The sequence below is a fragment of the Castanea sativa genome, chromosome 6 (assembly GCF_040712315.1).
Source record: "Castanea sativa cultivar Marrone di Chiusa Pesio chromosome 6, ASM4071231v1".
In the NCBI taxonomy this organism is placed as follows: Eukaryota; Viridiplantae; Streptophyta; class Magnoliopsida; order Fagales; family Fagaceae; genus Castanea; species Castanea sativa.
Genome location: NC_134018.1, coordinates 60,313,060 through 60,385,148, shown reverse-complemented (window position 1 = coordinate 60,385,148; position 72,089 = coordinate 60,313,060). Strand labels below are relative to the sequence as shown.

General features: G+C 33.2%; 3 protein-coding genes, 2 long non-coding RNA genes and 3 pseudogenes across 7 annotated transcripts; 4 read left to right on the top strand and 4 right to left on the bottom strand.

Annotated features, from left to right (window-relative positions):
• The first annotated feature begins 1,256 nt into the window (after positions 1–1,256).
• On the top strand, positions 1,257–13,574 carry LOC142641438 (uncharacterized). Of its 2 annotated transcripts, XR_012845401.1 has the most exons (6): positions 1,257–1,439; positions 3,966–4,019; positions 8,344–8,426; positions 9,918–9,968; positions 12,246–12,316; positions 13,265–13,574. It is a non-coding gene; the product is annotated as an uncharacterized LOC142641438 (long non-coding RNA). The 2 variants fall into 2 exon arrangements; XR_012845400.1 differs by lacking the exons at positions 1,257–1,439; positions 3,966–4,019 and adding an exon at positions 6,728–7,009 and having other exon boundaries at positions 13,265–13,571.
• An 870-nt stretch (positions 13,575–14,444) lies between these two features.
• LOC142638996 (TMV resistance protein N-like) lies at positions 14,445–23,839 on the top strand (annotated as a pseudogene).
• A 4,848-nt stretch (positions 23,840–28,687) lies between these two features.
• Positions 28,688–31,185, bottom strand: LOC142640302 (protein JASON-like). The gene is made up of 4 exons (XM_075814366.1): positions 31,180–31,185; positions 29,714–29,961; positions 29,218–29,429; positions 28,688–28,995 (listed from the first exon to the last, which is right to left on the bottom strand). The coding sequence occupies exons 1-4, from the start codon at positions 31,183–31,185 to the stop codon at positions 28,703–28,705; spliced, it is 759 nt and encodes a 252-aa protein (XP_075670481.1). The 3' UTR covers positions 28,688–28,702.
• Positions 31,186–31,272: 87 nt separating this feature from the next.
• Positions 31,273–33,304, top strand: LOC142640301 (uncharacterized; annotated as a pseudogene).
• A 2,895-nt stretch (positions 33,305–36,199) lies between these two features.
• LOC142640342 (TMV resistance protein N) lies at positions 36,200–42,894 on the bottom strand. Its single transcript, XM_075814400.1, has 7 exons — positions 42,395–42,894; positions 41,209–41,775; positions 39,485–40,583; positions 38,759–39,058; positions 37,755–38,672; positions 37,165–37,616; positions 36,200–37,021 (listed from the first exon to the last, which is right to left on the bottom strand). Exons 1-7 carry the CDS (start codon positions 42,892–42,894, stop codon positions 36,910–36,912), a joined length of 3,948 nt encoding a protein of 1,315 aa, XP_075670515.1. The 3' UTR covers positions 36,200–36,909.
• Positions 42,512–47,387, top strand: LOC142640343 (uncharacterized). Of its 2 annotated transcripts, none has more exons than XR_012845184.1 (5): positions 42,512–42,983; positions 43,483–44,095; positions 44,746–44,852; positions 46,268–46,322; positions 47,034–47,387. It is a non-coding gene; the product is annotated as an uncharacterized LOC142640343 (long non-coding RNA). The 2 variants fall into 2 exon arrangements; XR_012845185.1 differs by having other exon boundaries at positions 44,746–44,864.
• A 7,424-nt stretch (positions 47,388–54,811) lies between these two features.
• LOC142638579 (protein JASON-like) lies at positions 54,812–59,056 on the bottom strand (annotated as a pseudogene).
• Positions 59,057–65,485: 6,429 nt separating this feature from the next.
• On the bottom strand, positions 65,486–66,637 carry LOC142640300 (uncharacterized). Its single transcript, XM_075814364.1, has 2 exons — positions 66,596–66,637; positions 65,486–66,106 (listed from the first exon to the last, which is right to left on the bottom strand). Exons 1-2 carry the CDS (start codon positions 66,635–66,637, stop codon positions 65,486–65,488), a joined length of 663 nt encoding a protein of 220 aa, XP_075670479.1.
• Between the last annotated feature and the right edge of the window lie 5,452 nt (positions 66,638–72,089).

Genomic DNA, 72,089 nt, shown 5'->3' with positions numbered 1-72,089 from the left:
TTTTCTATTTCTCTTATTTTCTCTCCTGAACCAAACGGTGGAAAATACCATTTTACACTCTATTTTCGTCTTCCTATTTTCCATCCTCTCTGTTTTCACTCTAACCAAACATACCCTTAGGTAGAGTACTTAAGTGTTGTTCTTTAGGTTCCCCTCTTAAAATTCTGCCATGTGGATTTTTTCTCATGGAAGGAAAGTGTATTTTTTAGTTAAGTAGTCGCATGACAGAATTTTAAGAGGGGAACCTAAGAAACAGCATCTAAGGTACTATACCTAGGTTTCATCCATACTTATATATAATCCGGTTGAAATTGTCTCAAAAAATAAAATAAAATAAAAACAAAGTCAAAGGAAAAATTAAGACTGTTTAATATTGGGAACCATATATAATCAATAGTTTATCAATGGAAATGAACTCTAATAAATAGTTGAATAACTAAATTATATTTTACTCTATAATTATTTTTCTTTATATGTGTGTGTGAAATTTGATCACATATTCCTACCAATATTACCTTCATAATTCCTACCAAGAGATTTGTAGCTCTGTGGCATATCCTGTAATACCCCACATAATTTTTATTTAAGAGTTTTCTTTAAAATATAATTGTTGGGTTGTAGGCTTTCTTTTAATTGTTATTGCAGCCCACTACCCACTAAGCCCACATCTTATAATACAAGCTACAGAATAGAGGAAGAGATAATTAGGGTTTTATCTAAGAGGCTAAGAGATGTTTTCCTTGGAGTTAGAGCACGTACAATTGAAGAGACAATCAGATTGTTCAAGGTAAGATTTCTCTTAATTAGAAACAAGAAAAATTAGAATTTTATTAGGTTATTTAGAAATTTGATTTTGATCCTAAAATTTATATTCTAACGTTTAGATTTGCCACTGGATTAGATGTTAGATTTGAGCCCTGGGATTTTACGAATCAATATTTTTGTTTAAGTCTTCCATTGGATTTGTACATATAATCCTAGATTGAAGTCAAACAATTCGGCCATTCTTCTTCCATTGAATTGGTGTATATCTATATCAATATATATATAATAGACGAAGCTGAGAGAAAATTGGTTCCTGCATTTAAGGAGGTGTTGACAAATAGGATAACTGCCTATCTAAAATTCAGACACTTATACAGTTTAATCTATAAAAAAAATGTACGGTGCATTGGTTGGAGAGGCTTCCTATCGCAGGGTTAAAACAGGCTAATGTCTCTGAGTATAAATACAACACTAACTGCTTAAATGGCGAGATTGCTTGCCCGTATACGGAGAGAGAGAGAACAGAGTTGTTCATCGGACCCAAGAGAAGGAGAGAAATATCCAAGGCCGCCGATTTTTCGTTCCCTGGCCAGACTTAGACCATCGGTACAGCAAGAACATAAACAAACCGTTAGTCCATATATCAACCACCCAAATCGTCGGAACCGGCACGGGTAAATTTTTTTTCCATTTTTTAGATTTGGGTATGAAATTTTGCTTTTAATTGAGTTTTTTTGTTGGGTAGGTTTAGATTTGATTCATTTTTGTTTTGGGTTTTAGGGTTTTCTATCAAAATGGTTGTAGATATTTGCTTTTGTTTTGAGAAAAAAGAGAATCGTTTCAGTATTTTTAAAATTTTAACTTTTACTGCTTCAAACGTTCTTTAAATCCCATAGAAATCCTCTCACAAATCCTTCCTCTGCATCTTCAACGTCCCAAAACTACCATCTCTAATCCATTCACAAACCCTAAAAAAAAAATAGAGATTCGTTTGGTCCAATATTGAGCTATCCGTTTCGGTACTTAAATCGTTTGGTTTGGTGGAATTACTAAACCTTTACGATGTTAAAAAAGGCCCACCAGCCCTAATCAGTTTTCACTATAGTTGGGAGCGAATGGCTATAAGGGGCAAAGTCGCAAAGAGCCAGAGAGAGTCAGAGAGAGAGATAGGGAAATCTGAGGGACTTTATCAGGCCGGTCTCCCTCCAAATTCCGCCTTCAAGTCACCGTTATACCTCCTGAAACATTTCCTGTAAAGTTTTCAGTTATGATTTTAAAAATTGCTGACAAAATATGTTTTTGGCTTTGGTATTTCAATTGAATTGCTTTTGATTTAGGCTTAATTTTGGGTATGTAACTGTTTAGGATGATTACTAGATAATAATTATTAATTTTATAGTTAAGGTTTCAATATGTTTTATTTGTTTGTCTTCACAACGTTGTTGGGATAATCATTTAATAATTTTTATGTTGTCCCTAAATCTGCTATATTGGTTATTGTTTATTTTAATACGTTATGCATAGACTTGGATGATGGATGAATTAGAAATTGAATTCATGGACTGATGGGGTTGTAGACGTAGTGGGTGTTGACAAGTCCAACCATTTATTCACTTCTGTTGATAGTGTTTTTGTTGCTTTGAAAGACTAAAAACTATCAACATTTATATCATAAACTCCCTTTTGCAAACCAGGTAAGTTAATGCATATAATTTGGTCTAATTTTTGTGCTACCTTCAATCTTCTGCAACTTAATTGGTGGGTCTCAAACATTATCCTATATTCTATATCTGTTTCTGGGATTGTGCTTTAGTAAAATTTGGGAGCATTAAGAAGCATGTGACTTTATTACTTTAAAGCATATGTATTTAATTACAAAATGATATGGGTATTTTTTGTTCGTTGATGAGATTTATTTGAATTGTAGTATTGTACCCTTTTGAGCTCCACTGGGCTTTTCAAAAAAAAAAAAAAAAAATTATGAGTGTCTTTTTTTGCATATATGGCAGTGTGGGAATGATTTTGTAATAAGTTCCCTATCATTTGTCCTTTAGATCATACAAACGTGTATATTTATGTCACCATGTTGATTCTCAAAAATCATATTTTAAAAGTGACATATTCTGTTTTCATGTTTTTTTTTAAAAGGTGATAATTGGGTATATTTGCAATTAAAGGAATAAAGTGAACATACTGCAATAATGCAGCAAGTGAATTTCAACAACTAGAGATTTCTGATATTAAAATATTGCTAGCAGCTTGCTTTAGTAGCCTCACTTACAATTAGAAGTTTTTTTTTTATGATATGAACAAATTGTATATATAAACCTTCTAATCTGTAGTAACCATTGATTATGATTTATGTTCTTGGCAATGAATCCAACATAATATTCATTACACATATAGACATAGATAGGCATACACATGCTATGTAATTAGGACACATCAAGAACCTTTCTTTCGTGTAACAATGATAGAGGATACTTAGCATATCTTGCTTGGGTTTTCTCAAATTATAGGTTTTTAGTGCTTATGTTGTGATTTTTTTTTTTTAATAATAATTCAGCCAAAAAAATTTATTGAGTTGTATAATTATCATGCATGCATTTTTTTTTTTTTTAAATTGATCAATTTTATTTAGGTAGTTCTTGAATACAAAGCATGATTTGATCAAGTTCTTCTGTCATGAATTGAGATTTTTAGACGTGTTTTTTCAAGTTGGTTTTGTAGAATATATCATGCGCAACTTGCTATATATAAAAGCAGAACAACTATTAAACGTAATTAGTTAGACACCATTTAGAACAACTTTAAAAAGACAAGCCTAAGATTTGTTAAAAAACAAACTCTGCCATTTTTTTTTCCTACCGTTTGGCGGAGAATGATAAAAAAAGGTCCCATGTAGGGGAAGATAGAGAGAGGCTGGAACCACTACCGGTGAGTTTTTATCTTTGCATTTAAGTTTGTTTGTTAAATATGATTAGGTTTTGATATTTTGTTTGGATTGGTTTTGATTTGGATCTTCAAATTAAGTGTTTCTCTTGGCTTTTCAGTTTCATATTTTAATCAGGTTTTGAAATTTGTTCGGGTCTTTTTTTATCTCCACATTTAAGTTTGTTTATTAAATATGATTATGTTTCAAAATCAATTTCTCTATGCTTGAAATTTGCTTATTTATTAATTGTTCTATTTGGTATTAGAATACCCAACTTGATGGCTGTTTATGGCAAAGTCAATAAGAGTTTGCAACCCAGGTAACTTAATCCATTTAATATAGTCTAATTTTGGTCTTACCTTCAATTTGCTGCAATTTAATTGTTGGGTCTCAATCATTATTCTATAAGAGCACGTTATGAGCAACTTAAGCCAAATATAAGAGCACATTGTGATTACCATAATATATTAGTTCTTAATATTTATATTCATATTTATAATGATCTTATGTGTAAATTTTTGACAATTTGTAAACAACTTTTTTAGTTGGAGCAGATTTAGCCTTCAAATAGGTGAAATTAGACAAATATTTAAGCCTGAACATGTTAACACTTAAAACTTAAATCTGAAATTTTGCAGATTGTACAAGTATGTGTTTTAACTTTTAATGTGTTTGGAAAAAAATATTGATTTGAGATTGACGTATTCTCTTAGAGACAGCCTTTAAACTTGCCATTATTGGGGAAGTTTGCAGATTGTACATTTGTGTTTTAATGTGTTTAGAAAAATGAATTGATGCATTCTCTTAGGCTTAGAAATGACAAGGTTTCATGGTAGTAGTAGTGGTGCGCTACATAGTCATACGAGATATTAATGGATTAAACTACATGATAACCAACTGTCTCTTTGAGTTTATCTAATGGCCATAATTCCACACTATAACTATTTCATTTTTCATTCATGGTATTTTGAATTCCGATTTTTAAGACATCACATGCATCATCTGAGCCTATATTATTTCTCATTTATAGTGTTCACTTTGATGCAGTTTCTAAAATTACTTGATCAAATGTACTCTTTGCATTATTATTAACATGGTCTTACATTTCAAATGTCTTATAGACGTGATTTCAAATCAAATATCTAATACTATATATAAAAGCAGAAACTAAGAGAAGGTAAGTCTCTACAATTAAGGATGTTGCTACATGTAGGAAAAAACCCCACTTAAAAATTTGCCATTTTCCAGAAAAGAACACAAAAATTTGTGACTTTAAAACATCAAGCCTTTCAATTTCATTCTCTGAATTCTTTTTTTTTTTTTCTTTTCTTCTCTTCCTTCTTTCTTTTTTCTTCAATCCTTATATGATGGTTGCTGTTGAAAGGTAGAGATAGAATTATGTTCTGTTTTTTATTTTTGAAATTTAGGTGTTAATTATGTTTTACATTTGGGTATTTGGTTTAATTGGTTATGCTTTAGGTTTATTTGGTTGATTTTTTTTTTTTTTTTGGAGAAAAATTTAATGAAGCAGTGAGCCATATCACTAACACAAGATTATGATTAGTGAAAACCAGAACAACTACGAATAGTTCAAAGGTTAAAATTCAAATGTTTTACTCAAAGGTACAAGCTCTTATAGTTATAACTTATAAGATTTCAGTTATCATTTTTTCTAAATCATGTGTTGATGCCAGGTTGGTCATTTTCAGAAGAAGTGTGTCTTTTTTTTTTCTTTTTTTCTTTTTCCTTTCATTCATGTCCTAGATTTATTCCCATAATCAAAGAAGTGTATAAATGGAATTTTGAGTTATTTGCATTGTGTGTGTGCTAATTAAGAGATACTTTAGTTTACAAGTATTTATCCTTGATATTATTTATACACATTGATTTTCCAGTTTATAATGTTTACATACTAGGTTTAATTCTTTAGTGCATGAATGAATTTAGTTAGTTTGAATATAACTGATTGATATTAGCTAATTAGTGGCAATGCTAAAAATAATTTCTAAGAATTCCAGATTGGGTTCTCCTTTGAAACAGTTGTTGTTGGTGGCAAATTATTTGATGATGTCTGTCATCTCCTTAAATTAGATTCAGTATAGACCAAGAGTTGGGAACTAAGGGAATGCCTATTTCTTTTTTATTTATTATTGTTTTAATTTTTTGGTTTCTTCCTTTCTATTTGGTGTGTGTGTGTGTGTGTTTTATATATATAAAGTAGCGTTGGAACAATGGTTTAGTCCCTTGCAAACAATGGTTTCTTGCATCTATTATTTTATTTTGTGTATGTTTGCCGGAATTTTTTTTTTTAAATTTATTTTAAGCACATTGTAATATATAACTTTAGATTTTGTGAGAATTGTTTCATATTTTTCATCTAAAATCTTATTAGTGGTTTTGTTTATTTGTTGATTGATTGGTTGATTCTAATTCTGTCCGTTGTAATTAACAATTTGAAGTTGTTTTACTAAAATGAGTTTGGATTTCACAAGTATTGGTGTGATATGCTTGACATATTAACATGGAAATCAAAAGAGTAATTGACATTGGAGAATGAGGAGTAAAAAAACAGAACGTTTTCAAACTATGTGCTAGAAATTAAGGTTATGTTTTGTCTCTAAAAACCCAAGGCTTATTAAAAGAAAAAAGAAAAAAAACTAACATAAAAGGCCTTTTGTTTGTGGTTAGCTTGCTTGATATATATCATGTGCTTGATATTTTGTTTCTAGATGAAAACTATTGTAACATATGAAGGGAGTGATATTTTGTATTGTATTTTATAGATAGAATTTTTGCAAGTATAGGACAAATGAGGGGCTGTACAACGTGCACTTGACGAATTTTAATGTATTTTTATGTTAATTGTTTTCTATTACATAAAATGATCCCGCGCATTGCGCGGGTTAAACACTAGTATATATAATAGACGAAGCTGAGAGAAAGTTGATTCCTACATTTAAGTACGTGTTGACAAATAGGATAACTGCCTATCTAAAATTCAGACACGTATACGGTTTAATTTAAAAAAAAACGTACGGTGCATCGCTTGGAGGGCTTCCTATCACAGCGTTAAAACAGGCTGATGTTTCTCAGTATAAATACAACACTAATTGCTTAAATGCCGAAATTGCTTGGCCGTATACGGAGAGAGAGAGAACAGAGTTGTTCGTTGGACCCAAGAGAAAGAGAGAAATATCCAAGGCCAGCGATTGTTCGTTCCCTGGCCAGACTTAGACCATCGGAACACCAAGAACAGAGAGAAACCGTTAGGCCATATATCAACCACCCAAATCGTCGGAACCGGCACCGGTAAATGTTTTTTCCATTTTTTAGATTTGGGTATGAAATTTTACTTTTAATTGAGTTTTTTGTTGGATAGGTTTAGATTTGATTCATTTTTGTTTTGGGTTTTAGGGTTTTCTATCAAAATGTTTGTAGATATTTGCTTTTGTTTTGAGAAAAAAGAGAATCGTTTCAGTATTTTTAAAATTTTAACTTTTACTGCTTCAAACATTCTTTTAAATCCCATAGAAATTCCTCTCACAAATCCTTCCTCTGCATCTTCAACGTCCCAAAACTACCGTCTCTTATCCATTCACAAACTCTAAAAAAAAAATAGAGATTCGTTTGGTCCAATATTGAGCGATCAGTTTCGATACTTAAATCGTTTGGTTTGGTGGAATTACTAAACCTTTACAATGTTAAAAATGGCCCACCAGCCCTAATCAGTTTTCACTATAGTTGGGAGCGAATGGCTATAAGGGGCAAAGTTGCAAAGATCTAGAGAGAGTCAGAGAGAGAGATAGGGAAATCTGAGGGACTTTATCAGACCGGTCTCCCTCCAAATTCCGCCTTCAAGACACCGTTATACCTCCTAAAACATTGCCTGTAAAGTTTTCAGTTATGATTTTAAAAATTGCTGACAAAATATGTTTTTGGCTTTGGTATTTCAATTGAATTGCTTTTGATTTAGGCTTAATTTTGGGTATGTAACTGTTTAGGATGATTACTAGATAATAATTATTAATTATATAGTTAAGGTTTCAATATGTTTTATTTGTTTGTCTTCAAAACGTTGTTGGGTTAATCATTTAATAATTTTTATGTTGTCCCTAAATCTGCTATATTGGTTATTGCTTATTTTAATACGTTATGCATAGACTTGGATGATGGATGAATTAGAAATTGAATTCATGGATTGATGGGGTTGTAGACGTAGTGGGTGTTGACAAGTCCAACCATTTATTCACTTTTGTTGATAGTGTTTTTGTTGCTTTGAAAGACTAAAAACTATCAAGATTTATATCATAAACTCCCTTTTGCAACCCAGGTAAGTTAATGCATATAATTTGGTCTAATGTTTGTGCTACCTTCAATCTTCTGCAACTTAATTGGTGGGTCTCAAACATTATCCTATATTCTATATCTGTTTTTGGGATTGTGCTTTAGTAAAATTTGGGAGCATTAAGAAGCATGTGACTTTTATTACTTTAAAGCATATGTATTTAATTACAAAATGATATGGGTATTTTTTGTTCGTTGATGAGATTTATTTGAATTTTAGTGTTGTACCCTTTTGAGCTCCACTGCTCTTTAAAAAAAAAAAAAAAATTTATCAATGTCTTTTTTTGCATATATGGCAGTGTGAGAATGATTTTGTAATAAGTGCCAACATCCCAAAGGTTTTGAGATACGGAGATAGAGATCGACGCTATTCCTTTGAAAGGTACACATCAATTCTTTGTGTTCATTCTTTTCCTTTTGGTGCTTTGTTGTGAAAATTGATTCTTACGGCATGGACAAGAATGCAGAACCCTAGAATATTGATTCTTCAAATTTTTGCAGTAATTTTCTGCATAATTTTGTTTTAGAACAGTTGTTCGATAAATCTGTGTGCTGTGATTGATTATAATTTGTCTTTTAAAATTCCAATTTTTTTTTTTTTTTTGGTCCTTGAAAGTTTGCAATCAGTGTCAGTGTATAAAATGAACAGGTAAAAAGAGAAAATTTAAAATATATATCTATATATATATGTATATATATATATGTAATATATAAAGAAAAAAGGAAATGACATCCACTTAGCACAACCACTATTTGTAGGAAACAATTATATTATATGGTACTCTATTTTAGATATATGTGCTTTTGTTTTATTAACAGTTCCAACTTAGTAGATCTAATTCAGAGGTTGATTCAATTGGTGAAAGTAATCTCTAGACTCTATTATTGCATTCTCTTCAACTTTTATGATTGTGAAAAAAATGGATAGGACAGAAATTGGACAAGCATTATGAATTGCAAAAATGAAGATACTCAGCTTAAGATGTCATGAAGTTTGCTTATATTTTACCTATCAGTAGATGTTTTCTCCTCTTTAATCAATGATAATAGCTTAGCAAAGTGCCTACTCTAATTTTTGTTCTTCACAAGATTATTTTTCCTTTTCCATCTTTCACTATGTTTTTTTTTTTTTTTAAAATTTATTCTTGGATAGTTCATTTTGTTAAGGCACTATAAATTAGGATACAGCATGGTTGATTATAAAATATATTGTTTATAATAAATTTGAACTCTTTTCGTAAGAGAAAGAGAATCAGTCATTATTAGTCAATAAATTGAAAAATAAATAGTCAAATGAATATATATATATATATATATATATATATATATATATATATATATATATATATATAGTGTTTATTGAGAGTATTGTCAAAGAACAATTTGGAATCCATTGGATGATGCTAAAAAAGGTGATCAATGTGTTATCTGGATGGAAGAGTTTCTTTGGAAAGTACAGGAGTTTTACTCAAAATGTTGGTCCCTCTGTACTTAATGTGGGCAATTTGCTGGGAAAGAAGTAATTGTCCATTTAATGGTTTGGAGCTATAAAGCTGAAATCAATGTTTTTGAGGTCATTCTGGAGTGGTTTGATGATCTTGGCCTTATTCGTTATTCCTTTTTTTTCCTGTAGATTTTATGATCCTTTTCCATCATTTACATTAGTCTTCCCCTTCATTTTAATAGAATTTTTATTATTTATCCAAGAAAGAAAAGGTGGGGAGGGGAGGACGAGGAGCTTTACCTATTTTGTTAAATAGTTGAGATGATGATAATCTAAGATGAATTAGATGTATAAATAGTTTGTACTACTTAGTTGTATATTTATTATCATCATTAACTTATCTTAAATCACTTCTCTTGCACCCTGCAGACACAGAAGAGTGTGGATATATTGCTTCGTGACAAAAACCCACAAGTTGAGGTAATGCTCAAAGAAATATGCATAAGTCTGTATTGAGTCATTTTGGTGAATAAGTACAGCATTGGTGAAATTGAATGTTACAATTCATATATTTTTTTTCCTTTGATTTGGTTATGAACTAAGGAATATGATTTAGTTTTTAGTGTTTTGGTTGGGTTGGTTTTGATTTAAGTTTTTTAGTTGAGTTAGTTGTACAGTGAAAAAGCATGTCTGTTTATTTCAATGTAATTTGTCAGGATCCTTCGTAAATACCATCAAAGTTTGGGTTGTGATGACTAAGATTCTTTAGAATGTATAGTAATAATAATTTCTTGGTAAATGGAATTATGGAATTTTTTTAGAGCAGATTTGTAGAAAGCAAGTAAACTTGACGTTGAGCAGCTCAAATGGCATCTCCATGCCTTCAAGAAATTGGGTGAAGGGTGATATGTAGACATGGGAAAGAACGATTCAACATAAAGTAGAGAGAAAACCTCATCTTATATGTGAAGGAAAATAATCAAGAGTCTCTAATAAGTATATATAGGATGATTAGGATCTTGACCAGATAAATAGACATTGAGAAATGAAAGCACTTCCCACAATTTTTTAAGAGGTCAAACTACATTTGCAATACTCTAACTTAGAGGTTGGTTTATGAGCTCTAGCAATGTCAAAGGCTCGAATTTTCTTAACTTGGAATTTCAAAAACCAAATATTAGCAACCACAATAATGGAGGTTTAAGAAAGTAGTTCAATTGTAGTTCTGGTACAATTGTTTACACATTTTGGGGGTAAGTCAATACCTGTAATTGCTTAGGCCAGATTAAATGTCTGTAAAAATTTCTTAAATTTGATTGTAAAAGGGGAGAGTTTTTGTTTTGTTTATAATATGATTTGTAGTGTAGTCTTTTGGCTTACTAGAATCTGAAAGTTGCTGACTACTTAAAATGAGGGGTTCATTTTTGTAGTCAAATGATTATTACACTTCTTTTTTTTTTCTTTTGCATCCTATTGATCTTATTCTAAACTAAATATTTTAGGATGTGTATGGGTGTGGTGCAATAGATATTCTTTGCTAAGGGATTCCCAGTACAACAAAGGACTTACCAATGCATTGGTCATTCAGTTGATTCCTAGCTGCCAGTTTGTAGTTGCTGTCACGTTAGCAAAAAAAGGGGTTTCAATCGGTTTTTCCTATTATTGGATTTGGACAAATAACTTACTGCTTACTATTCAAAAGGGGGTGGGGCGCTAAGAAAGAGAAAGTGTTATCACTATTCGAAGTGATGCAGCAACTAGCACGCTAAGATCAAAAGGGAAAATATCAACTACAAAATTCAATTTAGTTTTCAGTTTCTGTTTTCTATCCTACCTAATTTGTTGTTTTTGAAGAGTGATTGAAATTGTAGAACTTTGAAATCTGAAAGTGTAATGTTTTTCTTATACAATATTGATTATCCCTTAGATTTTAGTTAATATTCCACTCTATCTACATAATTATTAGTGTCAGCTAATTATGGTTAAAGAACATTTTTAAAAACTGTCATTGATCATATGCAATTTTCAACTTATTGCTATTTTCACCACGTTTTTAACATGTGAAGGCAATCAACTGCATAAAGGTTCAAAAGATTAAAATAATAGTGTGTTGAATGGATGGTCCAAATTGATAACTAATGTATCTTACACACTTTGCAACAAATTTTTTCTTTAAAAAATTATTTCATTAGCCAAATTTCTCTTCTACTTTTGAGATTTCAAATGATCCCGCGCATTGCGCGGGTTATACACACACACACAAATCCAACAGAAGAACAATAGCCACCTTCTTTGACTTCTTCTTCAACCATTATATATATATATATATAATGAATAGAAGAAGTCAAATAATTCGGCTGTAGTTTCATTGCCTTTGGGACTCATGCTATGCCAATGTGGTGTTAAATATATATATATATATATATATATATATATATATATATATATATATATATATATATATATATATATATATATATACATATTAGGATATTAGGATAGCTGTAAAGTTTTCTATGGTGGATATATATAATATGGTTTGTTTGGGGTTATGTATATTAACTTAAACTCTAAGATATTAGCTGTTGTCTCTACGTTCTGATAAATTCAAAGGAAAACGCATTTTTGGGTAAAGATACTTTGCATTAGTGCTATCATGTAGTTCAGCAAAGTATTTTACTAGTGAGTCAATTTTTGTAGTTTAGTAAAATTTATATTTTGTAGAGGATATTGAGTAATTTCCATAATTGATTATAGGTCCTATTTAAGAGTGTCTTGAGGCTCTTTGGAGATTATTTTGGCTGGACTTTCAGAGTGATTCGAGTGCGGTAAGTAATTATGCATAATATGCACAAGTTTTGCTCTTTAGGTTCTTAGAAGTTAAAGATTTTCAAAGTTATAATTTTAAGCTTACATTTTTTTTTTAAGTTTCTCAAAAAGCATTTTTACACTATTGAAAGAGAAATTTTAATTGGCTTTTAAATAATGTTTTAAAAGAAATTTCGAATTTTGAATAACGTTTTGAATGTCCAAATCCCATTTAAAAGATGATTTTTAACTAAACTATTTTATGAAAATAATTGAGTTTCAAAGTAAGTTTTCTAAAAGATTTTTGTTCTTTAAATTGTTTCAAACCAAGTGATTTCGAAATCATGTTCTTATTTTTCAAATGGTATTTAAGACGTTCCTTTTAGCAAACTGGATTTTCAAACTTATTCAAGAATTGTAAAAATATTTATATAACCTCTTCAGTTTCTATTCGTTCCCTAAGAGAGTCAAGCATCTTTTGATTTATGTTTCAATTTGATATTGTGATATTCAATATATCTTTATTGTTGGAACAATTGTTAATATTGAGAACATTATTATATGTTGTATAAACTTTATTGTTTGTGATATGTGACTTAAAATGAGTGTTTTTAGAATTGATCAGATATATGTGTAAATCCGCTCACAGGATTGTATGTGAGAATATGTATTGATCCCTCACTAGCAGGGGTTAGATGTTAGTATCCACTCACATGATTGTATGTCAGAATATGTGATGTGTATATGTGACACTGTGCTCTGATCAATTATTTGTATGTGTTTCCAAAAGACTTTAAGATATGATTATATGTGTATTAAGTGATTCTTTACATGTTTTGAAAACTATATTGGATATTTTGAGTGAAATTGTGAAATCAAACTCGTGCTTTGCTTGACTCTATTCCGTTGTGTATTCTGTATAATTACTTACTAGATGTGTGGCTCACCCAATCAATTAATATTTTCAGATTAAAGTATAGTGGGGAATTAGAACCTTTGGACCGCTTGTGAGGTGCAAGGTAGATCGTGGAAGTTGTAGGCAGCTTCAGTGTTACTTGAAGACTCATAAAATTTTAGTTACCTTTGTTTTGTAGTTCACATTTTATATAGTGGAGTTTATTTCAATTTGTGGAGTTTTGAAAAGATTATTAGTTTTTATTTTTTTTTCTTCTCCCGCTTAGAATTCACAATATTTTGGAGACTTTTATAATTTGTGGATTTTAGTTATTATAAGAGGTTTATCAGAAGCATTGTTTATTTGGAGTTTTATGAAACAATGTTTAAATAAATTATGTTTATTGAGCTAGGTAAGGTTAGCAAGTTAGTCATGTATCTAAATTCATGTTTCATGGATTTGGGTCATGACATATCCTATTTTCCATTTTTAGGAGAAAGAGGGTTCGAATCCCCCCCCCCTCATTGTTGTAACTATTGAATTATTAAGAAAAAAAAAACTTCAGGATGTCTTACAAAAATACAAATGAATCTCTAAATTATAGAGAAAAGAACCTGTAACAACAGAGGAATCTCAGCCAACTGAAGCAACCACATCAGAGAGGTCCTCAGAGCCAATTTAGTCATCCAACAAAACTATATTTATCTGGTGTAAAACCTCTATCAAGCATGTCATTATATAATTCCACAGCAAGAGGGTATATTATAATTTTTCAGAAAAAATAACTATGGGTTGAGTCAGCCAGGGAGTAAAGTAATTTCATGTAAAAATCACTATTTCTAAAAGAAAAGCAAAGGCAAATGGAAAAAATTCAAACGGTTTAACATTGGGAACTAGATATAATCAAATAGCTTATAAATGAAATTAAACTGTTACTTATAGTTGAGTTATCAAAATAATTTATATTTTATAAATTAAAATAAAAACAGATTTTAGTTATCAATCAATAACATTTATTTTATGATGTTTTTTTTCTTTCTCATAAGATTAACACATAAATGCAGAACCCACTAAATGAGAGAAGAATATTTTAACGTGGCTAAAATTTACTGAACGCTAAAAGTGGGTTTAAATTTTAAACTCTGGGTAGTTGAATTGACTTGACTGATGACCCCCATAAATTCTCCTTGGCTCTGTGCTACATTGCTGCTGCTGCTAGGTTTTAGCTATTCTTCCCCAATTGCGAAATTACCATGGCTGCCACTACAACTCTTTCCAAACCCTTCTCTTCATCTTCATCGTCTTCTTCCTACCAACCTCCCGCCGACTATGAGTACGATGTGTTCCTGAGTTTCAGAGGCGAAGACACTCGCAAGAACTTCACCGATCACCTCTATTACGCTTTGAAAGACGCTGGAATCCACACCTTCAGAGACAACGAAGAGATCCCAAAAGGAGAAGATCTTTCTTCCGAGCTTTTACAAGCAATTCGAGGGTCCAGAATGTCCGTCATCGTCTTTTCCAAAAACTACGCGTCTTCCAGGTGGTGTTTGGAGGAGCTCGTGGAGATCTTGGAGTGCCGAAGAAGGCTGAACCAGAGAGTTTTACCTATATTCTATGATGTTGATCCCTCCGATGTGCGCAATCAGAAGGGTATTTATGAAAAAGCTTTTGTGGAACATGAAAAGCGCTATTTGCATGAAGAAAAGGTAAAACTGTGGAGGAGAGCTCTCAATGCAACTGCTAGTTTGGGCGGTTTCTCTCTGATAAACACTGCAGACGGGTAAATGTCTAATATTATTAACCCAACTATTTTTTTTTTTTTCCTGACTTAGTAACGATTCAGTCAAAATGCTTGTTCTTATGAACATACAAAACAAAAGTCAATTTAAATAGGTGGTGGTAAACATAATAATAATAATATTATTACTATAATTTATAAGTACTAAAATTAATTCCTCTTTTGTCCGATTTATCTTCATTTTTCTTTTAATTTGTTTATAGATATTTTGTAAAATCAATTAGTTATTGAAGGGCCGGGGGCAATGCCCCCAAAGATCTAATGGATAGAAAAACACAAATCATCATTAAAACTTATTGCTCTAACCTAATTAATTTATAAAATATATATTATGGTTAACGTACAGCCACAAACCTTATATTATTTCCTTTGATACTTTCTTATATTATAATAATATATAATAATTTTACCCCAAGTCCTTATAAAATTTACACTCATATATATATATATATAAAACAATTTATCAAATCAGCCATAATTAATTATCTATTTTATACTAAATTTTGGTAAAATTTAGAAGTTCAGTTTTGTTTCATAAAAAGAAGAAGAAAAAGTCAGTTTTGCATTTTAATTTATACTATTATTTAAGGGGCTTTTCCTGTTTAGATTCCACATTTTTTAGTTTAAAAATGCCTCTACACCGCTACGTTTAAGTAGAGACAAAAAAAGGACAATTCGGTAAAACTACAATTCTAACTTCTACTAAAACATTGCCTAAAAAACAAAATCACTCTCCTGTTAAGTTTTAAATTACTTTATCTACTTTTAAATTACTTTTTCAAAATAAAAATGATATATATTAATTTTTATTTATTTATTATTTATTTTGTTTTTTTTGTGATATGTGGCAGTTTTTTTTTTTATAATTTTTTAAGGAAACCGTGGGTGAGTTTTTTTAAAGAAGGTGGGATAGTTTTATTTTTTTACACAACTTGGGATAGGTGTTTTTTAATAGAAAATCGTATGGTAGTTTTTTTTAGAAGGTGTGATGGTTTTTTTAGGAGAAAGTGGGGATTGTGGACAATTTTTATTTTTTCACTTTTTTGTTATTAGTTTTTGTTGATTTACAGTTTTAACCTTATTTTTTATTTTTTAGGAATAAGAATAAGTTAATTAAATTAAGAGTATTTTTGTACATTGAAAACACAATAATTAACTTTTTGAATCCTCTCAATATATAGAGAAGATAAATAAAATAAAAAAACACAGTTTTTTTTCTACAAAATAAGACCACTAAAAAAAAAAGCCTAGTTTTTTGTTTATAGTTATTTTGTAAAATTAATTAATTATTGAAGGATGACGCAGTTCTGGGCCGGAATCTAATGGATAGAAAAACACAATTCATCATTAAAGTTTATTGCTCTAACCCAATTAATTTGGGAAAATATATAGGAATAGGTACTTGTGCTACGTTGGAGATAAATTAATTATCACTATTAATCCTAATTACTTACTATTATTCCTAACTGCTCAAAATAATTTCCAGGAATGAAGCTGAGCTTATTCGGAATATTATTCAATATATTTCATCTATAAAGATCTTATCCAAACCCATCTCTTCATCCTCATTTTCATCTTCTTCTTCCAACCAACCCCTCGACGACAATGAGTACGATGTGTTCCTGAGTTTCAGAGGCGACATTCGCAAGAACTTCACCGATCACCTCTACCACGGTTTGAAAGACGCTGGAATCCACACCTTCAGAGACGACGAAGAGATCCCAAAAGGAGAAGATCTTTCTTCCGAGCTTTTACAAGCAATACGAGGGTCCAGAATATTTGTCATCGTCTTTTCCAAAAACTACGCGTCTTCCAGGTGGTGTTTGGAGGAGCTCGTGGAGATCATGGAGTGCCGAAGAAGGCTGAAGCAGATAGTTATCCCTATATTCTATCATGTTGAACCCTCCGATGTGTGCAAATAGAGGGGTAGTTATGAAGAAGCGTTTGTGGAACATAAAAAGCGTTACTTGTCTATACTATTATTTAAGGGGCTTTCCCTGTTTGGATTCCACATTTTTTAGTTCAAAAATGTCTCTACACCGCTACGTTTAAGTAGAGACAAAAAAAGAACAATTCGGTAAAACTACAATTCTAACTTCTACTAAAACATTGCCTAAAAAACAAGATCACTCTCCTGTTAAGTTTTAAATTACTTTATCTACTTTTAAATTATTTTTTCAAAATAAAAATGATATATATTAATTTTTATTTATTTATTATTTATTTTGTTTTTTTATGTGATATGTGGCAGTTTTTTTTTTTTTTAATTTTTTAAGGAAACCGTGGGTGAGTTTTTTTAAAGAAGGTGGGATAGTTTTACTTTTTTACACAACTTGGGATAGGTGTTTTTTAATAGAAAACCGTAAGGTAGTTTTTTTTAGAAGGTGGGATGGTCTTTTTAGGAGAAAGCGGAGATTGTGGACAATTTTTATTTTTTCACTTTTTTGTTATTAGTTTTTGTTGATTTACAGTTTTAACCTTATTTTTTATTTTTTAGGAATAAGAATAAGTTAATTAAATTAAGAGTATTTTTGTAAATTGAAAACAAAATAACTAACTTTTTGAATCCTTTTAATATATAGAGAAGATAAAATAAAATAAAAAACACCGTTTTTTTTTTCTACAAAATAAGACAACTAAAAAAAAAAGCCTCATTGCACGCATGAAATAGTTTTATTTTTTTACACAACTTGGGATAGGCGTTTTTTAATAGAAAACCGTAGGGTAGTTTTTTTTAGAAGGTGGGATGGTTTTTTAGGAGAAAGTGGAGATTGTGGACAATTTTTATTTTTTCACTTTTTTGTTATTAGTTTTTGTTGATTTACAGTTTTAACCTTATTTTTTATTTTTTAGGAATAAGAATAAGTTAATTAAATTAAGAGTATTTTTGTAAATTGAAAACACAATAACTAACTTTTTGAATCCTTTCAATATATAGAGAAGATAAAATAAAATAAAAAACACAGTTTTTTTTTTTTTCTACAAAATAAGACCACTAAAAAAAAAAAGCCTCATTGCACGCACGAAATAGTTTTATTTTTTTACACAACTTGGAATAGGCGTTTTTTAATAGAAAACTGTAGGGTAGTTTTTTTTAGAAGGTGGGATGGTTTTTTAGGAGAAAGTGGGAATTGTGGACAATTTTTATTTTTTTACTTTTTTGTTATTAGTTTTTGTTAATTTACAGTTTTAACCTTATTTTTTATTTTTTAGGAATAAGAATAAGTTAATTAAATTAAGAGTATTTTTGTAAATTAAAAACACTATAATTAACTTTTTGAATTCTCTCAATATATAGATAAGATAAATAAAATAAAAAACACAATTATTTTTCTACAAAATAAGACCACTAAACAAAAAAACCTCATCGCACGTGCGATGAGAGGCTAGTTTTTTGTTTATAGTTATTTTGTAAAATTAATTAATTATTGAAGGATGACGCAGTTCTGGGCCGGGATCTAATGGATAGAAAAACACAATTCATCATTAAAATTTATTGCTCTAACCTAATTAATTTGGAAAAATATATAGGAATAGGTACTTGTGCTACGTTGGAGATAAATTAATTATCACTATTAATCATAATTACTTACTATTATTCCTAACTGCTCAAAATAATTTCCAGGAATGAAGCTGAGCTTATTCGGAATATTATTCAATATATTTCATCTATAAAGATCTTATCCAAACCCATCTCTTCATCCTCATTTTCATCTTCTTCTTCCAACCAACCCCTCGACGACAATGAGTACGATGTGTTCCTGAGTTTCAGAGGCGACACTCGCAAGAGCTTCACCGATCACCTCTACCACGGTTTGAAAGATGCTGGAATCCACACCTTCAGAGACGACGAAGAGATCCCAAAAGGAGAAGATCTTTCTTCTGAGCTTTTACAAGCAATACGAGGGTCCAGAATGTCCATCATCGTCTTTTCCGAAAACTTCGCGTCTTCCAGGTGGTGTTTGAAGGAGCTCGTGGAGATCATGGAGTGCCGAAGAAGGCTGAAACAGAGAGTTATCCCTTTATTCTATGGTGTTGAACCCTCCGATGTGCGCAAGCAGAGGGGTAGTTTTAAACAAGCGTTAGTGGAACATGAAAAGCGTTACTTGTTGGATAAAGACAAGGTATTCAGGTGGAGGGGAGCTCTCATTGAAGCTACTTCAATTTCCGGGTGGCATCTGGAAAGCACTGCAGACAGGTAAATGTCTAATATTATTATTAACCCAACTCCCTACCTTTTTTTTTTTTAGAGGAACTCCCTAACTTAGTAACGATTCAATCAAAATGCGTGTTCTTATGAACATACAAAATAAAAGTCAATTTAAATAGCTAGGTTGATTACTCTTTTGTCCTAATTATCTTCATTTTTCTAATGAGTTTTTTTTATAATTTGTCTATAGATATTTTGTAAATCAATTAATTATTGAAGGGCTGTGGGCAATGCCCCCAAGATCTAATGGATAGAAAAAATCAATTCATCAATAAATTTATTGCTCTAACCTAATTAATTTGAGAAAATATATATTATGATTAATGCATAGCCACCAACCTTATATTATTTCCTTCAATACTTTCTTTCTCTTTCCTAATTAATTTATCCCTAACCTTGCATAAGTGCCTATTCCTAATGTTGTTGAGTTGCAGATTTTCTTTAACATGGTCATGGCCTTATTCTTATTTAAGTATTGGTTATTCAATAAAGATGATCAAATTGTAAAGATTATGATAAGATTAAACTATCCAGAATCTGTTTAGTGAATAGAATTTTTTGTAATTCAAATTCCAGTCCCTACAGTATGACAAGACAATAGTAAGGCTTGAAGTTCTTACAGTGTTAAATATCTCTCTCGGACTCTCTCTAAACTTCTCTAAACTTTTAAGGAGAGATGAAAAACCAATGCGTACATGTTCCACACCAAGGAATTTTCAGTAAATCACTAAAGATTTTTTATTTTTTATTTTTCTTCGAGGAAACAAATCATTAAAGATTTTGATAGATATTCTGCAACTCAAGTATGGTTTAGCAACCATATAGTCAGTGCACCTTCACGTATTACCAGAGAAGAAAAAGTTATGATAAAGAAACTACATGACTCTTTGTTTTTGAGTAGAAAATCTGCAACTCAACAACATTAGGAATAGGCACTTGTGCTATGTTGGGGATAAATTAATTATCACTATTAATCCTAACTACTCACTATTATTCCCTACTGCTCAAAATAATTTCCAGGGGTGAAGCCAAGACTATTCGGTCTATCATTCAAGAAATTATACCACTACTAGACAACGGATACTTATTTGTAGCACTCCACCCAGTTGGAGTAGAGGCTCACGTGAAAGATATGACTTCACTATTATGTGTTGGAGCTAATGATGTTCGCATGGTAGGAATTTTGGGAATGGGCGGAACAGGAAAAACAACCATTGCTAAAGCCATATATAACGAATTTGATCTTCGTTTTGAAGTTAGAAGCTTTCTTGGAAATGATAGGGAAACTTCCAAGCAAAAAAATCTTATTCATCTACAAAAACAACTTCTTTCTAAAACCTTGAGGACAGGGAAAATAGAGATAAGTAATGTTGAGAGCGGAATTGTTATGATACGAGAAAGATTTCATCATAAAAGGGTACTTGTTATAATCGATGATGTAGACCACTCGGATCAACTGAATGCCATAGCTGGAAGTCGTGACTGGTTTGGTTTGGGAAGTAGAATTATTATAACAACCAGAAATGAGCAGTTGCTAAATAAGCTTCAAGTGGATGGAGTATATAGAGCTAAACAAATGGGTGACAGTGAATCTCTTGAGCTTTTTAGTTGGCATGCCTTTAGAAACGAACATCCAGCTGAAGTTTATATGGACATATCAAAAATTGTAGCTGCTTATTCAGGAGGATTGCCACTGGCTCTTGAAGTTTTGGGTTCTTTTTTGTTTGGCAGGAGCATGCAAGAATGGAACTGTGCATTGGAGAAATTAAAAAGGATTCCCAATGATCAAGTTCAAAAAAAACTTAGAATAAGCTTTGATGCACTAAGCAATGACACAGAGAAGGATATATTCCTTGATATATCCTGTTTCTTTATCGGAATGGACAAAAACTATGTTGTGCAAATATTGAAGGGCTGTGATTTTTTTCCCAAAATTGGAATCAGTGTCCTTATTCAGCGGTGTCTTCTTACAGTTGATGAGAGAAACAAGCTTATGATGCATGATTTGCTTCGAGACATGGGAAGAGAAATTGTTCGTGAAAATCGCCCCAAGGAACCTGGTAAACGTAGTAGATTATGGCTACAAGAGGAGGTAATTGACATACTGACACTGCATAAGGTAAGAACCTCCTCTAGGAAAAAGATTAATAGTAAAATAGAACTTTGTTTATGTACATGTGTTAACAAGGGAAACAAATGCATGACCTCATAACAATGATATGCCACGACTGATTTTTAAAAAAAAAAATGATATGCCACGAGAGTGTAATCCCCTTCATTTCTAATCAATAGAGACACTTGTTTACTTTTCTAACGTCGTTCTATTGTTTTTGAGCTTCTTGGCATGGTTTACATTATTCTATTAAGAAAGTGTTGCCAAGAAGAATACATTGGTTTGGTGCAAATGTTGATGAGGGGATTAGAAAAATGGGACATTTTTATGGCTATAGTACGAGATTTTGTGGTACATGCATGTTTTGCTAAGTTTGTATTTCTTTTTTTCCTTTTTTAAATCTCTCAACTTCCACATAACCACTGTGCTTACACAGTTCTTGTTTTAATCAGGGAAAGAAACGAGTAGAAGGACTCACTTTAAAATTGCCAAGAAGTGAGGTAAATTTCAATACAAAGAGAAGTGAGGTGAATTTCAATACAGTAACATTTTTAGAGATGCAGAGGCTTAGATTACTCCAACTTGATTACGCACAACTCAATGGGGATTATGTATATCTTTTCCAAGAGTTACGGTGGCTCCGTTGGCATGGATTCCCTCTAAAGTTTATACCAAACAACTTTTATCCAAGAAAGATAGTTGCAATTGACTTGCGATATAGCAATCTTAGAGAAGTTTGGAAAGATCCTAAGGTATAATTTAACCTTAAATATCAAGCCATATTGTTGATATTCTATGTGCTAATATTGTGCTTTACTTATTTTCTCTCTTTACCAGTTGCACAAGGAGTTGGTAGTCCTAAATCTCAGTCATTCACACTATCTAACTTAAACCCCTAACTTTTCAAGACTCCCCAATCTTGAAAAATTAATACTCAAAGATTGTACCAGGTTGTTTGAGCTTCACCAATCTATTGGAGATCTTCCTTATCTTGTTTTGGTAAATTTTAAAGGTTGCAAAAACCTTAGAAGTCTACCAAGGTCTTTCTATATGTTGAAATCTCTTGAAACTCTCATTCTTTCTGATTGTTCTAAAATTGACAATCTGGCTGACGACTTGGGGGAGATGGAATGCTTGACTACTCTTCAGATAGACAACACTGCCATAAGAACAATTCCATCTACCATAAACCGACTGAAGCAGCTCAAATATTTAAATCTAAGTGGGTGCAAAAGATCACAACCTAAGTCATTGTCTTCATACTTTTGTTCCTTGATATCACCAAGTAAAATTCCCAAGCCTGTCAATATATTGCTGGATTCAGTACAAGGCTTGTCCTCGCTAAAAGAATTATGTCTCAATGACTGCAATCTATCAGAGGACACAATTCCAAAAGGTCTTGGGAGTTTACGTGCTCTTCAATCTTTAGATCTACAAAGCAATAGATTCCATGCCCTACCATCAATCTTCAGTGGTCTTTCAAGGCTTCGTAAGCTATATTTGGATTATTGCAAAGAACTTCAATCAATACCAGATTTACCTACTAGTCTGAATAGTCTGCATGCAAGAAACTGCACGGCTTTGGAAAGAATGCCAAATGTATCGAAGATCTCAAGCATGGGAACTTTGTTCGTTACTAATTGCCACAAATTAGGTGAGATACCAGGTTTGGATAAAATATTGAAGTACTTTGGAATCCTTCACATGGAAGGGTGCAATAATATGATAAGTTCTTTCAAGCAAAGCATCGCACAGGTTTCCTCTCTCTCTCAATATCCCCCCCCCCCCCTAAATCCCCCTTCATTTTTCTGAATGAATATCTTCCTTTTTTTTCTTTTTTTTCAAGTATAGTTTTTATAAGTCATTCTCCTCATGGAACAGGAATGCATTGTGAGTGGAGTTGGTAACATGTTTAGCATATTCCTCCCTGGTGATGATATTCCTGATTGCTTCATGTATAAGGATGAAGGGCCCTCAGTGTGTTTTGAAGTGCCTATTATTGGTCTTAATGTGGCAGGGTTTGTGGTATGCATTGTTTATTCACCATGTGCAAGCAATAACAATATTTTATCTCAAAATCTTCTTAGCATTTCAGTTGTCAATCATACCAAGAATATTAGTCAGACCTCTAGGCAAATAATAGCTGACGTTGTAATATCGCCCGAAGATCACCTGTGGCTGGGCAATGTTTTTAAAGATGAGTTCAATTTGGAGAACGGTGATAAAGTAGAGGTTATCATAGATTTTGGGGCTAGATTCATTGTTAAGAAGATGGGGGTCCGCCTATTATATGATGGGGTTCTTGATGGAAAAATGATTCCTTATGCCTCTACATCAAATGAGGATGTTAAAGCTCAGGCCTGGCCAATAAAGTTTAAGGGAAGACTTCATGATGAGGAGGCAAGGACAAGTCATGGTTGGCTTGAAGATGAACCACAACCTAAAAGACTGAAAAAATGATTAATTATACCTCTACATCAAGTGAGGATGTTAAAGATCGGGCTTGGTCGATAAAGTTTAAGAGAGGACTTCATGATAAGGAGGCAAGACTGAGCCATCGTTGGCTTGAAGATGAACCAAATCCTTAAAGATTGAAGTGTGAAGATAACACGGGGATGAGTGCAAGAAGAAAACGTATAGTTCTTGCAAGTCAATGGCAATTTATTATTCTTTTTAGTATCGCAGTTACGTTCAATATATTTCTATTAGGCCCTTTTCATCTCATTTAAAGATACACATCTTATTTCCAATGATTTGTCATCTGTACATGAGCAATTTGTAACACCATTCCTTTGAATTTGTAATAAGATGTCTTTGATGTTCTTTCTGCTAATAACCGAGAGCATAATTTTTTCATTGAAAAAGTTGGAAATGCATTCTTTTTTTTTTTAATATCTACTGTTAAAAGAGCTAAAAACAAATTGACAGGTACAGAAAAAGAAAAAAAATAGGAAGAAATGAAGATCATGTCCCAAGTGTGGGTTCTTATGCAAAGCAGCAAGTTCATCAAACATAACTTGCTACCAAAGAGGGTAAGGGCAAAGACTAGTGAAAATTAGTATGGGATGAAATCTAGTGAATCGATATTAGGAATAGACAAGCTAGAGGAACCAATAGACCATATGTGACTGACAAGCATATGAGACCCTCAACAGTGTAAATGACAGGATAGAAGTTATTTATTTTTACAACCTAAAATACACATAGTACATACCCAAGAATATATATACCTAAAAATAGTTTTTATTTATTTAAATAATTATTGTATCCCTGTGGTGTTGTGTCTTAGTATTTCAAGAATTGACATTGTTGTCTCATGTCATGTAGTACCCCGTATTGTGTCAGTACTTATGCCTCATAGGTGGCAGGATGTTGACATGATAATGTTGTGACAAAGTGCTGATGTAGCGGGATGTGACTACTAGTGTGGCTCTGATATGGATGTTACTAATGACGTTGCCTATGGCTAATATGGCAAAATGTCATTAACTTAGACACATAATCAGACCAGATTTGCTGTGCTCACTGAACATGCGAGGTGTGTGAAGATGAATATTGGTGTGTAGAGATGCGTGTGGATCCACTCGCAAAGACTTCTTAGAGGTGTGTGAGGACTCGTGAGGGCATAGAATCAACTCCGACTTGAGTCCTGTGGCAGATCTTCGAATGAGGAACTCTGATTCGTGGAGGTTTGTAACATAGCTCAAGGTATGCATCAAGGTTTAGGCTACAAGGAAGGATGCGACTTTGATACCTTGATAGCACTACACCTTGATTATGAAGCTCTTAACTCATATAAACTCTTCAATGAGTACTTTGTGAAGTGGAACAAAGTGAACAAGAAAAACGTAGCATTTTGAGCTTTGTATGTCATAAAATAGACAAACAACATTAACCGCCTAAGTTTTCAACTCTGCAATGCTTTAACATAGAGACATCCAACCAAAAACTCTTCTTCATTCTCTTAAAATGTGCTAAAAATTTTGACGTTACATTTTCCCCGATGACACTCAGTTAGGGATTCAATCCTCCACTCTTTGCCATGCTACATAACAATGTTTGCATTCTTACAATTTTACACGTGTGACAGTTACACTCAGGCTGGACCCTGGAGACCAGCTCTCCCTCTATAGCTATCTAACTGAATCCCCATTTTTGTTCTCTATATTTAACTTTTGATAAAAGTTAGAACCAAAGAGATTAGACCACCCCCACCACATCCCCAAAACATTAAAGAAGAGATTCAACCAAATCAAAACACCTATGAGAACCAGAAAATCTTTCATTTCCAATTGAAATTAATTACTCCATTGGAGTTAAAATTATCAACAATTCTCCAAGAACCCTTAAAGGGTTAACACTTATTTAAAACCCAAAAAGAAAATTTCAGGTAGAGCGACAAATTGGGAATATAAACAAAAATAGAAACCAAACAAAGCAAGAAACTAATAGTTGTCAGCACCTCACCAAAATTCATGAATTAAGCAAGAGCAGCACAAAGAACAAAAGTTCATATTTCCAATTTCATCAAGAAAATGAAATGAGAATAAAGTTCCATTTCTTCATATTTCCAAGCATTCAGAATAAACAATTAATGCAGTGAAAAAAAAAAGTAACTTGATAAAAGGTCATCAAAATTTTGCTAGTGATCAAGAACAATAGTTGAAGTGATTAAGAGGGTGAAGAAGTCGTTCTATTCCCATGTAGCTGTACATGGCGATGGTGAACTTCAGTCCTTGTTGAGCAAGTCTACAAATCAAAGCAAATAGGAGAGAGAGAGAGAGAGGGTATCAGATGCAAAGACACTGAGAAAATAGTGGCAGTAGGGTAGAGTACATCAGTCAATAGCAACACATGACACAAACAGCAATGCTGCACTGCTATATCTGCTCAGAAACTTGAAGAAGAAGCTGACTGGGGTGAGCTACATTGGAATTTTTTTATTTTTCAGTAAATTCCTATGGGTTTAGGAATAAGAAAACCGCCTGTTTTGGTGGGGGTGATTAGTTTCTCATGTTATGCGCTAATGTGGTGCCCACATGTTTCAAATGCCCAAAAAAGACTCGCGCAAAAAGTTTTAACCAGAGACGGTAATCTAAGATTACCGCATGAAAATCTTAGATAAATTCTCCAAATTCCATGAACTGAAAGGATTCACGACTCCAAGAAGAATGATATAAGAACTGTTAAATTAAATGTTATATAACACAACAATATACAATATTATAAAATTGATAACAAGTAAATGATATGAAATTAAAACACATAATACAATATTATAAAATTGATAAAAAGTAAATTATATGAAATTAAATTGCTTATGTATTTTTAACTTAGTTTTCCAGAAATCTATACAATTGAACAACTTTCAATTAGATTTTTCCCTCCCATCCTGACTTTATCTACAACTTTCCTAATGCACATTGCTTGCACCTACCTCAAGCCAATTAGACTATTTATTGTAAAAGTTTAACCCCACTCAAAAACTATAGGCATTAAAACAATTTAAAAAATAAATAAATAAAGAAGAAGAAGAAGGCACCGAACTCTTTGCACAATTCTCAACCTTCAAATCTCCAAAAAACACTCACGCAAAAATTTTTAACCAGAGACGGTAATCTAAAATTATCACATGAAAATCTTAGGTATATTCTCCAAATTCCATGAACCGAAAGGATTCACAACTCCAAGAAGAATGATATAAGAACAGTTAAATTAAATGTTATAAAATACAACAACATACACTATTATAAAATTAATAACAAGTAAATGATATGAAATTAAATCGCTTATGTGCTTTAAACTTAGTTTTCTAGAAATCTATACAATTGAACAACTTTCAATTAGATTTTTTCTTCCCATCCTGACTTCATCTACAACTTTCCTAATGCACATTGCTTGCACCTACCTCAGGCTAATTAGACTTGTTATTGTAAAAGTTTAACCCCACTCAAAAACTATAGGCGTTAAAAAAAAAAAAGGCACCCAACTCTTGCACAATTCTCATCCTTTTTCATTCCTGTCTTCCAATGCTGAATTGTTGTTTACCAACGATATCTCATGTAATCAATTGCTACTATAAGGGTTCTCATGTCATCATTTATTCCCTGGTGGAGCAAATTAGTCAAGTATAAAGGGTTCTCAGCAGATGGTAGATGCTAATCTGAATAAACAAGGAACAACAGTTTTACTGCATAACTGAACAGTAAAGCTCAGTGTCAAGACGATGAAACAGAGGGATTTTCATTATGGACACTTGATAAACAGGAACATCAAAAGGGGTTAGCAGACTACGTTCACCACATTAACAACACTGTTTCCCTTTAAAATACTTATTAATTGACATCATGCCATGCTAGCTTCACTACTTACATTAAAGAAGGGATAGTAAACAAATGATTTTCTCCTTTTTTTTGCTTTTTTTTTTTTATTGGTTTCCCTTCCCTTTAAGTAAAGCAAATCTAGACCTTTCTCAACTGAGAACCATCCTTCAATTATTTAAATCAAACTAGGCAGAACTTGAGGAGCCTCTTCCTAAATCATAACTGGAGCTCTACAACACAAAACCTGATTCAAATAGAAGAGAATGAATGTATCATAAGCTCTGCAGGAATTGAGGTACTTATACCACCTCCAAATAAAGACAATATATTCAGGTACAAGTACCTTTGTTCAGATACTTCTACCATCTCCATCAAGCCACTGTTTAAATTATATATTCGGGAAAAAGCTCAACCATCCTTGCAATCTCATCCTTCAATATTAGCATCAATCTGCAACAAATAAATGAAATGAAAATAAATAAATAAATCTATACAATTGCAATTGCTAACCACATGAAGAAAATTTATAAGAGCATGCTTTAAATTCTAGAATTCATGCATATCAGCTTATAGCACATATTTTCATAAATTTTCTCAGCAAAAAAAGAAGAAGATGTTCTTGAAAATTAGCTGCTGTTATCTGTATTCTTAAAGCAAAATTTTTTGTCAACATTCAATGGGAGATCCCATAAAGTTGACTCTAACTATTTAACCTTTTGTGTAAGCTATAGTATACAGTGCATATATGGTTCTCTCTCTTAGCTCATCCTCAAAAAAAAAAAAACAAAAAAAAAAACAAAAGATAATTAAATAAAGTTGATAACCAAAATTATAGTGCTAAATTAGAGGTCTTACGATTAAGAAACAGCCTTCCATTTAGAGAGAACAAATACAGTAGATATGTTTTACACAATTTACATCTCAACTGATGCAGTTTAAGCTATTATAGTTTGGTATTAACTGAGTTGAACAAGCAATGTGACCAAGGTTTAAAAATATAAGCTATCAAATCCTGAATTGACAACATAATATCACAAGAAAAAATCCAGAAGACCAAATAAAAATTAAATATAAGCATCCCAACACTTTGGCGAAATATGAGATTGTTCATTATCATTCCAGTGAACTGCAACAAGACCAATAATTGGCCTGTCCCCAGGAGTTCTACCAAAATGAGGTTTTCTAGTAGCAGGGTCAAAAATTTTACTATTCTCATCCTGAATGGATGGCAGTGGCTTCAACCAAGCAGACAGGCTTGCTTCCACCTTCAACTCTTTCCCAGACAAAGTTTCTTTTACCCCCGCTTCTGGCCTAGGGGTTGTAGTTTCGGGCAACTCAAGAGATTCTCTCAGCTCACCTGAAAGTTGATGATAGTTAGGATCTTCTTCCCTCAATAACTTCCACTGAGAGTCACTCTCAACTGGGTTCATAACTGACTACACATACTGGGACCTGATTCGGGTCTTCCCATATGGTAAATTGTTAAAGTTTGCGGGAAAAACGGTTCCAGGTGTTTGCATCTCTTCAGACAGCTTAAGTGGGGTTGGATAAGGTGAAGGCTTTGACACACTCTGATTACCTGGTGATTCGGATTTCTTTTGATTTTGGCTAACATTTTCAGATGATGAGGAAGATGCATCAAAATCACATTGAAAACGCACAGACTTGCTCCTGCACTGAATTTCTGTGGCTGAAATCCAAGGTGAAACTGATGTTGCAATGTTTTCAGTCTGATTGGCATGAACCCTGACAGCTGAATTAACACTTCCTGTTCCACTGCCTTCAGTTGAGCTGAAAGAGACCCTTCCAGTGTTATGTATGCTGGATATACAGCTAGAAGAGAGAGATGGAATTGGACAGATGTCAGGAAGCTATTAATCTTGTCAGGTGAATCTAAGTATTACCAAATAATTGGTGTCCACATTTCATAAATATAAACAATTAATACTACCAAATAACAGACAGGTTGGCTTTGAAATATGGAAAATTCCCTTCCCACAACAGGTCTACTCAATAATTAATTAAAGGTATATCAATTGTTTCACAAACATAATCATTATAGAGAAAAGTACAACCTGCTAGGTGTCTGCTCTTGCAAACCTGATCCCTTTCCCCACTCTTCACCAAGTTTAATGGGAGTATTGGCCTGCTCAGGTCGGTTGTCTAACTGAAGTTTCTTGATGGATGTGTTGGGAAGCCATGAATGGAATTTTGGAGGCTCTGAATCTCCATCATATGAAGGTGAAAATTTCGACTTTGCAGATGCTTTCCGAATTTCTGCAGGGGTCTCTGCTAAGGTACCACAAGCTTTAAGAAACCTGGCCTGCACAATACATTTTATACAATCAAAAAGATACTTGTCAACAGTCAATAACAACCTTGACTAAAGAAAGTTGTCCGTTAGTGTAACCAGTGCCCTATTTGAAAAGAATGAGGATGATTCTAGTATTTTGAAAATAACTCATGTAGTAGACAGATGAAATAGCCAATAGGTTTGCAATCACACATTCAAATCTGCTGAGATTACAAATAGGGAAGGGGGTTAGTTCTAAAATCCAGCACCCTAACAAGTGCCTACAAAGATGAATAGAAATTAAATAATCTAATCAAAAAGAATATGGCAGGCCTTACAAACCATCTATACAACCAAAATGAAGCAAGAATTAACTGCAGAATACAAACACCAGAAAATCGGTTCTGATTAAAGCGTTTATGCCACTTGTAAAATCAATATCAACGTGCCTCATAAATTCCATTTGCAATAGCATGCATATGTGAATACTTTCCATTTGCATGAAACCTCAACGTGACTCATAAAGCTTCGGTCCCAATACTTTGAGGACGGTGCTATGAAACCTCCTAAGAGTTGGAGACTAATATAGGTCACCGTATGTATTTTTTGTCATTCTATTCTATCCAAAATCATATTTTCTATCACCTCTTTAATTAACATATCCTTGTTCACAGCATCTACCAATTTTGTTTTGGGTTTCTCTGCCTTCTTTTTCTTTTTTCTTTTTTCATTTTCTCAACTTGAACTCATATCAAGCAGTCCCCCTCATCTTTTAATCAATAGGAGCTATCCTATCATTAAACGAAATTTCTTCATTTCATATCAAATCTTTCTTGTATTTTTACTTATCCATTTAGCATTCCCATTTCAAAATTTTCAACTTATGCCTATATGCATAACAAAAAAAAAAAAAAAAACGCATGCAACCCAAAAACATTAGTCCATTAAGGATGAAGAAATAAAAGCCTGATAAGCAATCTATAATGAATATCCAGTGTTTCGCATCATAAATTAGTCATTACTAGAAAAGTAAATTCTTTGGTTCACTTAATTTGCTGCGCTTCAAAACAAAATTAGACTACCAACTCTTCCAAAAGTTGAAAAGTAACATAGCAAAAACGCATGTATAAGTATGTGTTATGCAGAGGCATAATTCTTTGCTTCTACGCATAGCTACAACTATGCTTATTCAAGGTTTAACACTATAAAAATGATTAAAAACTTAAAATTGAACACAATTATACACACCTTCATGTAAACTATTGTGAAAACTTTAAAGAGAAAATGTAATCTGAATTAGCATAATTGTAACAAACACAATCTTTAGGGACCTTTCATGTAATGTCCAAACATTCTGTGAATGTTTGGAGTATACTCATTGATGGGTTTTGCCGGTTGCATAGAATTGATATTGCGTGTAGTTTATTGGAGAAGATGGGTAAGACCGGTTGTTCTCCTAATGTTGTAACATATACTACTTTAATTAAGGGACTTATGGAAACAAAAATGGTTGGCGATGCATTCCATGTTTTAAATATCATGAAATCCAAAGGGTATGCCCCTGACTTGGTTCTTTGTAACGTATTAATAGATTGTTTCTCCAAGATTGGAAGGTATGATGATGCGCTTGATGTTGTTGTAAATTTTGGAAAAAAAAAAATTGGCACCTGATTCCTATACATTCTGTTCTTTGTTATCTACCATATGTTTGTCTTAGAGGTTTTCTCTCTTACCCAAGTTAGTCCATGGACTTGTCATAGAAGCAGACTTAGTAGTTGGTAATGCACTTCTAAGTTATTTTTGTAAAGCGGGGTTTCCAGATCTTGCTGTTGAGTTATATAATGATATGCTTGATAGAGGTTTTACACCAGATAAATATACTTTTGTTGGATTACTAAGTGGACTATGTGGAGCCAGAAGAATTGATGAAGCAATTAATGTTTACCATGGGATCATTGTGAATTATCCTGGTCAGGATGCTTACATCCATACTGTAATTACAGATGGACTAATAAAGGCTGGTAAACTTTATAAAGCCATTAGAGTATTTAGGAAAGCAGTTGTAGAGAAGTATCCACTCAATGCTGTATCATACACAGTTGCTATCCATGGACTTCTTAAGAGTGGTAGAACTGGAGAGGCTTGCACCCTGTATAACCAGATGAAGGAGGCCAGTATAATTCCCAATGCACGTACATATAATGTAATACTCTATATTTCTTGTAGAGAAAGAGATCTTAAAAATGGTGATACAGTTGCTACAAGAGATGATTGATGCAAGGGTAGAACTGAGCTTCAATAATTACTTTAGGTTATGTAATGTTCTTTGTAGATCACACAATTCTAATTCAGCTGTTAATCTCTTAATTGAGATGAGAGATCTCGGGTTGATACCAGCTAAGGCAATCTGTGCCCCTTTGTCTGAAGAACATGTCCCAGGTCTGAAAGCAGATGGTGAGAGCTTATTGCTGTTAAAAGGTTATATGGAAAATGATCCATTTGTGGGCACATCTGGCTCTGAGGACCTTTCTGACATGGCTGCTTCAGTGGGTTGAGATGGAACTGATGGTACAGGTTCTTTTCTCTATACTTCAGAGATTGATCTGTATTTTTGTAAGGTATCCTGAAGGTAATATTGTTATCTAATGAGGAGAGCAAGCTATGCTACTAAGCTACAAATCTCTTGACAGGCATCTTGAAGGTAATACTGTTATCTATGATCTCCATTCTGACTACTTGCTTATATTTAATTTTTATTTGGTCTTCTGGATTTTTTCTTGTGATATTATGTTGTCAATTCTGGATTTGATGGCTTAAATTTTTAAACCTTGGTCACATTGCTTGTTCAACTCAGTTAATACCAAACTAGAAAAGCTTAAACTGCATCAGTTGAGATGTAAATTGTATAAAAAATATCTACTGTTTTTTTTCTCTCTAAATGGAAGGCTGTTTCTCAATCCTAAGACCTCTAATTTAGCACTATAATTTTGGTTATCAACTTTATTTAATTACCTTTTGTTTTTGTTTTTTTTTTTTTGAGGATGTGCGAACAGAGAGAACCATATATGCACTGTATACTATAGCTTACACAAAAGGTTAAATAGTAGGAGTCAAATTTATGGGATCTCCCATTGAATGTTGATAAAAAAGTTTGCTTTAAGAATATAAATAACAGCAGCTAATTTTCAAGAACTTCTTCTTCTTCTTTTTTTGCTTAGAAAATTTATAAAAATATGTGCTATAAGCTGATATGCATGAATTCTAGAATTTAAAGCATGATCTTATAAATATTCTTCGTATGGCTAGCAATTGTAATTGTATAGATTTATTTATTTTCATTTCATTTATTTGTTGCAGATTGATGCTAATATTGAAGGATGAGATTGCAAGGATGGTTGAGCTTTTTCAAGGGTATATCCTTTAAACACTGGCTTGAAGGAGATGGTAGAAGTATCTCAACGAAGGTACTTGTACCTGTATATATTGTCTTTATTTGGAGGTGGTATAAGTACCTCAATTCCTGCAGAGCTTATGATACATTCATTCCCTTCTATTGGAATCAGGTTTTGTGTTGTAGTGCTCCAGTTAAGATGTAGGAAGAGGCTTCTAAAGTTCTGCCTAGTTTGATTTAAATAATTGAAGGATGGTTCTCAGTTGAGAAAGGTCTGGATTTGCTTTACTTAAAGGGAAGGGAAACTAATAAATAAAAAATAAAAAATAAACGAAAAAAGAGGAGAAAATCATTTGTTTACTATCCCTTCTTTAATGTAAGAAGTGAAGCTTGCATGGCATCATGTCAGTTAATAAGTAATTTAAAGGGAAACAGTGTTGTTAATGTAGCGAATGAGGTCTGCTAACCCCTTTTGATGTTCCTGTTAATCAAGTGTCCATAATGAAAATCCCTTTGTTTCATCGTCTTGACACTGAACTTTACTGTTCAGTTATGCAGTAAAACTGTTGTTCTTTGTTTATGCAGATTAGCATCTATCATCTGCTGAGAACCCTTTATACTTGACTAATTTGCCCCACCAGGGAAAAAATGATGACATGAGAACCGTTATAGTGGCAAGTGATTACATGAGATATTGTTGGTAAACAACAATTCAGTGTTTTAAGACAGGAATGAAAAAGGATGAGAATTGTGCAAGAGTTGGGTGCCTTCTTTTTTTTTTTGAACGCCTGTAGTTTTTGAATGGTGTTAAACTTTTACAATAACAAGTTTGATTGGCCTGAGGTAGGTGCAAGCAATGTGCATCAGGAAAGTTGTAGATAAAGTCAGGATGGGAGGAAAAAATCTAATTTAAAGTTGTTCAATTGTATAGATTTTTGGAAAACTCAGTTTAAAAGCATAAGTGATTTAATTTCATATCATTACTTGTTATTAATTTTTTAATATTGTATATTGTTGTGTTTTATAACATTTTATTTAACAGTTCTTATATCATTCTTCTTGGTGTTGTGGATCCTTTTGGTTCATGGAATGTGGTGAACATACCTAAGATTTTCATGTGGTAATCTTAAATTACCATCTCTGGTTAAAACTTTCTGCGTGAGTCTTTTCTGGGCATTTGAAGGACGAGAATTGTGCAAAGAGTTGGGTGCCTTCTTCTTCTTCTTCTTTATTTATTTATTTTTAAAAGTTTTTTAATGCCTATAGTTTTTGAGTGGGGTTAAACTTTTACAATAAATAGTCTAATTGGCTTGAGGTAGGTGCAAGCAATGTGCATTAGGAAAGTTGTAGATAAAGTCAGGATGGGAGGGAAAAATCTAATTGAAAGTTGTTCAATTGTATAGATTTCTGGAAAACTAAGTTAAAAATACATAAGCAATTTAATTTCATATAATTTACTTTTTATCAATTTTATAATATTGTATTATGTGTTTTAATTTCATATCATTTACTTGTTATCAATTTTATAATATTGTATTATGCGTTTTAATTTCATATCATTTACTTGTTATCAATTTTATAATGTTGTATATTGTTGTGTTATATAACATTTGATTTAACAGTTCTTATATCATATTTCTTGGAGTTGCGGATCCATTCGATTCATGGAATTTGGATAATATACCTAAGATTTTCATGTGGTAATCTAAGATTACCATCTCTGGTTAAAACTTTTTGCTTAAGTCTTTTTCGGGCATTTGAAGCATGTGGGCAGCACATTAGCACATAACATGAGAAACTAATCACCACCACCAAAACAGGTGGTTTTCTTATTCCTAAACCCGTATGAATCTACTGAAAAACGCCAAAATTCCAATGTAGCCCACCCCAGTCAGCTTCTTCTTCAAGTTTCTGAGCAGATAGAGCAGTGCAGCATTGCTGTTGGTGTCATGTGTTGCTATTGACTGATGTACTCTGCCCTACTGCAACTATTTTCTCAGTGTCTTTGCATCTGATACCCTCTCTCTCTCTCTCTCTACTATTTTCTTTGACTTGTAGACTTGCTCAACAAGGACTGGAGACTGGAGTTCACCATCGCCATGTACAGCTACGTGGAAATAGTACAGCTTCTTCATCCTCTGAATCACTTCAACTATTGTTCTTTATCACTAGCAATATTTTGATGACCTTTTATCCAGTCACCTTTTTTTTTCACTGCATTAATTTTTTATTTTGAATGATTGGAAATATGAAGAAATGGAACTTCATTCTCATTTCATTTTCTTGATGAAATTGGAAATATGAACTTTTGTTCTTTGCGATGCTCTCGTTTAATTCATGAATTATGATGAGTGTTGACAACTATTAGTTTCTTGCTTTGTTTGGTTTCTATTTTGTTTATATTCTCAATTTGTCGCTCTAAGCAAAGAACTTTTTTTGGATTTTAAATAAGTGTTAACTCTTTAAGTGTTCTTGGAGATTTGTTGATAATTTGAACACCAATGGAGTATATAATTTCAATTGGAAATGAAAGATTTTCTAGTTCTTGTAGGCGTTCTGATTTGGTTGAACCTCTTCTTTAATGTTTTGGGGATGTGGTGGTGGTGGTCTAATTTCTTTGGTTCTCACTTTTATCAAAAGTTAAATATGGAAAACAAATATGGGGATTCCATCGGATAGCTATAGAGGGAGAGCTGGTCTCCTGGGTCTAGCCTGAGTGTAACTGTCACACATGTAAAATTGTAAGCACGCAAACATTGTTATGTAGTATGGCAAAGAGTGGAGGATTAATTCCCTGAGTGTCATTGGGGAAAATGTAACGTCAAAATTTTTAGCACATTTTAAGAGAATGAAGAAGAGCTTTTGGTTGGATGTCTCTATGTTAAAGCATTGCAGAGTTGAAAATTCAGGTGGTTAATGTTGTTTGTCTATTTTATACAAAGCTCAAAACGCTACTTTTTTCTTGTTCACTTTGTTCCACTTTACAAAGTACTCATTGAAGAGTTTATATGAGATAAGAGCTACATAAACAAGGTGTAGTGCTATCATGGTATCGAAGTGGCATCCTTCATTGTAGCCTAAACCTTGATACATACGTTGAGCTACATTACAAACCTCCACAAATCAAAGTTTCTCATTCGAAGATCTGCCACACGACTCAAGCCGGAGTTGATTCTAAGCCCTCACGAGTCCCCACACACCTCTAAGAAGTCTCTGCAAGTTAGTGCATCCACACACCTCTCTCTACACACCGATAGTCTCCTTCACACACCCCACATGTTCAGTGAGCGCAGCAAATCTGGTTTGACCATGTGTTTAAGTTAACGACATTTTGCCATATAAGCCATTCGCAACGTCATTAGTACAAATTAAAAGGAAAAAATGGACATGGTGTTACAAATTGGTCGTGTATAGATGACCAATCATTGGAAATAAAATGTGTATCTTCAAATGAGATGAAGAGGGCCTAATAGAAATACAATGAACGTAACTGCGATACTAAAAAGAATAATGAATTGCCATTGACTTGCAAGTCCTATACGTTTTATTCTTGCACTCATCCTCGTGTTATCTTCACGCTTCAATCTTTAAGTATTTGGTTCATCTTCAAGCCAACAATGGCTTGGTCCTGCCTCCTCATCATGAAGTCCTCCCTTAAACTTTATCGACCAGGCCTGATCTTTAACATCCTCATTTGATGTAGAGGTATAATTAATCATTTTTTCAGTCTTTTAGGTTGTGGTTCATCTTCAACCCAACCATGACTTGTCCCTGCCTCCTCATCATGAAGTCCTCTCTTAAACTTTATCGGCCAGGCTTGAGCTTTAACATCCTCACTTGATGTAGAGGCATAAGGAATCATTTTTCCATCACGAACCCCATCATATAATAGGCTGACCCCTATCTTCTTAACAATGAATCCAGCCCCAAAATCTATGATAACGTCAACTGTATCATCGTCCTCCAAATTGAACTCATCTTTAGAAACATTGCCCAGCCACAGGTGATCTTCGGGCGATATTACAACGTCAGCTATTATTTGCCTAGAGGTCTGACTAATATTCTTGGTATGATTGACAACTGAAATGCTAAGAAGATTTTGACATACCATATTGTCATTGCTTGCACATGGTGAATAAACAGTGCATACTACAAACCCTGCCACATTAAGACCAATAATAGGCACTTCAAAACACACTGAGGACCTTTCATTCTTATACATGAAGCAATTAGGAATATCATCACCGGGGAGGAATATGCTAAACATGTTACCAACTCCACTCATAATGCATTCCTGTTCCATGAGGAGCATGACTTATAAAAACTATACTTGATAAAAAAAGAAAAAAAGAAAGATATTCATTCAAAAAAATGAAGGGGGATTTTTTTTTTTGGGGGGGGGGGGGGGGGGGGGTATTGTGGGAGAGGAAACCTGTAGGATGCTTTGCTTGAAAGAACTTATCATATTGTTGCACCCTTCCATGTGAAGGATTCCAAAGCACTTCAACATTTTATCCAAACCTGGTATCTCACCTAATTTGTGGCAATTAGTAACGAACAAAGTTTTCATGCTTGAGATCTTCGATACATTTGGCATTCTTTCCAAAGCCATGCAGTTTCTTGCATGCAGACTATTCAAACTTGTAGGTAAATCTGGTATTGATTGAAGTTCTTTGCAATAATCCAAATATAGCTTACGAAGCCTTGAAAGACCACTGAAGATTGATGGTAGGGCATGGAATCTATTGCTTTGTAGATCTAAAGATTGAAGAGCACATAAACTCCCAAGACCTTTCGGAATTGTGTCATCTGATAGATCGCAGTCTCTTAAACATAATTCTTTTAGCAAGGACAAACCTTGTACTGAATCCAAGAATATATTGACAGACTTGGGAATTTTACTTGGTGATATCCAAGACCTAAAGTATGAAGACAATGACTTAGGTTGTGATCTTTTGCACCCACTTAGATTTAAATATTTGAGCTGCTTTAGTTGGTTTATGGTAGATGGAACTGTTCTTATGGCAGTGTTGTCTATCCGAAGAGTAGTCAAGCATTCCATCTCCCCCAAGTCGTCAGCCAAATTGTCAATTTTAGAACAATCAGAAAGAATGAGAGTTTCAAGAGATTTCAACATATAGAAACACCTTGGTAGACTTCTAAGGTTTTTGCAACCTTTCAAATTTACCAAAACAAGTTTATGAAGATCTCCAATAGATTGGTGAACCTCAACCAAACTGGTACAATCTTTGAGTATTAATTTTTTAAGATTGGGGAGTCTTGAAAAGTCAGGGGTCCGGGTTAGAACATGTGAATGACTTAGATTTAGGACTTCCAACTTATTGAGCAACTGGCAAAGAGAGAAAATAAGGAAAGCACAATATTAGCACGTAGAAGATAAACAATTATGGCTTGATGGTTAAGGTTAAATTATACCTTGGGATCTTTCCAAACTTCTCTGAGATTGCTATATCGTAAGTCAATTGCAACTATCTTTCTTGGATAAAAGTTTTTTGGTATAAACTTTAGAGGGAATCCATGCCAACGGAGCCACCGTAACTCTTTGAAAAGATATTCATAATCCCCATTGAGTTGTGCGTAATCAAGTTGGAGTAATCTCAGCCTCTGCATCTCAATAAAAGTTTTTGTATTGAAATTCACCTCACTTCTTTTTGTATTGAAATTCACCTCACTTCTTGGCAATTTTAAAGCGAGTCCTTCAACTTGTTTCATTCCCTGATTAAGACAAGAACTGTGTAAGCAAATTGGTTATATGGAAGTTGAGAGATTTAAAAAAAGAAAAAAAGAAAAACAGCCTTAGCAAAACCTGCATGTACCACCGAACCTCGTACTAAAGCAATAAAAATGTCCCATATTTCTAATCCCTTCGTCAACATTTGAACCAACCAATGTATTCTTAATTTCTTATTGGCATCTATTAGACACTTTCTTAATAGAATGATGTAAACCATACCAATTAGCTCAAAAACAATAGAACGATGTTAGAATAGTAAACAAGTCTCTATTGATTAGAAATGAAAGGGATTACACTCTTGTGGCATATCATTGGTATGAGGTCATGCATTTGTTTTCCTTGTTAACACATGTACATAAACAAAGTTTTGTTTTACTATTACTTGTTTCCCCAGAGGAAATTCTTACCTCATGCATTGTCAGTATTTCAATTACCTCCTCATGTAGCCATAATCTACTACGTTTACCAGGTACCTTGGGGCAATTTTCACGAACAATTTCTCTTCCCATGTCTCGAAGCAAATCATGCATCATAAGCTTGTTTCTCTCGTCAACTGTAAGAAGACACCGCTCAATAAGGACATTGATTCCAAGGTTGGCAAAAAAACCACAACCATCCAATATTTGCACAACATAGTTTTTGTCCATTCCGATAAAGAAACAAGATATATCAAGGAATGCATCCTTGTATGTATCATCGCTTAGTGCATCAAAGCTTATTCTAAGTTTTTTTTGAACTTGATCATTGGGAATCCTTTTTAATTTCTTCAATGCACAGTTCCATTCTTCCATGCTCTTTTCGAACAAAAGAGAACCCAAAACTTCAAGAGCCAGTGGCAATCCTCCTGAATAAGCAACTACACTTCTTGATACGTCCATATAATCTGCAGTCGGATATTCGTTTCTAAAGGCATGCCAACTAAAAAGCTTGAGAGATTCACTCTTATTCATTAGTTTAGCTCTATATACTCTATCCACTTGAAGATTCTTTAGCAACTGCTCATCTCTAGTTGTTATAATAATTCTACTTCCCAAACCAAACCAATCAAGACTTCCAGCTATGGCATATAGTTGCTCCAACTGGTCTACATCATCGACTATAACAAGTACCCTTTTACAACGAAGTCTTTCTTGTATCATAAAGATTCCGCTATCAACACTACTTACCTCTATCTTGCTTGTCCTCAAGGTTTTAGAAAGAAGTTGTTTTTGTAGATGAACCAGACCATGTTGCTTGGAAGTTTCCCTAACATTTCCAAGAAAGCTTCTACCCTCAAAATGAAGATAAAATTCGTTATAAATGGCTTTAGCAATGGTTGTTTTTCCCGTTCCGCCTGTTCCCAAAATTCCTACCATGCGAACATCATTAGCTCCAATGCATAATAATGAAGTCATATCTTTCATGCGAGCCTCTACTCCAACTGGGTAGAGTGCTACAAATAAGTATTTGTTGTCCAGTCTTGGTAAAATGTCATGAATGATATCTCGAATATATTCAGCTTCATGCCTGGAAATTATTTTGAGCAGTTAGGAATAATAGTGAGTAATTAGGATTAATAGTGATAATTAATTTATCCCCAACCTAGTACAAGTGCCTATTCCTAACGTTGTTGAGTTGCAGATTTTCTTCTCAAAAACAAAAAGAGTCGTTAGTGATTTACTGACAATTCCTAAGTGTAGAACATGTACGCATTGGTTTTTCCTCTCTCCTTAAAAGTTTAGAGAGAGTCAGAGAGAGATATTTAACATTGTAAGAGCTTCAAGCCTTACTATATGTTGTCTTGTCAAATGGTAGGGATCGGAATTTGAATTACAAAAAATTCTATTCACTAAACAGATTTTGGATAGTTTAATCTTATCATAATCTTTACAATTTCATAATCTTTATCAAATAACCAATTACAATAAGAATAGGCACTTATGCAAGGTCAGGGATAAATTAATTAGGAAAGAGAAAAGAAAGTATTGAAGGAAATAATATAAAGTTTGTGGCTAATTATAATATAAGGAAATAAAAACACGCATTTGGATTGAATCGTTTCTAAGTTAGGGAGTTCCTCTCAAAAAAAGAAAAGTAAAATAAAATAAAAAGCTAGGGAGTTGGGTTAATAATAATAATATTAGACATTTACCCATCCTTGACATGCCACCCGGAAATTTCAGCAGCTTCAGAGAGAGCTCCCCTCCACCTGAATACCTTGTGTTTATCCAACAAGTAGCGCTTTTCATGTTCCACAAGCGCTTGTTCATAACTACCTCTCTGAGTGCGCACATCAGATGGAGGAACATTATAGTATATAGGGAAAACTATCTGCTTCAGCCTTCTACGGCACTCCAAGATCTCCACGAGCTCATCCAAACACCAGCTGGAAGACGCGTAGTTTTTGGAAAAGATGACGAAGGATATTCTGGACCCTCGTATTGCTTGTAAAATCTCGCAAGAAAGATCTTCTCCTTTTCGGATCTCTTCGTCATCTCTGAAGGTGTGGATTCCAGCCTCTGTCAAAGCGTAGTAGAGGTGATCAGTGAAGTTCTTGCGAGTGTCTTTGCCTCTGAAACTCAGGAAGACATCGTACTCATAGTCGTCGGGGGGTTGGTTGGAAGAAGAAGAAGAAAATGAGGATGAAAAGAAGGGTTTGGAGAAGAACTTCATAGGTGAAATATAGAGAATGATATTCCGAATAAGCTCAGCTTTATGCCTGAAAATTATTTTGAGCAATTAGGAATAATAGTAAGTAATTAGGATTAATAGTGTCTATTCCTATATATTTTCTCAAATTAATTTTAAGAGAGATGCTACGTTCATAATATTTTTATAATATTTTTACAATAAATTACAGGTGGTTAGTTGTTATTAGTTCAAATTTGAACCTAACACGAAAATTATTTTTTTCTCAAATAATAACGACCAGTAACAACCTGTCACTTAAAATTTGTTATAAAAATATTATGAAAATATTGTGGACATATCATTGAATTGTGTTTTTCTATCCATTAGATTTTTGGGGGTGTTGCCCCCGCGCAGAACTGCACTATCCCTTCAATAATTAATTAACTTTACAAAATAACTATAAACAAATTATAAAAAAAATTCATTATAAAAATGAAGATAAATGGGACCAAAGAGTAATAATAATAATAATTATTATTATTATGTTTACCACCACCTATTTAAATTGACTTTTGTTTTGTATGTTCATAAGAACACGGAATTTGATTGAATCGTTACTAAGTTAGGGAGTTTCTCTCAAAAAAAAAAAAAAACAAAAAAGAAAAAAAAAAAAGGTAGGGAGTTGGGTTAATAATATTAGACATTACCCGTCTGCAGTGCTTTCCAGATTCAACCCGGAAATATTAGCAATTTCAGTGAGAGCTCTCCTCCAGCGGGATACCTTGTCTCCATTTAAAATGTAACGCTCTCCATGTTCCACAAACGCTTTTTCAAAAGTACCACTCTGGTTGCGCACATCGGAGGGACTAACATCATAGTATATAGCGACAGCCGTCCGATTTGACATTCTACGGCACTTGCTGATATGCACGAGCTCATCCAAAAACCGCGTGGAAGTCGCGTAGTTTTTGGACAAGACGATGAGCAATATTCTGGACCCTTCTATTGCTCGTAAAATCACGGAAGAAAGATCTTCTCCTTTTTGGATCTCTTCGTCGTCTCTGAAGGTGTGGAATCCAGCGTCTTTCAAAGCGCGGTAGAGGTGATCGAAGAAGTTTATGCGAGTGTCTTCGCCTCTGAAATTCACGAAGACATCGTACTTATAGTCGTGGTGGGAAGGTTCGGAAAGAGTTGTAACGAAGTCCATGGCAATTTGGCAATTGGGGAAGAATAGCTAAAACCTAGCAGTAGAGTAGCGTAGCACAGAGCCAAGGAGACTTTTTGAGTAGTGTAGCAGTAGAGTAGAGTAGCGTAGCAGTGGATGTACGTTGCGTTTTCAAAGCTGCTTTTTCACGTCTTTTTTTTTTGCCCTTTTTTCTTCTACTGCTGCATGCGTCAGGGACAATCGTACTGTTTATAAACAGTAACAGTAATTTATTGACTTTGTTGTCTTTTTTTTTTTTGTCACGGTCTGTGTACTCTCTATGACCCACAATTTTACTTTTCAATTAATTTTTTATTAAAAATAGGTTATATAATACTATTTATATATTTAAAAATTATTTTACTACAATGTTTTTAATTTTCAATAATAAGTTCTATCTAAACGAATCATTTATTTTATGGAGTGAAATCAACTATCCAGAGTTTAAACCCACTTTTACTAGGTCTAATAAATTTTAGCCGTTAATATTCTTCACCCGAGAAACTTTTTTTTTTTTTTTTGAGAATCAACCCGTGAAACTTTGTTCTATCATTTGATGGGTTCTCCATTTACGTGTTAATCTTATGATAGAGAAAAAAAAAATCATAAAATAAATGTTATTGATTGATATCTAATATCAGTTTTTTATTTATTTATAAATAAAATTATTAAAATATTATTTTGATAACTCAACTATACATAAGAATTTAATTTCATTTATAAGCTATTTGATTAATATCTAGTTCCCAATGTTAAACCGCTAGAATTTTTTCCTTTAGCCTTTGCTTTTCTTTTAGAAATAGTGATTTACATGAAATTAGTTTACTTCCTCCCTGGCTGACTCAACCCATAGTTATTCTTTCTGAAAAATTATAATATATCCTCTGACGATGGAATTATATAATGACATGCTTGATAGAGGTTTTACACTAGAGAAATATGGTTTTGTTGGATGACTAAATTGGCTCTGAGGACTTTTTTAATGTGACTGCTTCAGTTGGCTGAGATTCATCTGTTGCTACAGGTTTTTTTCTCTATAATTCAAAGATTCATCTGTGTTTTTGTAAGACATCTTGGAGTTTTTTTTTCTTGATAATTCAGTAGTTACAACAGTGAGGGGAGGGGGATTCGAACCCTCTTTCTCGTAATAATGGAGAGCAGGATATGCCATTGAACTACAAATCTTTTGGCAAGCATCATGAAGGTAATATTGCTATCCATGATCTCCATTCTGCCTACTTGTTTATATTTAATTTTTATTTGGTCTTCTGGATTTTTTTTTCTTGTGATATGTGTTGCCAATTCAGGATTTGCATATGACTTATATTTTTAAACCTTGGTCACATTGCTTGTTCAACTCAGTTATTACCAAACTATAAAAGCTTAAACGGCATCAGTTGAGATGTAAATTGTATAAAACGTATCTACTGTATTTGTTCTCTCTAAATGGAAGGCTATTTCTCAATCCTAAGACCTCTAATTGTACTATAAATTTGGTTATCAACTTTATTTAATTACCCTTTGTTCCTTGCAAGTTTTTATTTGTTTATTTGAGGACAAGCTAACAGAGAGAACCATTTATACTATAGTATACACAAAAGGTTAAATCGTTAGAGTCAACAATATGGGATCTTCCGTTGAATGTTGATAAAAAAAGTTTGCTTTTAAAATACAAAGAACAGAAACTAATTATCAATAACTTCTTTTTTGCTTAATAAATTTATGAAAATATGTTCTATAAGCTGAGATGCATGAGTTTTAGAATGTAAAGCATGCTCTTATAAATATTCTTCATGTAGTTGGCACTTCTATTTGTATAGATTTATTTATTTCCATTTCATTTATTTGTTGCAGATGGATGCTGCTACTGAAGGATGAGCTTGCAAGGAGGGTTGAGCTTTTTCCCAGATATATCTTTTAAACAGTGGCTTGATGGAGACGGTAGAAGTAACTCAACAACGGTATTTGCACCTGTATATTTTTCAAATTATAGGAAAAAGTTAAATTTCCTCAATTCCTGTGGAGTTTATGATGCATTCAATAAATTCCCTTCCATTTGACTCAAGTTTTGTGTGCAGTCCTCTAGTTATGATGTAGGAAGAGTCTCCTCAAGTTCTGTTTGAGCTAAATAATTGAAGGATGCTTTATGTCTTTTACTTAAAGGGAAGGGAAACAAAAACAAAAAAAGAGGAGAAAACCATTTGTTTCCTATCCCCTCTTCAATGTGGAAAGTGAAGCTTGCATGGCGTCATTTCAAATAAGAAGTATTTTGAAGGGAAACAGTGCTGTTAATATAGTGAATGTAGTCTGCTAATCCCTTTTGATGTTCCTGTTAATCAAGCTTCCATCTTGAAAATCCCTCTGCTTCATCATCTACACACTGAACTTTACTGTTCAGTTATGCATTAGAAGTGAAAACAGTTCTTCTTTGCTTATTCAGATTAGCATCTAGCATCTACCGAGAGCCCTTTCTACTTGACTATTTTGCTTCACCAGGAAAGAAAATGACGCATGAGAACCCTTTTAGTAGCTAGTGATGACATGAGATAGTGTTGCTAAACAACAATACAGCATTTTAATAAGGGAATGAAAAAAGGATGAGAATTGTGCGAGATTTGGGCACTATTTTTTTTTAAGCCTATAGTTTTTGAGTGGGGTAAACTTGTACAATAAGAAGCCTGATTGACCTTGTATAGGTGCAAGCAATGTGCATTAGGAAAGTTGTAGATAAAGACAGGATGGAAAAAAAAATATAGTAGAAAGTTGTGCAAATGTAGAGATTTCTGGAAAATTTGGGTTTAGAACGTATAAGTGATTTAATTTTATATCATTTACTTGTTATTAATTCTATAATATTGTATATTATCATGTTTTATAACATATCAATCTTCTTAGAGGTAGTGGGTGATGTGGTAATCTAATGGTTCCTAGGGGCCTTTTGGTTCATGAAATTTGGAGAATATTCCTAGGAATTTCATGTGGTAATCTTAGATTACCGTCTCAAGTTAAAAATTTTCGTGTGAATAATTTTTGGGCATTTGATGCATTTGAGGACCACATTAGCACATAACATGAGAAACTAATCACCCCCACCAGAACAGGTGGTTTCCTTATTCCCAAACCTGTAGGAATCTACTGAAAAACGTAAAAATTCATTGTAACCCACCACAGCCAGCTTCTTCTTCAAGTGTCTAATCATACAGAGCAGTGCAGCATTGCTGCTGGTGTCATGTGTTGCTATTGCCTGTGCTGCCACTATTTTCTCAGTTTCTCAGTCTTTGCATTTGATACTGTCTCTCTCTCTCTCTCAATGTTAGTTATGGCTTTTGTTCTGATGTTATGTCATTATGAATCTGCTATTTGCTTTGATTTCCAGACTTGCTCAACGAGGACTGAAGTTCACCATCACCATGGACTGCTAGATGGAAATGGTACAGCTTTTCCTTCCTCTGAATCACTTCAACTATTGTTCTTGATCACTAGCAATATTTTGTTGAGTTTTTGTCCAGTCACCTTTTTTTTTTCACTGCATTGATTGTTTATTTTGAATTCTTGGAAATATGAAGAAATGGAACTTCATTCTCATTTCATTTGTTCTTAAATTGTCTCTGATTGATGAAATTGGAAATATGAGCTTTTGTTCTTTGTGCTGCTCTTGTTTAATACACAAATAATGGTAAGGTGCAGATAACTATTAGTTTCTTGCTTTGTTTGGTTTCTATTCTTGTTTATATTCTCAATTTTTTGGTCTAGCCAAAAATGTTTTTTTTTTTTTTGGGTTTCAAATAAATGTTAACTCTTTAAGTGTTCTTGGAGATTTGTTAATAATTTTAGCTCCAATGGAATATATAATTCCGAGTGGAAATGTAAGTTTTTTGGTTCTTGTAGGCCTTCTGATTTGGTTGAACCTCTTGTTTATTTGAGAATTTTTTGATAGCTTTCTTAAAGTTTGTGACTTTTAACTTTTGAGGATTCAAGCAATCAAGATTTGGCAAAATGATGATGAGCATTAGTAAGTATGGAGCTCAATTGGTAACTTTATATAATTTCAACTTGGTTTCTGTATTTGAAGACTTGAATGTGAATTGAACTTAGGCAAAATGATCTGTGTGAAAAGATGTTCTGATGGTGGCTACTTGTAGATTTAATGAAGACTGATTAAACTTGGAGATTTGAATGGCTAGTTTCCATACTTGAGGACTTGAACGGCTAGCTTCTAATACTAGAAGAATTGAAGGAAAGAGTTGAGTTCAATTGATGGTGACCATGTTGTTGCATTTTTTTTCTTTTCTTCTTTTTTGACAATTGATATTTTTCGACTTTGTATGCAATAAACTTTGTTCATTCATTGAAGGGGATATCCCATTGAATGATGATTGAATCGTTGGGACTCAAAAAAATTATTTATTTATTGCAAATTGTGAGTTGGCATGCTAATAAACAAAATTTGGACGATGTCCTACAGGCTATGTTTTTCTGAGATAGCCTAAAGCAAATTGAAGGTGATCTCTACTGTGTTCAATTACAAATACTAACCCCTCATTCAAAGAAAAGAAAGATGAAAGAGTATCTTGAGCAAGTCAATATTCTTCCAAACAGTGAGTAAACAAATCGACTAAAAGAATTTAATAGATCAAATTCATATATTATGGCTTGTCACAATGCAAAAAGTGCATAGGTCCTTGTCTAATCGCCTTAGTTCAGGCAGTGGGAAGTGTTTCAATAACAGTAAACACGAAATGGTACACCAGTATTAACCGGTATCGAAATATATCGTTACAATGCTCAAACTGGTACAGCCTTCGGTACGAGATTGACTCTCTTGATACACGGTAGACCCATTTTTAACAATAATTCACAATTTTGAAGGATCGGTTTCATTGATGCGTGGAAACTAAAAAGTAAAACTTGGGCAGAATTTTAGTATAAAGTTTAATGTAATACTTTATACTAAAATATAGATAATCGTCTTTCGTTGGTACTTGGTGTCTTCTCCAATATGGCAATAGCTCATGGGCAATGACTTACACTGTAAACAAGCAAAAATTATTACGCAGTATGGCAAACAGTGGAGGGTTTCAGCACATAAGAGAATGAAGAAAAGTTTTTGGTTGGGTTTACTTCAAGTGGTTAATGTTGTTTGTTTATTTTATTTTATGACATACAAAGCTCAAAATACTATGTTTTCCTTGTTCACTTCGCTTCACTGTATAAAGTACTCGTTGAAGAGTTTATATGAGACGAGCGACGTAAACAAGGTGGAGCAATATCATAGAATCAGAGCCACATCTTTAGTCTCTCTTTCTCCACCGTTGTGCAATCGTGAATACACTTACTGTCCACATTGCTCCATCTCACAAATCTTCATCTTCTGTAAAATCAATTCCACGAATTAGTTCCTTCTTCAAAGATAGGCCTTACGACTTGGTTGCATGCTAACTTCTCTGCTTCTACATAAAGAATCAAAGTTTTCTTAACCATGGCCTAGCCCAATGATGTCACCAATCCCATCACTATTAGTCGGGATGGGTCCAATTACCATTCTTGGGGCCCAATGTAGTTATTTTCCTCAAATGTAAAAAATTGTGGTGTAATGTCACTGATACAATCTCCTAGACAAATGAAAAGACAAATGAAGATTGGAACAACATTCATGCTCCTTCCATCAACAATCTCTTACCAAGGCTTGAGATAGACAATGCAGCTCGGGACTTCCTTGCCATGTTGCCTTGGAATTTCATATCGAGACCAAAATTTGTTAGATGCACCAAGAATCAAGTCAATCCATTTTAAATTTTTATGCATACACCTCTACTTTGTGGGAACAAATGTAGATCCACCATTGAAAGATGCTGATGACATTGCACTCTTTGCCTAATAACACGATCGTCTTAAGTTCTGTCCTGCACTTATGCTGCCTTTTCTGTTCCTTCAAGGTTCAAGTAGCAATTCCAAATTCATTGATTCTGCTTGATGCAACCTTATGACCTTTGATGCCTCACTATTTTCCCACAAAACATTCTTGAACTTCTAGTCTTATATTGTTGATGGTTTCATTTGCTTGTTAGTCACATAGGGTCTATTGCTTCCTCTAGCTTGTCTATTCTTGATACTGATTCACCAGGTTCTGTTCATTGCTAATTATCACTAATTCGTTGCTCTTTCCACTCCCCATAAGCATCACACTTATGATGAGACTAGTATTTGAGTCCATTAACCCTCTTTGGTAGCAAGCTATGTCTGATGAATTTGACGCTTTGCATAATATTACACTTGGGACATGTTGTTCCTCTCTTTTCTTTCTCTCTGTCTCTTTGTTTTTAACAATTACAGTAGAGATTAAAAGAAAAAAAAAATTCAAATTTTTACCATGAAAGCTAAAAGAAGTTTATATAAGGTAAATTTTGAACCCTAAATCATGCATCAAAATTCAATTTCATACCCGAACTATCAACTAAAATTTAAACCCATAGATTTTTGAAAATGGTTCAATGTTACCCTTGCCCGTCCTCTCCTTTTGGAAATGAAGTGATGCCTATAAGATTAGCTTACAGACGTGAGTCAATCTAGTTAACTTTGATTCCTACTAACAAAACAAAGTAGTTTGAAGGAAACAACTTGTATAACTGTGGCTATTTTTTTATGATAAGTAAACAGACAATGAAATATTTTCAAAAAAATTAAGGACTATAGTGACACAATTGATTGTTTATGAACACAATTTAACCTTAAACTGTAGATCAAAGGATAAAAATAGTAATTTGGCCTAAACAGAACGAATGAAGAATTAAATTTTTCTCATTCAAAACTAATTTTTTTATTAGAACGGTAGAAGATGGGACAACTCCTCTCCGATTTGTTTTATCAAAAAAGTAAAAGAAAGTTTGCAAATTTGCATATTACTGGAAAAGTTATCTTTTAATAGTAAAAATAAGGTAAGTGAAGGTGAATGACAAGATGGTAAGTAACTCTTGTTTTGATAGCAATTAAGCAACACAACCAAAAAAATTTCTTCTTTTTAAAAAAAAAAACAACCAAAAAGATTTCAACACATATAAACAGACTAATTAATGATGGGAAGACTCTAATGCAAAACTACATGATTCTAATGCAAAACCAAAGACAAAGAGGCCTCCAAAAATGCCTAATTCTTATGGAAGCCCCACTTCAATGCTTGAAGTTCCTCCCACAAAATGAAATGAAGTCGTTTTGAACATTTTATAACTATGTGAAATATGAGACATTTTGTAGTTTTATACATCAAGAACCAGCTGCTTACTCAAAAGCATAATTCTTGATTAAGTTACTAAGGCCTTAAGGATACTTATCTGTAAAGAAACTCCTGACTTATTTTGCATTTCACCCTCAAGTAAAGTCCATTCAGTCCTTAAACTAACCTTTCAAAAAGAATTTAAGCAACCATAAGTCCAATGTTTGGTGACTTGCTGTTCATCCCGCCGCAAAACCTTAATCAAGATTATAGACTCATTGAAGTGAATCTAAGCAATTTGATATAATTCTTCCTATTTTATGCTTCTAGTTTGTTATCTAGACCCATAAAACTTCATCACTAGCTCTACTACCAACTGTCAAAGCTCCTCCTAATTGATTCAAGTCATTTCCGTTAATGCTAAAGCTGTCCTATGCGCAATATTGTAAATAAGATCCTATAAGATCCAATGCCCTTGTAAAAGGGCTATCTATGATTCACCAATCTGGCATCAAAGTTGTGCCCACATCAAGTCTTGGCTAAAATGTCCTAGAAGTTTTATTTTCGAAGCAACTACTATATAAAAGTACAAACTGGTTTGGAATTTAGGAGTCTATTTCAACCAAATAGATGCTTCACAAAATTTTCCCATCCATTATCACTAAACAGATATAACATGAATATGACAAAACTTAACTACTAGCCAAATATTTTGCTGCAAACCCAACAAAAAAACAGAGGATTTTTTAACAAAACAAACAGCAATAAGAATATTTTCAATTACTAAACGGAAAAAAAATATGAGAACCCATTTGAAATATTTAAATGTAAATAAAATTTCAAGGAGCACAGAAGCACAATTCACAAAATTAGTAGAATAAAAGAAAATAAAATAAAAAAGGGATCCAAATTCGAAAGAGAGATGGAACCTTCAGAGCTGTGAGAACGTCATCACTAGGCCCAGAGAAGAAGAGCGAGGGTTTGAGAGAGAGAGAGAGAGAGAGAGAGAGAGAGGAAAAGATGAGGAAGAAGAAGGAGAAAATACGAGCAGCAAGTGTGATTCGAAATCAGAATTCAGATTGAAAACTATAATAATGGATATAAAATCATGATATGATATCCCCTCAGGTTCAGGTAGGTTTTCGTATCCACATGTCACTGCCGCTTCTAGTATTTTCACTTCTCTCCATCATTACTACTTTTCTCTCCCTTCCCTTCCCGACCCCTCCACTCTTCTTCCCCTACCGAGTCACGGAAAATTTATCAACTTATATCCCTAGGGTTTTCGCCTTTTATTTCTTTTTAATTATTATTTCTAAATATCAACGGTACATGAAGAAAGAAGGTATCTCGACATTTTGTTAGCCGGGGCAAACAGGCAGGTCGGGTAACTTGAGCGTAGGTCCGGGTCGGGTCAAACCGTATTATCAAACTAGGTTTTATTTTTTTTTTTTTTTTACAAAAACAAATCAATGGCAATCTTTTTAGAGAGAATAAATAAAATTAATCAAGGATATTAATTGCACCTAATGCCACTTGTTAATATCATTCTAATTCTGACAATTTTGAGCATGACTATAATTCTTTAAATTACAACAATAAGTGGCCATAACTTTGGTGGCATTCTCAAGCAACAACAATGTATTTGTTGGACTCCTGTTATCTTGTATAATAATAAGTCATATTTGAACTAATAAAAAGTTTTTTTTTTTTTGGTAAGAAAATCTAAATTGGTTATAAATGAATTGAAAGTATTTTCAAATGATATTTAAATAGAATAGTTGGAAGTAGTTTTTAAATGCATTTAAAATAGTTTTTAAAAAATTGAGAAGAAAATAGTTTTAAAATTGGTTAAAAGTATTACATGAATATATTTGCTTATAGGGTGGGGGCAAGAGTCTGGGTTCAAGTCTTCAATTGAAAACTTCACAAACATATGTACTTAGATTAGACTAAAATAGAATTTCTATATTGTATAAAAATAAAAAGTATAAAAATGAAGTTTAGATTCATTCATTTTCATGCAAAGACACTTAACACTGCATTAAAAACGAAGAAAAATACTAGGACCACAACTTTTGCCACAACTTATCACATGGCAAGTTATGAGTGGTAGAGAAAAAATGTTGAGTTCATCATGTAGGTTCACACCTCTATCATTTACAACTCGCCACATGGTAAGTCGTGACAAAAATTGTGCAATAAATTGTGGTTCTAGCATTGCTCAAAGATGAAATGACACTTGTATAAAATTAAAACCAATTTAAAATCTAAAGACACTTGATATCAAATTAGAATGCAATTAGGACACTTGGAAGCTATATTGGAATGTAATTAGTAGAATCTAATTTGGATTTTTGAATGAATTCTCTTTATTATATTACTATATGTAACATGAGGTAATCCCACATTGGAAATGGCGAAATTGACTTAAAAAGACAAAGTTGCAAGTATCTGATTTTCAAAAGTTTGCTGGATTGATTCTCCAATTTGATGACTACTCGAGCAATTATCAACCAAAATTCTATTAAACTTTTTTGTTTGAGGAAGTTTAAGATTTGCTCAAGTTTCAAGTCTGGTGAAGTGTAAGCAAGGTCAATAATAGTTTTTGTTTTCTGCAAAATTATGCAAACAACTGTGCCTAACTTGAATTTGATTGTCATTACTATCTAATAACTGTTTTAAACCCTATTTTGAAAGTAATGGCTCTTCAATTGTTCCTCTTCATTTTCTATACATGCATGTTTGTCCATATTCAGAATTCTAATTAACAAAAAACACAAGAAAATCTTGAGAATTCTCTCTATTTATAGAATTCGTCGGCTTTATTGTGCCTTAGAGGTGATTTACCAGTAAGGCAGTAACCAATTAATAAACTCTCTTCGAATGAGAGCAAATATCATCTTTAAAACGGCAACATAGCCAGACAAATGCTACAAGACCCTTAATAGTAAATAGCTAACTTCATAATGCTTAAATTCAAAGGGGCAAACAAAATTAAGAACGATTCTGAACCAAAGAGCCATTGATGCAGAGGATTTCCATTACTTATGTACATTACAAGCAGCTCCCATGCTGCTGAAAAGTCTATAACCACAAAAATAAGATTTCCAGAACCAGCACAATGAATCAATCACCGGACACAAAACCATTACCCTTGTTCAGTTCAACAATGTAAACTTCAATTCAGGTTTTAGAAGTCACTACTGATTGGCAGTATATTGGCTGCAAACCAAATTCACAACACAATGGAGAAACGCCACCACCATCTTTCATCAGAATGAAACTACTGACTTAGGATGGGTTGAAGATTGCAACTGAGAAAGAGCCGTATCACTTTCCTCATTCTCATCAAAAGCTATTGGTTTTCCGTAGACAGGCTTCCTGTAAATCGTACAATTATATAATCAGACTGTCTATGAAGCAAATTTAAGATGTTAAAAAAAATGTTTTAAAAACTTCTTAACTTTTTAAACAGGAAACCAGAAAAGGAAGCTGATGAAAGCTTTGGTAACTGTTAAGCTCTCAGCTCTTAACAAAAACATAATCCGCTTTAAATGTTCTGGAGTCTTTCTTTCTTTCTTTTTTTGGCATTCACAGATGCATCCCGTATTTATTTTACATTATATACAAATGATTATTGAATATCCTTATTGTTAGTGGTGAAATTAACTTATGACTTGCTACTACTTTGAAATTGACATGCATGTATAGAAAATGTAATAAGTAAAGATTTTTAATAACATCAGCTAACAAGAAAACGTAAATTCTTTAAGTTAAGCTGAACTTCTGGCATAACAGTGGTATGTACATTCTTTAAGTACAAGGCCAACAAAATAAACATCAGTGTTATCATACAAAACCTACATTTAAGAACGGGAGACTTTACAATGACTTATGCATAGAATATGGAGTTAATATAATGCAAAAATAGGAATTGGTATGCCCTCCCCATACATATCATCACAATTTACCATGGTAATCAAAAGCAAGCCAAACGCTCACCCAGCAGCCGCACCAAGGCTATAAGGTGAGGCATCTTTAGAGCACTGAGGCAAGCAAGGCAAATGCCTTAAAAAATGTTTAGGGCGGTAAGGCATAAGTTTAACCACAACAAAACAAAGTATGTAAGTAACAGAATAATAAGGCTTTTTATTTGATCAAAAAAATTAAACAGCTTTTAAGACCATAACAAACCACACATTGGTATTTTTTCTTCTTTCATTATTCTATTCTCTCTCTCTCTCTCTCTCTTTGATTTACAATTGGTAGAAGCTTGTTGCAGAACCTATTGTTGGATTATTAATTTATAGAAGGTTGTTGTAAAACATACAGTTAGATTAATTAATTATTGAAGTTTTTGTAAAACCTACGGTCATATTACTTAATAGAGCCTAAGTTGTGCCCTACTTTCAAATTAATTAATAGACCTAAGTACTTCATGCAAGATGCAACACATGTTAGAGACTTGATTGTAATATTTCTATACATTAGATAAATAAGTGTATTGAAATAAGTATATTCTATACATAGATAAATATGATTTAAGTACTACATATATATTAACAATATTTAGAATTTGGCAGCTCACATCAATAGAGTTAATGCTATTGTGACACCTTACACCCCAGATGATACAAGGCCTATGCAACTTAAGGTCACCTTTTGCCTATGACTACGTTGCAATTTACGTTCAAAAGCTACCAGCAGTATACTTTAAATTACAGTCACACAGTACACATCAAAGAAGGAAGCTAGCATATCTTTGAGTGATAACACTCTCTTCAGACAAAGCCTTTTCTAACCTCTCCTCAAATGGCGTAGCGTGCCAACTCACTTTCTGATACTGCAAAAACAACCAGCATTCCTTAAATGAAGCTTTTCATTTCAAAGGCCTCAAGCTGAAAGTAAAGAAGCCACAAGACATACCTCCTTGTATTTATTGGTCGAATTTGGGATCCCATTCCCATCCCACCACTTTGGCGAAATATGAGATTGTTCATTATCATTCCAGAGAGCTGAAACAAGACCAATAATTGGCCTGTCCCCTGGAGTTCTACCAAAATGAGGTTTTCTAGTAGCAGGGTCAAAAATTTTACTATTCTCATCCTGAATGGATGGCAGTGGCTTCAACCAAGCAGACAGGCTTGCTTCCACCTTCAACTCTTTCCCAGACAAAGTTTCTTTTACCCCCGCTTCTGGCCTAGGGGTTGTAGTTTCGGGCAACTCAAGAGATTCTCTCAGCTCACCTGAAAGTTGATGATAGTTAGGATCTTCTTCCCTCAATAACTTCCACTGAGAGTCACTCTCAACTGGGTTCATAACTGAATACACATACTGGGACCTGATTCGGGTCTTCCCATATGGTAAATTGTCAAAGTTTGCGGGAAAAACGGTTCCAGGTGTTTGCATCTCTTCAGACAACTTAACTGGGGTTGGATAAGGTGAAGGCTTTGACGCACTCTGATTACCTGGTGATTCGGATTTCTTTTGATTTTGGTTAACATTTTCAGATGATGAGGAAGATGCATCAAAATCACATTGAAAACGCACAGACTTGCTCCTGCACTGAATTTCTGTGGCTGAAATCCAAGGTGAAGCTGATGCTGCAATGTTTTCAGTCTGATTAGCATGAACCCTGACAGCTGTATTAACACTTCCTGTTCCACTGCCTCAAGTTGAGCTGAAAGAGAACCTTCCAGTGCTATGTATGTTGGATATACAGCTAGAAGAGAGAGATGGCATTGAACAAATGTCAGGAAGCTATTAATCTTGTCAGGTTAATCTAAGTATTACCAAATAATTGGTGTCCACATTTCATAAATATAAACAATTAATACTACCAAAAAACAGATAGATTGGCTTTGAAATATGGAAAATTCCCTTCCCATGACAGGTGTACTCAATAATTAATTAAAAGTATATCAGTTGCTTCACAAACATTAATCATTATAGAGAGAAGTACAACCTGCTAGGCGTCTGCTCTTGCAAACCTAATCCCTTTCCCCACTCTTCACTAAGTTTAATGGGAGTACTGGCCTGCTCAGGTTGGTTGTCTAACTGAAGTTTCTTGATGGATGTGTTGGGAAGCCATGAATGGAATTTTGGAGGCTCTGAATCTCCATCATATGAAGGTGAAAATTTCGACTTTGCAGATGCTTTCCGAATTTCTGCAGGGGTCTCTGCTAAGGTACCACAAGCTTTAAGAAACCTGGCCTGCACAATATATTTCATACAATCAAAAAGATACTTGTCAACAGTCAACAACAACCTTGACTAAAGAATGTAATCCATTAGTGTAACCAAAGCCCTATTTGAAAAGAATGAGGATGATTCTAATATTTTGAGGATAACTCATGTAGTAGACAGATGAAATAGCCAATAGGTTTTCAATCACACATTCAAATCTGCTGAGATTACAAATAGGGAAGGAGGATAGTTCTAGAATCCAGCACCCTAAAAAGCGCCTACAAAGACAAAAAAATAATAATAATCTAATCAAAAAGAATATGGCAGGCCTTACAAACCATCTGTAAAACCAAAATGAAGCAAGAATTAACTGCAGAATACAAACACCAGAAAATCGGTTCTGATTAAAGCTTTTATGCCACTTGTAAAATCAATATCAACGTGCCTCATAATTTCCATTTGCAATAGCATTCATATATGAACTACTTTCTCTATGCATGAAACCTCAACGTGACTCATAAAGCTTCAGTCCCAAAATTTTGAGGACAGTGCTATGAAACCTCCTAAGAGTTGGAGACTAATACAGGTCACCGTATGTATTTTTTGTCATTCTATTCTATCCAAAATCATACTTTCTATCACCTCTTTAATTAACATATCCTTGTTCACAGCATCTACCAATTTTGTTTTGGGTTCCTCTGCCTTTTTTTTTCTTTTTTTTTTTTTCATTTTCTCAACTTGAACTCATATCAAGCAGTCCCCCTCATCTTTTAATCAATAGGAGCTATCCTATCATTAAACGAAATTTCTTCATTTCATATCAAATCTTTCTTGTATTTTTACTTATCCATTTAGCATTCCCATTTCAAAATTTTCAACTTATGCCTATATGCATAACAAAAAAACAAAAAAAAAAACGCATGCAACCCAAAAACATTAGTCCATTAAGGATGAAGAAATAAAAGCCTGATAAGCAATCTATAATGAATATCCAGTGTTTCGCATCATAAATTAGTCATTACTAGAAAAGTAAATTCTTTGGTTCACTTAATTTGCTGCGCTTCAAAACAAAATTAGACTACCAACTCTTCCAAAAGTTGAAAAGTAACATAGCAAAAACGCATGTATAAGTATGTGTTATGCAGAGGCATAATTCTTTGCTTCTACGCATAGCTTCAACTATGCTTATTCAAGGTTTAACACAATAAAAATGATTAAAAACTTAAAATTGAACACAATTATACACACCTTCATGTAAACTATTGTTAAAACTTTAAAGAGAAAATGTAATCTGAATTAGCATAATTGTAATAAACAAAATTTTAGGACCTTTCATGTAATGTCCAAGTTCAGTATACCTCATCCTTGAGTGCCTTGTGACTTTCTGGAGATCCGAAACCATGAGCTTCCCTATCAGCGTGCGGAGAATCCTCTTTCTCTATTGAACCAATTTCAAAAGACATTAACAAATTCACAGCTTTAGATATTAATAAAAAGATCGATGTACTTAAACAATTAGAACCAATATAATCAAAAACTCAACAGGAAAATTTTATACCTTCAGATAGAAAAAGTGACGCCAAACGATTTTGAGATATCACAGTTTCCTGATCATAACACACAGAAAAGTGAGCAAGAAATCTCGTAATTCACTTATTCTCTGCTTGGACACTGAGAAAATGTATTCTGAAATTAAATTAAGCTTTTTTGTTACCAATAAACTGAAACAACATAGACAGAAAACAGACAAATATCATTTGTCTTCTTTTCTTTGATTTATCTCAGCAGCCAAACAGAAGGTAAGTTCAAATAATAACTTGTTTTTGTTAAATGTAACTCACGAAACCAATGTTCCGCTTTGATTATTTAGAAAATGAACCAAAAACATGAAATCTTGAATCGCAGTCAACTGAACCCTAATTCGAAAAGGAAAAAAAAAAAAAAAAAAAAAAACTAGAAGGCTCAAGACATAATCATGTTTTCTCTTCCCTCAATTTTCTCTCACGGAGGATTAAAAAAATGCTTAAATGTTCTAAAAAGACGAAAGAAAATCCCTGTTTGGCTGCTTAGAAAGAAAGAAAGAAAGCTCATGAAAATCAAAATCCACCTTCAAAAACATTACGAACCAGCACCTACGACAGACCTACAACTACTCAATTTTCTCTCACGGAGGATAAAAAAATGCTTAAATTTTCTAAAAAGACGAAAGAAAATCCCTGTTTGGCTGCTTAGAAAGAAAGCTCATGAAACTCAAAAGAAAATCAATATCCACCTTCAAAAAACGCTACGAACCAGCACATACAGACCTACAACTACATCAAGAAAGAAAGAAAGAAAGAAAGCGAGAGAGAGAGAGACACACATTTTCTTTTCATTTTTATTCTGTTAATTTTCTCGGGAACCAAACAGAGAGAGAGAGAGAGAGAGAGAGAGAGAGAGAAATGACCGTAGGCTTGGTGGGATCGGAGGAGACGAGGTGAGGGCGATGGCGGTGATGGCGATCGTCTTTGACACGAAAGCAAGCGAAGAAGCAACCCATAGCTCTGGAAACCGATCTGTCAAGAAACCCCACCACTGATCTACACACTAATCCCAACTCCAACTCACGCTTCCACCACAACCAGCATACCATCGATTTTTTTGATAATTACTCTCTACTAGTCCCCCCGCCTCTTATCCTCTCCACCTTTTTTTTTCTTTTTTTCTTTTCGCCTTATATACTCCTTGATTTTTTTAATACTCATAAGCGAATGAGAGCAAAGAATTTTAGTGTGTGAGAGAGAGAGAGAGTTGTTGGGTCGTTTTTGAAATTTGAACTGAGAAAGCGAGGGAAAGTTACGGGCCCAGCAATGAATGTGAATTTTGCTGTTTTTTTTAATTAATTTGAGAAGAAATGATTAGAGAGAGCGACTTGTGCTGTTTTGGTCGTGGGCTGCAGTGGGTGTGTGTGGTGCCATGTCTTGTTACTATTACCTTATTGCCCGGTTTTATTTTTAATTTCTTGACAAATTAACGTTTCTTTGTTTTTCTTTCTTTTAATTTGACTTTCCTCTTTGCTGCCTTTTTTGTTTACTACTTTTTATGTCATTTTCCTCTTTTTGATCTTTTAGGTGGATTCTATAGCCATTCAGCAAAAAAAGGTGGATTCTATGGCCAAATCTTCGTGGGAAAGTATAATAATGCATTAGGGCAATTGGCTTTTTTTTAACTCGTCATCTCTAGCCGGTTAAAGTTAGTTCAATTAGTATAATATTTCGTTATCAAATAATGAATTTTTATTTATATAAAAAATCAATCAGCATATTAGTTTGATAATTAACAATAATGATTATAGAGTGAATGTCATTATTTAAATTCTATAATGTATCTAATAAAAAAAAATCTTGTCACCCCTTATTCTTTCCCAAATATATATATATATATATATATATATATATATATATATATATATAATTGAAGTAAAATAAGCAAATGATTACTATGGCCCAAAAATGAAATAAAATGTATATGGCAAGTTTGCTTTCTATTATATAAGGTTTTTGAATTGACAGATATCCGTAAAACTTCTATAAACTCAAAAGTTGATTTAACAATTAAAATATTTTAAACACCAAATGATAGTTGAGTTTGCTTCTCATTGTCCTCCTTTTGGTCTTTTAGGTGGATTTTGTAGGCAGGGTAATTTCTCTACCCATCTTTTGGTCCAATGAGCAACTCTTATAAGCTGGACTGAGCCAGTTCTCATCTCAAATCTGTCTTCTTTGATTTTACGGCCTTTGAATAGAGATAGAATTTGGCCCAATTCTTTTGCCTCTCCCCTCCTTTGGGTCAAGCAATAAAGTACTTATTCAGCAAAAAAAAAAATTAAAAAGTGGATTCTATAGCCAAATCTTCGTGGAAAAGTATAATAATGCATAGGGTGATTGGCATCTCTTGTTTTTGTATTTATGTAGGCATATTAATTCGTCACCTCTTGCCGGTTACAAGTAGTTAATTGGTAAAATATTTTGTTATTAAATAAGAAATCTTTATTTATATAAAAAAATCAATCAACGTCTTAGTCTAATAATTAACAATAATGATCATAGATTGAATGTCATTATTTAAATTCTATAAAAAAAATCTCGTCACCCTCTATTCTTTGCCAAAAAACATTTAAAAAAAATTAAAAGTAAAATAAGTAAATGATTACTATGGCCCAAAAATGAAAATGTTTATGGCAAGTTTGCTTTCTATTATATACTCATGATTTTTGAATTGACAGTTATCTGTAAAACTTCTATAAACTCAAAAGTTAATTTAACAATTAAAATATTTTGAACACCAAATGATAGTTGAGTTTGCTTCTCATTATAACCTTTTCGAATTAACGAATATTTGACAAACATCTATAAACTCAAAACTTAAATTAATAATTACAAGTTTAATGAGAGAGAGAGAGAGAGAGAGAGAGAGAGAGAGAGTTTTTTCTTAAATAAAATAAAATAATGTTAGAACACCTTAATAATTTAGCAATATGTTTAGATTATAAGATTGGTATCTCATCAATATATGACAAGAAGCCTTGGAAGTGATTTAGATGAAATATTATATATATATATATATGAGTGTGTGTGTATATTTAGTCATTTTAAATTTAAAATAAGACTAAATAATTTAAATATTAAACGTTTCTTTTGAAAATGTCAAGATATTGAACTACACTTTTGATCTTTTAGATGAAACTTAAGGGGTCGTTTGGTAACGTTGTTCTAGTAATATTATTTGTATTTTTTGAAAATACGTATAGTTGAAATGGTGTGTAAAAATATATGTAATATTGTTTAAAAACTGAAAATATGTATTTAAACACATGTACTAAACAAACTATTACATTGCAATGCTTTTTCACTTTTATTTACGAAGAAAGTGATGAGTTAATCATATGGATCATATCAATGATAAATTTATATAAATAAATTAATATAATACTTAAACAAAAGTGAGACTTTGAAATTTGTAAAGAAAATTGGAGTTTTGAAAACAAATAAAAATTAAGATATATTATTTTGAATGTTGGGGATTTTTTATTTATAGTTCTAGTAATAACTTTTGGCCCATAATGTCACTCGAAGGACAGCTTTTAGTAAAAGACTTGATGGTCCTATATCAATATCAGCTTTTTCAGTTTTCAACCAAAAGAAGGGAAACTATTATACTTTTTATAGGATAATCTTGTTTGCTGATTTTGCATTCCTTGTTTCTTTGCGTGTGTGCGTGCGTGTCTATATATATATTGAAAGGAAAGCACCTAGGTTGTCTTAAGAAAGGTAGTGGTCTTGTGGCGATGAGAGGCTTGTAATGACAATGGGATTACCCTCAACGGCGGCTTAGTGAACTTTTTTAAGGTGATTATTATAAAAATATAAATTATACAAAATTTAATAAAAAGGAGAACTTTATATATTGAGATTAAAAAAAAAAAAAAAAACGCATGCAAATACATAGGTCCCGTTTGGTACATGTGTTTAAAAACTAAAAATTGTTATTTGAAAATATTTATGGAAATACACGTGGGTGAAAAAGTATGAAAATCCGTGAAATATTGTTTAAAAACTGAAAATGTTTGTTTGAAAACAACCGCCAAACACCCCCTATGTCTTACAATTTTTATGAGTATTCTTATTTTGAAATCGTTACATGGTAGTCTCATTATCAATTCTACAAATTACATCTCTTTTAAAATTTTAGTTCAATAAAATTTGTTTTGAACTTTACCTTTTTGTTTATAAGAGCCTAATATTTTGTTAAGGGGATTAAAGTTTAAGAAAAAAGTTTAGTTACAAGCTTAGTTGTAGCCTTAGTGAGCGTTTGGATTGCGTTTTCAGTCTTGTGTTTTTGCGTTTTAGCCTCTCTCTTTTTTTGGACCAGCCCCTGGTGCACTGTTCATGTGACATGAACAGTGCTGATAGGCTAAAAATATATTGGCCTCTTGTGATAAATTAACCAATTAATTAACCAAGTGGATTAATTAGATTCAATTACATGCACACAAGCGTGGTAGTACAAACAAATCACCAAATAACTAAATATGCAGCGGAAAATAAATGACACGGTGATTTGTTTACAAATGGGGAAAACCAACATGACAAAAATCTCACCAGGTGATTTTAAGGTCACCACTCCCGAAAATCCACTATTATTAAAACAAGCGATTACAAGTAAGGGAATCTCAGTACCTTATACCAACCTACAGTTAAATCCTTACCCCAATACCCAATTGGACTTGTTCTGTAGTGACAATCTTTCCTTGTATTGCACAGCTTTCAGTACGTGACTAACCAAAAGATGCGTAGATCCTAGTACGCGACTTTATCACCAACTTGAGAAGGATGTTGGCTGCAAAGTTCTTCTGTTCTTCAACACATGAAGATCACGAAGTTGCTTGGTCACAAAACCCTACGTACAAACACAACAGCTTCTTCAAGAACTATGGCAAACTAGGTTTTCAGTCACAATTGAGGAATTATGCTATTGTGCAATTGTGCTTTTGGCTGTACAACTTGATACGGTCCTTAAAATAATATTTATATATGTTTAGGGTTGTGAGAAAAGAAAGCCCAAACACATAATCACGGATTATATGAAAATCAGAACTGAAAATCTGAATTTCATAAACCTCGACAGATACCCTAGCTGTTGAGCAGCTGTCGAGCCTAAGGCTTAAACAGCTCTTTTAAACCTCGATAGATGCTAGCTATCGAGTTTTAATGAACATCACTTCTTCACTTGTTTCTTGGACAGACTTGCATGGTTTTAACACTTGAACTTGAAATCTTGTTTCTTAAAGCATTAAACACATCCTAGATCTTACTAATTACAAGTAAAATGCATTTTGTTAAAGGATTAACCAATACATAAAATGTTGACATATGTTCCTAACATCCAATCACATGTGTCCTAACAAGTGCATCAAGGCATATGAACAGTGTTTTTGTAGTGTGAATAGTAACCAAAAATTTTTTTTTTTTTATTTTCAGTTTTCAGCAAAATAACCGGTATCCAAACGCACCCTTAGACTACAACTCTTATTAAATAAATTAACATTGTTACATATTTTGAAAGTCTAACCGTTGAATTAAATTTTTTTTATACTTTTAAAACACATGTCAAAATCATGTCTATTGGATATTATTTACTATTCAATCCATAAATATATTTTTTAAGTATAATTTTAGACTACAAAAATGCAAAATTTGAACATTTGATTGATGACATTGCTATTAATTTTTTTATTTTATTGAAATTTTGCAAGTACGGAGGATATAAGACGAAAATATATTATAATGGTAGATTTGTCAAAATTCACTTTCAATCAAAAAAATATTAAAAGGAGTTGTAGTCTTAGTCTACAACCAAGTTTGTTGCCAAGTTTTCACCAAAATTTAATTATGTTGGGCCTAAAAAAATTTAGGATGATCACAATTTTTTTAAGGATAAAAAAATCATAGAATTTATATATAATAATTATTTTTTTAAGGTTAGAGCTGCCTCTAGCTACACCACCATAAACTTTTGACAAAAGGTTGGAGAAGGCGAAGGGACCACATATATGTCAAGGAAGACATGGATACGCTATTACAGCATCAACACTGATACCATAGATAAAGTACCTTTTTGTGGTGCCAAAAGCTAAATTTTTTGGCACCACAAAAAGCTATTTTATTTACTTTACCACTTCACTTTACAAAACATCCAACATCAATGGGCCATAATAGTTTTATTTTAGTATTCAATACATTAAAATAATATAAATAATACTAGTATAATAAAATAATATATCTACTGAATATTGTAATAAACCACAACCACAACTACCACCGCAACCACATAAAATATATTATGTTGCTTTACCATTTGAGCTATAGTGCACAACTATAAATGGTTGTGCACTATAGCTAACGAGTTAAATTTTTTACATATACCACCATCAATGTAGCTCACTTTTTGTATATTGTGGTGCTAAAAATGGGCATTTTAGCAATTTCACACCACAAATGTAAATGTTCTAAAGTTTACCAAGTGAGCACTATTGGTTCTTGAAATTTTAAATGAGTGCTAATAATCCCAAAAGTTTAAAAATGAGCACTATTGATCCTTATGTTAATTGTTGTTAGTATCCTTACCTATATGCTTAACGGAGCAATGATGAGACTCTTTTTAGGTGACGTGGCAACACTTTCAATATTAAAAAAAAGCCACATAATATTGCCACTTAAATAATAAAAAATAAAAAATAAAAAAACCATGACCTAACCCAAACCCATTAGAAAGTGGTCTTCCACACAACAAATATGTTTGTCTGCCAAGAAAATAGGAAATTAAAAACATTGTGCTGAACCTTTAGAGTCTAAGAAGACAATGGTTCTCTTTGAATCTATTCCTCTCTTTAAAAATTCCAAAAGCCTAACAACAATGAACAAAAGGAGTAAAGGAACATAAGCTCTCACTTATAGTAAATTTCAAGAACCAACAGAGTATATTGGGCAACATTTTATTCGGAGGGGGCATTGTTCAACTATTTGAAGCAATCTTATTACGCTAAGCTATATGCATAAAGAGTTTTGAGAGGTTAATATGGCTCTCTTAGCCTACATTTGGCTTTACCACTCTACATAAACACGAAAACAATATAAATAGATTGATGCAATATCTTAGGGATGGTAGGAATGACTCTTGTTAAATATATGTGAAGTCATTGGATTACATAAAGAAAAACTTTATATAATAAATAATTTTGGGGGATGTTTGCAAGTCTACTACGTGTGTGTGTGTTTCTTTTATCTACGTTTTAAAATGAATCTCTCTATTACACAATTTTTTTATATATAAGAAAACCGTAACTTTATTGAAACTAAGATGAAAACGATACATCATTAACCAAAGCAGACTCAACTATGTGCGGACTTTCCTTTATCCAAGTTACATATGAATTAATGTTCTTGGTGTATTGATCCAAAATATGAGCTGGGCAATTGCCCTGTCTCTTTACAAAAAAAAAAATTGTACCCTTTTGAATTCATGCAACTTTTGGTGAATTCCTTCAATGATGTTGGCAATAACAACTGGAGGTTCACTAGACTCTATCAAAGCAGAAGTTACAATTTGTGAGTCACTCTCCACAACCATATTGCAATTATCCACGTCCCATGCAAATCAAATACCCTCCTCCATGGCCTTAGCTTCGTTCTCAAGTGGTCCCAAAGGCAAAGGTAGGCATTTACTTAGCTTGGCCTCCACTTTCCCAACAAAGTCACAAACAAGAACACCAATTTCCATTGTCTGAGATTGAGCAAAGGTTGCACCATCAACATTAACTTTGAACCACAGATCCATCAGTGGCTGCCATTGCACATTTTCATCGTGGACAAGTTTAGCTAATTTTAAGTTTGTTGTTTGGAACTCATTTAGTAAGTATCGTGCCTTCTGAAAAATGGTAGAAGCTTGAGGTCTCACTTTGCCAAGCCTCACCTCATTCCTAGTAGACCACAAGCACCAAGCAACTATACAAACCAAACCTAGTAGCTCCTTATCTACTTGCTGCCCGAACTTAAGGTGCCATAGGGAATCTTGAAATTGCTGGAATTCATGAACCCTATCACCAACCGTGTCAAAGCAAATACCTGACAAATCCCAAACTTCGTGAGCTACAACACATACCCAAAAAACATGGCCACTGGTCTCTATTGCATCTCCACAGGCTTCACAAATAGAAGAGTCAAGAACCAATCTTCGACAGAGATTATCTTTAGTAGGCAGAATATCTTTACTTGCCCTCTAAGCATACAATTTTACTTTATTGCACTACAAAACATGCGAGCTATAGCCCCGTTTTTTTAGCCACATTTGAAAAAACGCGGCTACAGGCCGGCTATAGCCCCATTTTTAGAAAACGCGGCTCAACGTATTGAACAATAGCCGCATTTTAAACATGTTGCTATAGAATATGTCTACAGCCACGTTTTTAGTGTTTATAGCCGAATTTTTGGTTTGGAGCTATTGCCACGTTTTAAACACACGGCTACAGTACCTTTCTATTTAATTTTTTTTTTTAATCTAAACTATGGCCATGTTTGAAAAATGCGGCTCTACCTTCCCCAAAGCCACGTTTTATAGATGTGACTATAAACTTAGTATGTAGCCGCGTTTATAAAATGTGGCTTTAGTTTAGGAAGTGGCAGCGTTTCTTACTCGCGGCTTCAGCTTTGCCTATAGCTTCAAGTTAAAAATGCAGCTTTAGGCTTTGTATAAATAGCATATTAAAACCTGATCAACCCTAGCTAGCTCCCATTGCACATCATCCTCCATCTTCGATCTCAAGCCCTCCCCCTCCATCTCTCTGATCTCAAGCCCTCACACCCCACAAGTAAATTTGAACCCATTTTTTTCATATCACTTCCTAACTTTCCCCATTTTTTTCATTTCTCGCAGGCTTTCTCTTCTTCAACGCATCCCTACATGCATGACTTCACCGTTCCGATTTCGAAGCCATGTATAGATGCTCAAACATTTTGTTTGAAGATCTTAATCGGCAATTCAAGTAACTCTTCTTCTTCGATCGAAATCAGGCACGGAAGTGTGGGAGATAGTTACGAGTTTGGTTTTGTTTGGTTGTTTTGAAATTGTTGCGAGTTTGATCAGAATTTGCTGTGGGAGAAAGTTAGGGCATTGTGTTGGGTTGGGTTTTTCCCTTACTAGGTGTATGGTCAGAGGTAAATAATGAATAAATTTTGGTCAATACAAGATGGGCTTTATTTTATTGATTGAATGAATTTTAAGGTTGGGGAAAACAAGCCCATGAGAGATGAAATTGTGTTGTGAGATCTGTTTGTGAGAGAGTCATGTCTGAATGGGTTTTGTCTTTTTTGTTGCTAATTGGTAATAGCTATGGCAATGGTGGTTTTAGATGCCTATTTGGTACTGTATGTGGAGGACCCATTCAATCCAAGTCCAAGAGGACCACTGTGTGATTGTGATGAGGTTCACCAATATTTGATTTTTTTTAATATTGTGTATCTTGTAATGATGAATGACTTAGGGCACCTTTTCCCTTGAAGTTTTTTTTTTTTTTTCCCACAATGTTTCTTCAAAACTTTCAACTAGAAACTAATCACTATTCGCGACGAATGGGTCCATAGCGGGGTAAATCGCTGGCTCAAGAAGTTTTTTCAAAGTACTGTTGCCCGGACTTAAACTGGAGAGCTCCCAGTCAAACCCAAGATAGCCATTTTGAGATTGAGTGCCTAACCACTCGGCCAACCCCACTGGGTTACCTTTGAAGCTGTTTATAGATGCCTAACAGTGGAATGAATATAAGGCCTGAATTAAATATAAAAATTGGTTACTGAGGGGTTGTTCATGTTAAATGCATTTGTGGCAAAAGTAAGGTGTTGTTGGTAGGTTTTAAATGATAATCATTGACACTAAGTAAGCTGTATTTACTGTGTTATAGGTCTGAATCAGTTGATGTGTACCACTTTATCTGATGAGTAAGAAGCCGTGATTTAGTCTGAGTTGACACAATATTTTTGCCTTACCAGTTGCCTAAATAATTGAGCTGTTGATCACATTTATCATTGTGATACGCCAATTCTTGCAAGCTAAACCAGAGAAAGAGTACATTCTCTTTGGCTTTATATATTCACATTTACTTGTTTTTTATTGATTAAGTTACATTCTGTTGTGACCGGGACAAGGATAGAGATAGGAGAGCAGGCAGGCAGCAAAGGTAGACCCGCGCAAGTGATAAAGCTTATGTGGATTGGGATGGATTTGATTAGGATGAATAAAGAATTAAAGATTAGCTTGAACTTTTTCAAAATAACATTATCATTGTCTTGTAGTTTTAAATTGGCATAATAATGCACAGGGCAATTGGCATTTTCTTAACTAGTCATCCCTGACACGTTACATTTAGTTCAATTAGTAAAATATTTTGTTATCAAATAAGAAATTTTTATTTATATAAAAAATAAATCAGCATCTTAATCTGATAATTAACAATAATGATCATAGAGTGAATGTTATTATTTAAATTCTATAATGTATCTAATAAAAAAAAATCTTGTCACCCCTTATTCTTTCCCAATTTTTTTTTTTTTTTAAATTTGAAGTAAAATAAGCAAATGATTACTATGGCCCAAAAATGAAATAAAATGTATATGGCAAGTTTGCTTCTATTATATAAGGTTTTTGAATTGACAGTTATCCGTAAAACTTCTGTAAACTCAAAAATGAATTTAACAATTAAAATATTTTGAACACCAAATGATAGTTGAGTTTGCTTCTCATTATAACCTTTTCAAATTAACAAATATTCGACAAACATCTATAAACTCAAAACTTAAATTAATAATTACAAGTGTAATGAGAGAGAGAGAGAGAGAGAGAGAGTTTTTTTAAAAATAAAATAAAATAATGTTAGAACACCTTGATAATTTAGCAATATGTTTAGACAATAAGATTACCTCTCATCATTGTATAACAAGAAGCCTTGGAAGTGATTTAGATGAAATAAGACTAAATAATTTAAATATTAAACGTTTCTTTTGAGAATATCAAGATATTTGAATTACACTTTTGATCTTTTAGATGAAACTTAAGTTGTTGCTATGCCTTTTCACTTTTATTTCCGGAGAAAGTGATATGTTAATCATATGGATCATATCAATGATAAATTAATATAATACTTAAACAAAAGCGAGACTTTGAAATTTGTAAAGAAAATTGGAGTTTTGAAAACAAATAAAAATTAAGCTATATTATTTTGAATGTTGGAGTTCTGGTAATAATGTCACTCGAAGGACAGCTTTTTGTAAAACACTTAAGTGATGGTCCTATATCAATTTCAGCTTTTTCAGTTTTCAACCAAAAGAAGGGAGACTTCGAGAGGGTTTGGATACCACGTTTTGCGTCTACGTCCAGAGCTTTCTGCATTTTTTTTTTTAAAGACCAGTGCTTAGTGCACTGTTCATGGGACATGAACAGTGCACTAAGGCATATGAACAGTAAAAAAGGGTAAACAGTAATTTTTTAAACATTTAAAAATTATTTTGCTACAGTGTTTTCAGTTTTTATAGGATAATCTTGTTCACTGATTTTGTATTCCTTGTCTCTTTCAGTGTGTGTGTGTCTATATATATATATATATTGAAAGGAAAGAACCTAGGTTGCCTTAAGAAATCAGTGGTCTTGTGGCGATGAGAAGCTTCTAATGACAATGGGATTCAACCTAGGGATAGTATCATTATCAATTCTGAAAGTTATATTTCTTTTAAAATTTTAGTTCAATAAAATTTGTTTTAAACTTTTCCTTTTTGTTTGTAAGAGTCTAATATATTGTTAAGAGGATTGAAGTTTAAGAAAAAAGTTGTAACTGAACTTAGTTTTGTCTCTACTTAAACATAGGCGTGCAATGACATTTTTGAAAAAAAAAAAAAGAGATCCAAAATATAAATAATAGTATAGATGAATTTGGTAATTTTAAATTTTAAATAAAAATAAAAGATTTAAATATTACACGTTTCTTTTGAAAATATCAAAATATTTGAACTATCTTTTAAGCATTCACAATAGAAATGGTAAATGCTATATGTTGCCTCTATTTAACATTTGTCTCTCAAAAACCTCCACCATCCGGAATTGTAAAAACTTAGAGCCCGTTTGGTGAGTAAATTTGAGTAATATTTTTTGAGTATTTTTGATATACGTGTGGGTGAAAAAGTGTGTTAGAGCACCAGCATTGAATGGGCTAAACCCATTCTCTATGCCAAATTATAAAGTATAATAGCATTGAGGCCCAAAACCCTTCTCCATTGAAAGTTGTACAATACCAGAATTGTAAAAAAAAATGCAATTGAGCTACAGTGCAATTCTAAATGTAGAATTGCACTATAGCTCAATGGTATAAAAAAAAAACTATTTTTTATTCGACTCTCTCCAATCATTTTTGCTCTCTCTACTCTTTTTCTTTCTATCTTTCTCTCTTTCTTTCTACTTTCTCTTCTTCATGGTCTCTCTTCTTCAACGGCATGGAGGCAACGGCGTGGAGGCTCGATCAACTGCTGTGGTGGAGGCGTGGAGGTCGTGAGGTTGTTCATGGGTTTCCAGCGTGGGTTTGCGTGGGTTTGTTCATGGGTTTCCGGCGTTTGGGTCGGATTTAGGCCGGCGTTTGGGTCGGATTTAGGCCGATGGGTTTGTTGGGTTTGATGATAGATTTTGGTTTTTGATTTTAATTTTTGATTTTTGATTTTGATTTGGCTGGATGGGTTTGTTCATGGGTTTTGATCGGCGTGGGTGGTTGTGATCGGCATGAGTTTTGACGAGATCGGCGTGGTGGAGATCGGCGTAGGTGGGTGGTTTTTTTTTTTTTTTTTTTTCCTGGGTTTGCTGGTATATGTGATCGGCATAGGTGGGTGAGAAATAAACTAACAGAAGATTCGGGAAGGAAGATAAAATTGAGAAAAAATAAAAAAAGAAAAAAATATATTTTATTGTGAAAATATATTATTTTAATGAGTAGAATAGAAAAATAGAAGTTTTGATGTTGAGTGTATTGAAAAATGGTATTGTATAATTGATAAAGTGATTTTTTGATGGTAAAATAAGATAGAATTGAGAAAAATGAATGTGAATGCTCTTAGTGTGTTTAAAATGCTGAAAACTATTCTTGAAATAGCTTACCAAACATTACCTAACAATTGTGAAAAGTTTTACCATTGCTACAGTGTCATACTTATGTGAGGGCACTCTAGCACAATCCCAAATCTCATATAATATTTTTCATTCCAAAATATCTGATCTTCTATCTCTCTTCAGTGTCTCATAGTCACTCTCATCTTCTCTTCGTCTCTCACATCTCTCTCTGGCTTCTCAGCAATGCACAGTACTGGATCTCTATCACCACCACTCCCACATGGTAACCTCAGAAACGCTTTAAGCGAGTTTACATACCGGGCCTTTGGCTTCTGCGTTGGTACTGTTCTGCGAGTTCACTCGTGTTATGGAGAAGCTTGAGGTGCGGGGCTACAGCATCAAATCAGGTGCTGGATTGGCTGGGTTTGCTGGGTATTTTAATGGGTTTGCAGCATCGAATCAGGTGCTGGATTGGTTGGGTATTTTAATGGGTTTGCTGGGTTTGTTTAATGGATTTGCTGGATATGTTTGCTGGGTATGTTTAATGACTTTGTTGGTTTTTTTTTTTATTTTTTATTTGGGTTTTGTTTCCGCAGGGATTTTGGTGGCCAGTGGTGGGATGGTGGTGGTGATTGGGTTGTGTGGTTGTTGAGGGAGTGAATGAGAGGCAGGACGGAAATGAGAGAGAGAGAGAGAGAGAGAGAGAGAGAGAGAGAGAGAGAGAGAGAGAGAGAGGATAGATATATAATTTTTTAATTATTTTATTGTATAATTTATATAATTTTAATGTACGTTACTGTGAATAAAAGTTGAGATGTTAATAATATTGTAAAATGATATGGTATAATAGATAAAAGTAATTTTTATGGCAGTAAAGTAGAATAATTTAAAGACATGGGATGTAAATGCTCTTAGATAAAACTTAAGTTGCTGCAATGTTTTTTACCTTTATTTATGGAGAAAGTGATAAGTTAATCATATGGATCAAATCAATGATAAATTTATATAAATAAATTAATATAATACATAAACAAAAGTGAGACTTTGAAATGTGTAAAGAAAATTGGAGTTTTGAAAACAAATAAAAATTAAGCTATATTTTTTATTATGAACAAAAGGGGACGAG

What these genes read in the sequence shown, in the direction of transcription:
- LOC142640302 (XM_075814366.1), bottom strand. An exon ending in CAAGAGCAGACACCTAGCAG is followed by an intron (nt 29,430 to 29,713) that starts GTTGTACTTTTC and finishes GGTCTCTTTCAG; the next exon opens with CTCAACTGAAGGCAGTGGAA. An exon ending in AAAGAAATCCGAATCACCAG is followed by an intron (nt 28,996 to 29,217) that starts GTAATCAGAGTG and finishes ATCAACTTTCAG; the next exon opens with GTGAGCTGAGAGAATCTCTT.
- LOC142640342 (XM_075814400.1), bottom strand. Translation starts at nt 42,894, where the DNA reads ATGGACTTCGTTACAACTCTTTCCGAACCTTCCCACCACGACTATAAG. An exon ending in CTGGAAAGCACTGCAGACGG is followed by an intron (nt 41,776 to 42,394) that starts GTAATGTCTAAT and finishes AATAATTTTCAG; the next exon opens with GCATAAAGCTGAGCTTATTC. An exon ending in AAGTTTGGAAAGATCCCAAG is followed by an intron (nt 38,673 to 38,758) that starts GTATAATTTAAC and finishes TCTCTTTGCCAG; the next exon opens with TTGCTCAATAAGTTGGAAGT.
- LOC142640300 (XM_075814364.1), bottom strand. Translation starts at nt 66,637, where the DNA reads ATGGAGGATGATGTGCAATGGGAGCTAGCTAGGGTTGATCAG. An exon ending in AGCTAGCTAGGGTTGATCAG is followed by an intron (nt 66,107 to 66,595) that starts GTTTTAATATGC and finishes TTGTATGCTTAG; the next exon opens with AGGGCAAGTAAAGATATTCT.